Raw genomic sequence first — 69920 nt, 5'->3', positions numbered from 1 at the left:
GATCACATTTTCTGCTGAGACCCCAGAGCCCTGGGGTGGTATTATATAACAAGGCAAAACGATAACAGTTTAAATTACTTCTGGGAAGGACTGGGTCCAAATGAAACATAGAAAACAGGCTTAACCAAGAGAGAAATAACCTCTGTCAGAGGCAGAGGCACTCTAACAAGGCACAAACCAGAGATTCTCAAGATGAGGGGAAGGCCCCAGGGACCCCCATTCTCCTCAAATTACCTTCCTCCTTGAAGAAGAACGTTGCTTCTCCTTCAGGCAATCTAGTTCCCCCAGCCTTTACAAGTAGGAGGCTCCAGGTCCAAGGGCACTCATTCCACGGGAGTGACCACACTGCGCTCAGGTGGTGCCCGTGCACAGTCCCTCCCCCCGTCCCCCCACCGAATCCCTTCCGTCCTGTGGCTTCCACTCACACTGCCTGGTCCCACTGCAGCCTTCCCCCCTCCTCCTAACCGGCTCTCTCTAACCCAGCCTTTCGCTGCTTTGCCTCTTGAATCAGGCCCCATGTCCCTGCCCAGGCGAATCTCTGACCACTGCTGCTATCACGTTATGATCTAGCCATGTGGGAGAGACGCTGCCTCCCCGCTTCCCCCAGCACTGTGCCTCTGGGTACCTTTGCTCATGCTGTCACCTGGGTTTGTATGCCTGTTTCTCCCTCTGGGCTATTTAGTATCTTCTTCACTCTACAGCCTCGCTTGAATGTCTCCTCCGCTGAAAAGCCTTCTTGTTCCCTGTCCCCCGCTCCCCGCCCCCCCTCCACAGGACATGTGTTCTGACACAGCTCTTTACTCAGAATGCTCAGCGAGCGTCTTTCGTCTTCCGCCGTGTTGTAGTTATTTGTTCCATCACCGTCTTTATAAGCCCCTTCAGGATGGGACCACATCTAAGCCAGCTCTGTGTCCTGGGAACCCAGCCCATAGACGTAGTTCAGTAAATGTTTACAGAATGACTGAATATTCCATGATTTGTCCTATAGCTAGCTGGTAGCTAGTTCAGTGAAAATTTGTACAACAGAATTCAGAGAAGCAAAAACCCCATTTTCAACTTAGCTTCCACATCATTACACAGGAAAGCATTGAAAAGGGATGTTTTAAGGATCAGAATACACACAAGTGCTAAACTCAGCAACCACAGACCTCGTGACACCGGTACAATGCTATTTCACATGTCCTGGTGTGTGGTTCCTGCTTAATTATGGTGGGAGCCAAGTTTAAAATTACCTAATTAGTCAGATCACTGGAAGTCTCCATGAGAAACTGTAATTAAAAACCTGTGTGATGGGGACTTCCCTGGTGGTACAGTGGTTAAGAATCCGCCTGCCAATGCAGGGGACACGGGTTTGAGCCCTGGTCCAGGAAGATCCCACATGCTGCGGAGCAACTAAGCCCGTGCGCCACAACTACTGAGCCTGCGCTCTAGAGCCCGTGAGCCACAACTACTGAGCCCACGTGCCGCAGCTACTGAAGTCCATGTGCCTAGAGCCCGTGCTCCACAACAAGAGAAGCCACCGCAATGAGAAGCCCATGCGCCTCAATGAAGAGTAGCCCCCGCTCGCTGCAACTAGAGAAAGCCCGTGCACAGCAATGAAGACCCAACGCAGCCATAAATAAATAAATAAACAAATACAATTTAAAAACAAAAAACCTGTGTACTGGTAAGGCGGAATGGAGAAGATTGCAAACAATGAGGGAAATGTTGGCCAGCTCTGAAATCTAGAGATCCCTCTCTCTCCCCATCCAGACTCTTGTATCTAGAAATAAGCTATGAAGGTAAACAAGGGAGGCAGAAGCTTACCTGTGTCTGTGCAGCTAAGTTCTCTGATGCTCCAGACATATGGGTTTCCACGGGCCGGTTCACACTGTACCTGGTGGCAACAGAAAACCACAAAAACATTGTCCAGCCCTTTTACCCTGACTTCCTTCTAACTCGTAAATATAGTGCATAGTTTTTATTTTGAGGCATTAAAAAGTGTCCAGAAAGGTGCTGGGAATACAGAATACAACCAAGTGGGTGTCAACCACTCAAATTTTGCTTCTTCCCCAAACAAAATATCTGGGAAGCTGTGTGGAAATTTTTTCTCTGGCAAAATAATGTGTATCGCTGAAAAAAACATGATCGGTACGTGAAGGCCAGGCCCTTTTGGATCGCCACTGCAACAAAGGTTTTGGCTAGCTCTCTTGCGTGGCTATTTAACATTATTTATCTTTTCAACTTGTTAAGTTACCTTACGTTGGGAAATCTGAGGTGCCCTTTGGAAACATCGGGGCTCTGCATGCTGTATATCTAAGGGGAAATTCCTCCAATTGTCAGCAGGGATTTTTCACAGCAGAAGTCAAGCTGGTTTTTTAAGTGAAGGGACCTCCGTTGGACTTGAATTCATTTGGGGAAGGAGGAATTTGCTTACATATTAGTTCCCAGTTTCAGGACTCGGTCTCCGTAGAGTTCAAAAGACCCTTCTTTGGGGGCAGCGACATAGCTCCCGCCGTGCTTGAATTCTACCTTCCTCACTTCTTCGCCTTTGTTGTTGAACGTCCTACAATACAAAATAGGACGTGATGACGTGTTCTCCAAGCTTGGAGAGTCCCAGAGGCTTCTTTAATCTTGGTACTATGGGACCAAAGGGAATTCACGCACTGCTTCAAGAAAAAGATGCTGGTTGATATAATGATAGTAATATACTAATAATAATAATATTTATTGAGTACATGTTATGTGCCGGGTGCTGTGTAGCACTTTGGAGCATTACAGTATTATCTTATTCATCCTCACAGTAAACGTTCAATAGATGAAGAAATAAATCCTGGAGAACTGGGTGGTTTGTTTCAAGTGTCTGCGAGGTGACAAGCTGGGATTCAACCTCACCTCCTCACTGCTGTGCTCAACTGAAGAAAAGGAGGGGCCCCAGCAGGGCTACATTCTACGTGGTGGCCCACATACTGGTTTCCCAGCACCCCAAACATTGGTCTGACAATTACTGTTGAGAATTTACCTGATGAGTCCGGGAACTTTGGTTCCCCAGGGAAGAGGCCCAGACACTGGCAACACAAAGCGACCGTTGGAATTCTGAACTTTGTCCTTTAGAAATATGGACACCTGGAAAAAAAAAACTTATTGTCATTTTTCTTGGTATATTTCCATAGACATATGTATTCTGAGGATGGAAAGTGTGTAATGGCTTAAGAATGCTACCTGAGAGAGAAAAACTCACCGTAACTAACACCTGCAGAGGTGTAGTGTTTTTACACAGAACTTCTTTGGCACCACACATCAAATCTTCCAGGTGAGTAGTGCTACCCCCCTGCCTTAATGAGGAGGCTGAGGTTCACAGAGTGAAATGACTCGCCCAAAGAGAACAAAAAGAGACAGGACCAGGATTCAAAACCAAGGTTGACTCCAAATTCCACACCCATTCCTTGGTTCCTTGCAAACTTTCCATACAGCTGTGAGGCTTGAGCTATAAGAACCTCATTATCTCCGTTTTACAGATGAGGAATTGGTGGCTCAGAGGTTAAGACACTTCCTCTAGGCCAGCCAGCTCATGAGGGGCAGGGCTGAGGATTCAAGCCCTGGCGTTTCTGACGCCAAGCTCTCAGCTATGTGCTGGACCGGTGGATCCAGCTGGCATTAGTCTGAAGGTCTCCTCTGTGCCTGAAAACCCCACGTGATGCTTACTTCTACCCCTTGCTTTGTGCGCTCTGTATTCAGGTCTTGGGCAGGTTAAATCCCACCAAGATTGTAGCAGTTAATCAATTTTATTGGGGACTTCCCTGGCTGTCCAGTGGTTAGGACTTGGTGCTTTCACTGCTGTGGCCTGGGTTCAATCCCTGGTCGGGGAACTAAGATCCCGCAAGCTGTGCAGCACCGCCAAAAACTAACTAACTAAATAAATAAATCAGTTTTATTGGAGCTTAGCTTCCTCATCTGTAAAGTGAGATACATTTGAAGGTCCCTTGAAACTCTAAAATTCTGCAAGATTACATTAGTAATATCATCAAGAATAAACATCTGTTGCATGCAAGGCAGTGAAAGCGCCAAGTGGTAAGGATTTGTATGCTGGCGGTCGGGCCTGCCGACGTTAGACTGCCCAGGCTCACAGCTCAGCTGGGCCTCTCCTTGGCTCGGGGTTTTTTGGTAAGTTACACCACCTTTCTCTTTGGTAAACTGGGGATAATAACAGAACCTATTCAATGGGTTAGTTGACCACTATGTCAGATGATGAACAAAAAGCACTCATCACAGAGCCTGACACATAGTAAGTGCTCAGTAAGAGCTAACTAATATTCTCAGTATCACAGTCTAATTGGGCACAGGACACAGCATAGAATGGAAAAACGACGACACTATAAAACACGATACGCTGAATGGAATATGCAGATGAACCCACTGAGGAGAATGACCGCAGGCAGAGGGGGTGGGTAGGTGCAACTGCGGGTTTGGAGCTGGGCCTGGAGGAGGAAGGTGGGTGTGAAGACACTTCAGAAGCAGAGATGGGCAGGCACAAGGCATGTTTTGGGGAAAATGTGTACACTGGGTTGGTTGGAAGGTTTGGCTTTAAGGAATTCTTAACCTTGAGATTCTGTGACCCAGGGATATGAATATAAGCATGGAGAAGGAAAATTTTGAGAGAGAAGTGAGACCATATGTAGGTACTGGACTCTCTGTTAGCTAATTCTAACAGGGTTGACTATATCATAGATCTGAAATGTACAAATTTAAGTCAACTGTGTGTTGACCTGAGAATCTGTCCTTGGCTGGATGGGACTTTGGGGTCTGCCTGCTTGCCCAGCCCCTCTGCTGGCCCTCAGCTGTAGGGGTGACTCTCCCGTGCCCTGTTCCTCTCGCTCCACCCTTTTTATTCCGAGGTGATCTCATCTACACCCACGTGCCAGCATTCACCTCTGCGCTGATGGCTCCCAGATCTGGAGCTTCCACTCCGTCTTCCCCCCCGGGCATCTGACCCATCTACCCCATTGCCTGTTAAACGTGTCCACCTATGGGTTCCATGGGATGCACCTCCAATTCACCCTGCTCAGAACAGGGCTCAAGCTGTCTTCCCTAACCTGATCCCAGTGAATGACACCATCAGGTCACCAAGTCAGCAGTCTGAGTTCCCTGCCCACCACCTTCCCATGGCCCTTCAGTCGCCAAGCCCTGCCCACCTGGTGATCACTTCTGTGTCTGGCCCCTCCTCTCTACCCTGCTCCCTAGTGCAGACCTTCATCACCTCCAGCCTGGCCTCCACACTGGTCTCCCTGCCTCCGCTCTCCTCTGTGTTTCATCCATCCTCCACTTTGGTGTTAGAGAGACTCTTCTAAACTCCTATCTGACCGTGTCCCTCTCCTGCTTCGCTGGCTCTCTGCTGCCTGGCAGATAATGTCCAGTTGACCCTTGTTCCTCTCCGCAGCCACGCTCCTCCCTGAACCCTGTGTTCTCGCCATACTCGATTGCTTGCAGCCGGCCCCCCGCGCCAATTACACCAGGTGGTTACATGCCTGTGCCTTTACTGAGATGGTGTCCTCTTAACCCCTCCTCCTGTTTTCCCATGGTCCTGGTGAAAACCTATTTCTTTTCTTTCGTTCTTTCTTTTTGTGGCCACACCACATGGCTTGTGGGATCTTAGTTCCCCGACCAGGGATCAAATCCGAGCCCACTGCAGTGGAAGCATGGAGTCCTAACCATTGGACTGCCAGGGCCCCCAAACCTATTTCTTTTAAAAGCTATTGGATCCTCTATGAAGACTCCCTGATGCTCTTGGGTAGAGGTGGCCATGGCCCACGTTGTGTCCTCTCTCTTCACACTCTTCTGGGTCAGAACCAAACATACCCAAGGTACTTAGTGCACTTGCCCTTCTCTGATGAGGTCCTGAAGCCAGGACCCACGTTTCCTATGGAAAGAGGGAATGAAGGTCACGGAGCTGTGGGGCTGGAGTGCTGGATGAGACATCTCCATGAGCACCCACATTCCACAGGACGATGGTAGGAGTCAGGTGGCCAAGAGGAAGTGAGCCAGGGATGTAAATGCTTGGTGAATGTGGGTGAGTGGCTTGGCAGTCGGTTTCAGCAGTGAGGGATGAGTACAGGGCTTTGGATGGTGTAATGGTTGCTGGACTGGCCTTACAAGAGGAGGCCTAAGTTTGTGAGGGCAGGAAAATAATGATCAGAAGGTGAGGGGGAGAAGCTGGCAGAATGACTGACTCTGCTTCTCACATCCTGCCTGTGGATGAGGGAGAATGACCGGCCTCCTTCAGGTGGCCAGAAGACTTCGCACACCGTCTCTCTGCTGTACGCTGAGGATTCCCACATTTATGTCTCCAGCTTGGCGCTCTCCTCTGAGCTCCAGGATTAGGTATTCAACTACCTACTTGACTCTGCTACTGGGAGAGCAAATCCAATTTAAATAGAATTGATTATTTTTTCTACTCAAATACACTTCCCTTCAGCCCTTCCCCCACTCAGAAAACGGCACCAGCCACTTAGGAGTTTCTCTTTCTTCTTCCTCCCCTCATTCCCCACATCTAATCTCTTAGTAAACCTTACTGGCCCCGCCCCGAAGGTATATTCCATATGTGTCTCCACTGCTGGCACCTAATCCCAGTGCTTTCATTTTTACCTAGATTTTGTAACCGCTGTCCTACCTGTACCCTTGTCCCATTTAATTCATCTTCCAGACACAAGTCATGTTACCACTCACCTTGAGATGCTCCAGACCTCTGTTTTACTCTTATAATAAACTCCTTTACTAGGGTCTAAAGCTAAGTCAACTGGTAGGTAGGTACCAGTTTATTCATGACTGGCATCTCTTCTGATTAGTTAGTGCCCATGCTGCACAGGTGGTTAACTTTATTTTAAATATCACCCCTGCCTAGATATGCTCCATCCTCATTGGCTTTCGCTCTGTCCAAGGAGCATATCTTGCTTTTTCCTACCTAATGGCGTTTGAACCAGCTGTCCCTTCAGGTTAGATGCTCTCCCCTGAGATTTTTGTTATTACACTCTCAACTGAAATATCTGTCCTCAGAAAGGCTGTCCTTGCCTCTATCGTCTACGGATGTACCGTCCAGTAATGGTAGCTACCAGTTAAGCATGACTATTTAAATTTAAATTAAATCAGTAATTCAGTTTCTCTGTCGAACTAGCTATATTTCAAGTACTCAACAACCACATGTGGCTAGTGGCTCTCATATTGGATAGCACAGATACAGAACATTTCCATCACCGACAGGAAGCTCTGTTGGACAGTGCTGGTCTAAGGCAACATCCTGTCCCAGTTGCCTTCTATAACTTTACTGTATATGGCCACCTTCCTAAGAGTTATCAGAGCCATAACACGATTTACGTGTCCCCCTTGTCTCTACCTACTAGCACGGAACCTCCTCAGGGCAGGGCCTCTGCCTCGTTCACTTCTGTATCTCAGGACTGAAAACTGCCTGGTGTATTTGTTAGACGGACTAGTTTTCCAGGGATGAACTGTTTCCAAGTGGAGTGGATAATGGAGTGGAGGTGTAAGGACCATGCTATGAAGAGGCGAAGATGGAGTTATGTTTTCCAACAACTGGAAGAGGGGGAGTGCAGGAAGAAAGTCCACGATAGAAGACGCACGTGTGGGAAGGAGCATTCGGAACGGGGTGGGTGACCTGAGGGCCCACCTTTTAGGAGGCAACTCTGGAGGGGCTCTGGAGAGCTGAAGGGGGTTGGGACTGGAGATGGTTGTACATAATTGCTCACGACTCCAAATGGAATCGGTCTTCGTGCAGCCTCTGGGGCCTGGGGCACAGGTCAGGCCACTTCACGTTGTTTTGTGATATCACAGAAAGCTTTGGACATGAGGGTGAGGAGTCTTGCATTTGCTTTGGTTAAACAATGAGCAAGGGAGTTTTCGGAGCTGTGTTTTCTTGATTTAGTTAGTTTTGCTAACAAAATCTAAAAGCCATGAAGGTTGTTTTGAGCACAGAGAGAATCTGTATAGGCAATCATAACTTGCAGCTGAGCAGAAATACCATTAAAGACCAGATTTGGAAAAGCAGCCGGATGTTACAGACCAGTGGCTGAGTAACGTCAGGATATGTGATTCCGATTTCTCTTGATGAACATTCTGATGTTTCATTGCCTGCCCATTTAGCAATTAAAGCTTAATGTATTTTGTGGTTTAATATATTTTAATGATTTTTTAGAGACTTATTATTAGGAAAGTCTTTTTATCATAACGAATTTTATCTTGCCAGAACTGAGAAATCAATAGGCTGCTTATATTACTACAGTCCATAAACTAATGTCCAAATATGCAGTCTTGACAACATATGATGCAGAGTTTTTAATATTTAAAGCAATGTGAAACTTAATCTTATTTGTACTTTCATATTTTTAATTTTAATTGGTGACGATTACAGATCTTAATTTATATTGATGTTGTTATTGCTCCATCCATAGCAAATGAAATTATTCATGGGGGTTAAAAATAAAATTGGCCTCAGCGTTGAAATCTATTTGTCTTTCCCTGTCCACAGGAGGGAAATAACAATCAGGTTCTAAGCATATTCTATTTCTTCTTTTTTTGAATTTTATTTTGTGAATATGTTACACATGCACATACACAAAATTTAAAAGGTTCAAAGGGTGGGAATTCCCTGGCGGTCCAGTGGTTAGAACTCTGTGCTTCCAATGCAGGGGGCACAGGTTCGATCCCTGGCCGGGGAACTAAGATCCCACAAGCCGTGTGGCACGGCCAAAAAAAAAAAAAAAAGAAAAAAGGTTCAAAGGGTACACGAGGGAAAGTCAGTCTCTCTTGTATCCCTGTTCTCCATGCAGTTCCCCACTCCCAGGAGCCAACCACTGTGACCAGTTTCCTGTACATCTTTCCAGAAGCATTCTATAGTGTATACATATATATACAAGCAAATACATATATATTACATGTGATGGTTCACTTAATCCTCCTGAAAAACCCTAAATTAGGTACTATCATTTCCATTTTTCAGATGACAAAACTAAGGCGCCAGGGAAGTAATTTGCCCAAGGTCATGGAGCTGCGCTGTAGGTGGGATTCAAGCACAGGAGTGCCTGACTCCCGAGCCTGGGCTCATTTTGCTGTATCACCCACCCTCCCATACCAGCGTGTTAAATTCTGGGAAGGAACAAAGTCCTGTGCCAGAGAGACAGGCCCCAAATTCAGAAGCTCAGAAATGTGTTTTTCAAAGTTAGGGTGTAGAACTGTCTGGAGGAGGCAGGGTCAACTGGGAGGCGAGAGCCAACAAGAAGTATGAAGGCCTGAGCTGGGCTGGTGGCGACAGGAATGGAAAGGAGGGCGTGGAGAGTGAAAAGCCAGACTCGATGGGCCATAGAAGCAATTAGAAGATCAGAGAAGGGAAATCAAAGGTGTGATGCTCTGGTTCTGAGCCGAGCGAGTGAGGGAATGGTGGCGCCCTGAAAAGAAACCGGAAGTTGGGCAGGACTTGAATTGTGGAGACTAGTTTAGCTACAGACATCAGGTTGTGGGCATGGGGGAGTGTCTCAGTAAGCGGGTGGAGATGTGGGTCTGGACGGCAGGGCTAGGGCAAGGGTTGGGTAGAGGTTAGATGTAGGAGTCATAGGTGGAAGGGTCAGTCGGCAGCCGAAGTGGGGAGGAAAGCGATTCCTCACGAGCAGGGGGTGGGTAGAGGCAGAAGGGGGAAGGTTTGGAGACAGGAGGAGGGGGAGGAAAGAGTGAAAGACAGAGAGATGGGAGAGGTAAGGGAAGGCCAGGACGGTATGGTGCCAGGAAACTCCATGAAAGGCGACAGTTTCATGCAGCAGGAGGGCAGCCTCCTGACAGCTCAGACACTGGAGAAGTCAAGATGATAAAGGCTTGAGGAAAGGTTTTGGAATTGAGATCAGGCTGGTGGCCTGGGAAAGCAAGGGAAGAAGCCACATTTTAAAGAAACACATAAGGTAACTGGGAGGGAATGGTGGCATCACTGTCTTCCTTGGTCCATTGAAAAACTGCTGAGATTTGCTATGAGCATGGAGCCAAACACCGAGGATGTTGCTAACTGGGCAGAATCCCAGCCTTATCTGCCCTGAAGACTTGCACCCTGTCTCCCCAGGACAGCAGCGGCAGGGTGCTCCCAGGCCACCGACTCACTCACCCTGATGTGCAGGTCCTGGAAGAAGATAAGGAGCGTCTGCCGGATCAGCTGGAACTCCCCCGCAGAGAGACCCCCGTATATCTGCGGAGGCAAAGCAGATAGAGGCATTCCACTTTCAGAAGTGAGATGGAAAGTGCGGACAGGCGGGGGTGGGTGGGTGCCCAGGGATGGGAGCCAGAGAGCAAGGAGAGGACTCAGCTGCTGGGCAGGCGGGGCAGGAGGGCCAGCACTGCACCCTCGCCTGAGTGACAAGCCCCACGGTGGCACACCGAGCAGCGTGCACTTTACCTCCCCCGTTCCCCAAGATTCTATAGAACATCCACCACCAACTCCCCTTCAGAAAAGTTAGGCGAGAACAGCTATGCTCTGTATCATTGCTTCCCCAATTATGAAGGCAACAGTGAGAGGGTATAAGATAATAATGTCTCTTGTGTTTCCAAAACGGATACCTGTAGATTTTGAGAGTTTTCTGGGAGGGGCAGGTTTTGTCATTCCTCACCCTGTTCTCTTTGTCATAGAATCTGCCTGTCCTTAACAGAGGAATGAGAACGAGTATTGGGGCTGAGAGGTGATAAACTGACGATACGCTTACTTCAGTCAGCTGCTGGAAAGTCTCATCCACTTGATGCAGGATGGTTGGGGAGTCTCGGATGAATCCCTTGATGGCATCTAAATGATTGAAAGTGACCAGCAACACATCCTTGGGACGAGGACACAGCAATACTTGATATTTGAAAGCCATTGTCATCAGGTCATAGAGCTGCCAACCCATACATGAATAAAAGAAATAGGACCATAAAGGCAGACATCAGAACCTCAAACGATGATTCAGGCGGCACTTACCGGAAACCAATTCTGGGCTTATCATGCAGCTCAGTGACCATATCTAGTCATCACTCAAACCAAGACACTGTTGAGAGTAAAAAGGGGTGATAGTAATAATTAAGCTGGGACAACAGGAGTAAACCAGGATATTCCTGGGCAAACCAGGATTTCTGGCCAGCTTACATGTATTGTTGATGGACCACACGTGAAACAGTATGGGCAGCGGGGGGGCCCTGGACAAGGTGCTGGACGTGGAGAATGAAAACCCAAATTTAAGCCCTCCTTGCTACTGACTTGTTGGATGGCCCTGGACAAGTCTCTTCGCCTCTCTAAGCCTGAGTTTTCTCATGCGTAAAAAATATTCCTGGGACTCCCCTGGAGTCCAATGCAGGGGACACGGGTTTGATTCCTGGTTGGGGAACTAAGATCCCACATGCCACGGGGCAACTAAGCCTGCACGCCAGATCTACTGAGTCCGTGCACTCTAGAGCCCATGTGCCACAACTAGAGAGCCCATGCGCCACAACTACTGAGCCTGTGTGCCACAACTACTGAGCCCGTGCGCTCTGGAGCCTGTGCGTCATAACTAGAGAGCCCATGTGCTGCAACTACCGAGCCCGTGTGCTCTGGAGCCTGCACGCCACAACCAGAGAGCCCAGACACTGCAACTACTGAGCCCGCACGCTCTGGAGCCCGCGCACCGCAACAGCTGAGTTCGTGCACTCTAGAGCCACAACTAGAGAGAAGCCCGTGTGCTGCAACGAAGATCCTACATGCCGCAACTAAGACCCGATACAGTCAAATAAATAAATAAATATTAAAAAAAATACTCCCTAATTTCCCAACAGAACAGCTGAGAGGAGTAAATGAGAAAACACATGTGAAAGTGGCAAGAATGAAGTTCCACGACTGTATGAGATGAAAAATGAAACTTAGTAAGAGATCAACAAGCCCCAAGTATGGTATGACCACCCATGAAGATCAGAGGTGAGACACTGGTGAGGACCAAAGTGGTCACGATAGGCTTTGTGGAAGAACTGGGCCTGCTACAGACTCAAGGCAAGGTTCCAGCTGGCTGAGGGAGGGGAAGGGCATTCTAGTGGAGGGGAACAGCATGCGTGAGGGTCTGGAGGCAGCCACAGCCATGCTATTTTCCTGGGAGAAAGCGTAGAGCAGCCTGACTGGAGGGGATGGTTTGTGTTCGGGGTGGTGGGAAATAAAGGTGGGTACGGCAAGGTTGGAATGTTAGAGGTTTTAGAAAGATGGACAAGATAATTTAGACTAGATGTGGTAGGAATTAGGGGGCTACTGAAATGCTCTGTGCTGATGTGATAAAAGTAGTAATTAAGTGAGATTGGTGACTCTGGCCATGATGAGATGCGAGAGAAGGGAGAGACTGGAGTGGGGAGGATTAGCTGGTGCCTGGCTCCTAAGAGGGTGGCAATAACATCTACTGATTGTATGAATGAAAAAAATTTTGTTGGAGTGACCCAGATGGAAGGCCTGGAATAAAGATGGTGGGGATGGATAAGGAAGGGAAAAGAAGAGCCTGTGACCCTCAGGAGGAAAGCTGTCAGTACATGGTGCTCACCTGACTGGATTCGGGAGACGATCTGAGGGCTGTCCAAAAGGACCACAGCATTTCCAACTTAGTGCCTGGGAGATACATGATGCTACGACGGAGGCAGGGGAGTTTGGGAGAGAAGGTATGGACACATCTGAGGTGGGCTTGGGAATTAAACTACAGCCACCTGGGTGCTGTGCGAGCACGTGGATATGCATGGCCTCAACTGATCCCCTTTAATTTCACAAGAACTCTATGAGGTACGTATTATCCCAAGTTTAAAAATGAAGAAGCTTGCTAATTTCACATAGCTGGTACTTAGTAGAAGGGTGAGATTTGAAACTAAAGACGGTCAGATCCTGAAGCACGTGCTAGAACCCTCTACACGATCCCCTTTCTCCAACATGCAGATGAACATCTCGCTTAGAAGGTGGCATACGGCAGGAGCAGCCTGGTGTGTGCGTGTGTGTGTGTGTGTGTGTGTGTGCGCGCGTGCGCACACGCGCGCGTGCGCACACACGCAGGTGTGTCTGATACTGGAGATGTAGATTTAAGACTCTCCATCATCATCATCAAACATTAAGTACCTGGGACGTCCCTGGCGGCGCACTGGTTAAGAATCCACCTGCTGGGAGGGTGACGCAACAGGGAAGACATATGGGAACATATGTTTATGTATGACTGATTCACTTTGTTATAAAGCAGAAACTAACACACCATTGTAAAGCAATTATACCCCAATAAAGATGTTAAAAAAAAAAAAAAAGAATCCACCTGCCAATGCAGGGGACATGGGTTCGATCCCTGGTCCAGGAAGATCCCACATGCCGCGGACCAACTAAGCCCGTGAGCCACAACTACTGAAGCCTGTGCGCCTACAGCCCGTGCTCTGCAACAAGAGAAGCCACCGCAGCGAGAAGCCTGCACACCGCAATGAAGAGGAGACCCTGCTCGTCGCATCTAGAGAAAGGCCACACACAGCATCTAGAGAAAGCCCGCACGCAGCAACGAAGACCCAGCGCACCCATAAATAAACAAATAAATAAATTTATAAAAACCAAAAAACATTAAGTACCTGTTGTGTACAGGGCACTGTGCTAGGAATAAAGGATAAAAACAGGTATAGGATGAAGAAATGAAAGTTCAGATGAGTTATTCAGTCAATTGTGTCTCAGAGCTACTGGTAGAAAGAAGACTTGAACCCAGGGTTTTTTATTCCAAGTTCTGTGTCCTTTCTCAGTGGAAACCTAAACTTTCTTAAAGGCAGAGGGAGAGGAACAAGCAGAGAAGAGAAGATACCGAACATTTATCGAACATCTATGTGCCAGGCCTTCTTGTGTCATTACTATCTACGTTTCTCACTTAATCTTCCCACTAACTGATGAAGTAGCTATTATTATCCCCATTTTATAGATGAGAAAACGGAGGCTCAGGGAAAGCAAGTAACTTTCTAAAGGTAAGTGGCAGAAGGTAAGAGGGCATAGTTAAAGGCAGTCTGTCTCTCTGAGGTTTCCAGGTACCAGCAATGAGACAGTGCTGATTTTTGCACACCTAGCACCCACTGTCAGTCCTCATGATTTATAAAAATTCACATAATGAAGGGACTTGAAAAGGAATTACTATTATCATTATTTTAAAAACTAACTGAAGTCCATGTATTATTCAGATTTTATTAGTTTACCCTAGTGTCTTATTTCTGTTCCAGGATCACACATTATATTTAGTCATCATGTCTCCTTAGGCTCCTTTTGGCTGTGACAGTTTCTCTGGCTTTCCTTGTTTTTGGTGGCCTTGACAGCTTTGACGACTGGTCAGGTATTTTGTAACATGACCCCCGAATGGTATTTGTCTGATGTTTTTTTCATGATCAGCCTGGGGTTGTGGGTTTTTGGGAGGAAGATCACAGAGTCAAAGTGTTATCCTCATCACATCATATCAGGGTACCACCACATGGCTTATCACTGTTGATGTTATCACCTGGTTGAGGTGATATTTGCCATGTTTTTCCACTGAGAAGTTAGCTGTTTTCCCCCTCCTTTCCATACTGTCTTCTTTGGAAGAAGTCACCAAGTGCAGCCACATTCAAGCAGTGGGGAGTTATGCTCTCTATTCCTGAGGGCAGAGTATCTATATAAGTGTTTGGAATTCTTATGAACAGGAGATTTATCTATTCTCTGCCATTATTTATTTGGAACTATTCCTTTTAAAATCAGAGTACCCAAAAATTGGTTTCGCAAAGAAACAGATATGTATATATTATAAATATTGGGTTGGCCAAAAAGTTCGTTTGGGTTTTTCCGTAACATCTTACATCTTTACATCTTCCGTAACATCTTTGGGAAAAACCCCAACGAACTTTCTGACCAACCCCATAAAGACTGAGCAGTTTTGAATTTGCTTTAAAAAAAAATGCCTGGTTTGCAGAGCTGAGCTTTGTTAAGGAAGAAGCAGAATTAAAGCTTTTAGGGTTGGGTGCTTGTATTGGGTTAAGGTGTTCCTAAACATGGACATGCAAATCAGCACACTCTTTGGGTGACACAATGGAATAAACAACACAGGGGTCGGTGCAGATGACTTCTGAGGTCCTTCCCCACTTGAAACTCAAGAACAACCCATGTTTACATGTGCCTGTCTTTTGCCGGGCACCACTGCATACGTCATCTCATTTGATTCCAGTCTGTGATCGTCCACAAGAAATGCAGCCCAGGGGACAGAGGCAGCTGTCTGCTCACCTTATCCATGCTGGCCTGGTTTAGTCTCATGATGGAGGCGTGAGCCAGGCGGTCGTAGACTGTCCTCAGGGCCTTTTTGGAGTAGAGCTCTTGGGGTTTGAACAATTCCTCCATAAACTTTCGATTGAACATGGTTGAGATGATGTCATTCAGAACTGTAGAGACAAGAGAAGATGCAGCTGAACAAGGTACTGGCGGAAGCTTTATTCAGGAAATGCTCCCTGTGTATGAATGGAATGGGGGAGCCGGGCCTATGTAGGGTGGGGATGTGGATGTGTTTGGTGAGATCTGCTCCCTGGGGAGAAACCACACAGGTGTCCCAGTAGAAAGCAGGGTCAGGAGTGCTTTATGAGACCATCTCAGGGCAAACATACATGTGACAATGTACAAATACGCTGTGCTTCAACGGTTACAAACCACTTTTACATACATTATCTCACTTGGTGATAGGGGATAAGTTTCTTCTTTCTTTAAAATAGATTCCTATTAGAATCTTTAAAAAAGATTCTTTTCGATGAGAGCTCTACCTTAAAATGATAAACAGCATCATGCTGTTTTGTTTGTTTAGCAAGTTTATAACATTTTTACTTAAAATTAAATTTTATAAAAATGGGACCTCTAATGGTAATTGACTCTTTTTTGTTTTGCAAAACAGTTTACAAAAATAGACAAGTCTACCCACTGGTTAGAGATTAAAACTTTTCTAATGTTTCTATAAGATGTGTACTTCAGATAAACATTTTAGGATGCCTTAATTTCTATATATGATTTATAATATTGATATTATACTGTAGTGATATGTCTCATACTCTTGTTCAGATGGAAAATGTCCATACGGTGAGAATAAAAGGTCCTAAGGCATGTGCACACCAAATTTTCTACAATTCTAGTTTTTCATTCACTCATTCATTTAGATATTTTGTGCTACTCAAATAACATTAGTTGAGGGCTAGGAAAACCCTTTGGTGCAAGAAATAAGAATGGGTATGGTTGAACACAGATTATTCTTAATTAAGCCAGATATATTCCTGCCTAAAGGTGAGGGTATATGGATGCTGAGACTATACATTCATAGTAATTAAAATTTGAAAGAAAACTTGTTACTTAACATAATTATACAAAATCAATTATCAAACATGGGTGATTATTGCTGAAAGATACAGACGCCTCTTTCTCTTGCCACACAGAGGACACACCAGGTGACTGGCTGTGGCCTTGTATCTTAGAGAGTGAAGGCAAGGTCATGATTTCGGGCACCCTCTCAACCTGTAAGTAACTGATAGACGTACACTGAGGGCTCAGGCCAGCATTTTAAAGTATCTCAAAGGGCAGTTTTGGGGAGAAGCGGGGAGATGAGGGCTAGTCGTACTTAAATCTTAAATGGAAGGGCTACAGAGAGAGGGGAGAGGGGGAAGGGAAACATCTCCCTCCCCACTCCCCACCCAAGACACAAAAGAACGAACCGACTCTGACTCCTTCCAGAAGTGTTGAACTCACACTTGACCTTTGGATTTTACTCTATACTCCATCCCATTAGTGAGGAAGAATCACATCCATTACCAACACAGGGCATCCCTCACACTGGACAGTTCCAACCCGGGGCAGCTTACCCTCCGTGTGCACTAACATTTCCCCATTGTCTCCCTAGAGACAGATGAACTCTTCTGGGTTTGCCTCAAGCACAGCCTTTTGCCTTTGACCTAACCAAGCAAGGACCTGCAATAAATTGGGCTTTCTGACATTTTTCTTACCACAGCCTATATAACATGTAGAATTTGCAAGGAAATAGCTACAAATGGAAAGACACGTATAAAGCCTCAGAAGAGAGAATCTGAAGAATTTTCCATAGGTGTATGTAGGCCAGGGAGGAGTGCCAAAGAGGAAGAATTCAAGTTAAAGAATCACACCAGCTCTGATTATGTTCACACTTACAAAGAGCTCCCATTCCCCTAGGGGCTGAAATATGTCCCTAGGGTCTTTGAGCCTTTAGCAGAACCTAGGAAATTAGCTTAGACTCAAATAAATCAGCTCTAGAGGAAAGACAATCCCAAGGTGATTGTTAGCCACTCTGGCAAAGTAAAAAGCAAAATGAAGCCTTTCCCCCGGGGTGAGTGAACAAGCTATGTATCACCATGGCTCCTTGCAAGAGAACTTCCAGAAAGTTCTCCTGCTGGAAAGAAAGCACAACAGGCCCTGTCCCTGTGGGCAGAGCACTGAACACAAATGTCTCCAAGAGGAAATGGCAGTTTTACTGTTGGGCCCTGGCACTCAGAGTGCCCACCTTTCACTTAATTCTTTGGGGGCACAAATTAACATGCTTATATCTCACAGTGTGCTTCACCTGGCACTTGGTTGACGTAGGCCTGCTGAGTACCAGACACGGAGATGAACAGCAGGGCACAAAGGGGAAGTAAACTTTGTCCTTGCCCAAGAGTAGCAGCCCGCACCGTATTCAAGTTAAACCTGAGAAATAGTTTTAACCCGATCTGTCAGTTGGTGCCGGTGTTGGTTTCTGGCACTCTCACGAGCTCTACATACTTTCATGAGGCAGGAATGTGCTAGCAGCCAGATTTCATCAGGAGACTAAAGCCAGGGAGTGGGGTGGTTTTCCACAGGTGCACTGGAAGGGTCAACAACTGAGTTCTTCACATAACAGGCTTCTAATACCAGGGTCAGATTATGACGTCAGGCTCTGCTTATTATTTTTGGATGCTTAACTTAAGATAAATTCCAGTGATTCAATTACTTACATGAAGAGTCTTCAAAATCCATGCTTCTCACCTGAAGTTCTGCCGTGCATCAAGAGGTGGGCCAAAAATTGCTCAAGAGAAGTGGTGAAAGATGGTTGTGAAATATCATAAAAGAGTTTCAACCACTTCGATTGGGCTTTTCTTCGAGCCTGGCCTGATGAAATAATTCTCTTGATGAAAGCAACTGAGTTTTTATCAGCTACCTCTGCTGCAAATTTTATTGTTTATGGGAACATACAACTTGGAACCAAGGGTAAAACAGAGAAGCTACTACTTCTGGATGATTACCATGTTTTGAAGCCTTATTATGTTCCAAGTACTGGGCTTAGAACTTTCCATGCATTATCTCATTTAAACCCCAGGACAGCTCTGAATTATTATCCAATTCTGTCAAGGGGGAAAACTGAGCCTTAGAAAGATTAAAGTCCACAATGACACAGCAGACGGTGGACTTGAAATTAGAATGGGGTTGTTTGATTTTAATGCTTGTGCTCTTAAATATTATATACAGTATCTCCTCAGCATACTTGGTGTGGGGCGAGCACTTAAAATATCGAGGACGTTGGCTATGACGTGCATAAACTATACCCAAATGTCAAATGATGGAAGATATTCGTGACAGTTAAAGGTGAGAAAGGCTAACGTTTTATTCTGAGGAATAGACAGCTTTTTCAGGTTTGCTGCTAGTTGTAGGTGAAGAGGAAACTGAAGATTTGGCATGATAAGGCCATAGTGCATGCGTGTCATGCCTTCTGCACGCAATCCCGGTGGCCATGCAGCCATAGGCTTCCATTTTTCTCGGTTGTTCAACAGATATCTCCGTGTGCTAAGCAGAACAGCTCTTAGGCTACACGATGCTATCACAGAATTGTTTTAAGGATGACTAAATAGGACAGCCTATCCAGAAATACAGCTACTGCTCCAGCTATCCTTGCAAAGCTTGGAACTGATGAAAAGGGACAAATACCTCAGGTGCAATATGGTCCTTTGGCCAATGTTTCCTTGGTTTTCATCTTCCACTCTGTATTTAGTTAAGTAAAAGATTCAAATGTATAACCGATGTCTCAGCTAAAGAGAAACTCACACCTATTCTTTTATTTGGAAATATTTAGAGTGGTCCCACTTTAAGCCCCGCTGATGAAGGACTGGGTGAACCTGTGGATGCAGACTGAATACATGCAGCCCCGAAATAGCATACCTCGTTTTCTGTCCACCTCTGTCCATTCATCTACATGAAGCATATAAAAAGAAAACACCAGTTCATGAAGCAAGAACGTTATTTTCAATGAGGCTTTAAAAATACCAATTCCAATTACCTGGCTTATGAAACTGTAGTTTTCATGTTTGCATTAACGTTTAATGCAAATGCTCTGCCTTCCATTTGAAACTCTTAAAAGGATGATGGTTAAACAACAAGTTCCAAAAGAGCCCTAGGGGGGCTGTTATCTTACAGAGGGTGGCTTAGGAGGAGAGGAAGCTCAGGAGGACTAGCTACCCTGGGGTTTATCTTGAAAGGCTCAAGAAGTCATCCCCTCTAACACTCTGAAAATACACATCATTCAACACAAGACTTTTAAAAACACTAACTTCCACAAGGAAGAATGACCCCAAGAACAGGGAGAGAAAGGATTTTCTTTCTTCACAACCAGATTTTCTTATTACTGTAAGATTTTGCTTTCTAGAGTACAGACAAAACCGCTCAAATTAAAAAAACTTGAAATGTGAATTAATAGGGAAAAAAGTCTATTTGTTTCTGATTTACTTTTTATAGAGAGAGGCATGACTTCCATGTAAAAAGAGGGAAATAACGATGTACAGAAAGCTCCTGAGGACAAAGGTAGTCAGGGAGATGCCAAGAAGAGACCAAATAAGGAAAAATGTGCTTGGCTAGAGAAACCTGTGAGAATCAAGACCCTTTATGGGTTGAGACCTGGCTCTACCACTTACTAGCTAGATAACTTCAAACAGCTTGTTTAACCTTAGTTTCTTCATCTGTGAAAGGGGGGTGATAACTGCACCTACCTTGTAGGGTTGTTGTGGGGATGAAACAGACACATCAGGCACTTAGCTGGCTTCTCTCCTAATTCTGCTTTCTCTACTGCAGAACTTTGGACACCACCCATAAAGGATGGTGATTTTTTTTTCCTTAATTTTTTGGGAGAGATTACAATCTAGAGAAACCACCCACAGATAAGCAGAGCTCCACACACATCCACATTTCAAAAACATTTTGTATTTTGGTGTGGTTTGGAAACATTTGCACTAGATTGTTTGAGAGGTGATTTCTGAGGTTATAAGCAAAGCATATATGTGCCTTCAGTACACAATACCAACAGCTTCGAAGAGACTGGCCTGAAAGCACAGCCAGTGCCATGTCCTAACTAACTGCAAAGGGTTCCCACTGCAATGTCAGACTCCGCTGGGAAAATTCATCATCTTTCTCCCACAAGAGTCACAGGGTTTAGGAGAGAAGACACTGGGGAAGCAGCACCAAGAGTCTGGCCTTCTTAAAGCAGATGCTGGCTTCTTTGGCATAATGTCCGCATCTTCTATCATTTCGTGGCATTTATTTTACAGGCGGTCTTGCCTGATAGGCTCGTGGGAATTCAGAGAGATAGGGCTGCAACCCTCTTGAAGGTGTGTTTGGGAACAGAGAGGCTGCCAGGGGCTCACCTACCCTAAGGGACAGTGATTACCTGCTGCTGACAAAACAGAGCTGGCTAACACATGCCCAGGGCTACCAGGCACTCCCGCAGTCAGTGACAATCAGCTCCAGCAGAGGTCTCTGTCGTGCTGTGTGCTCCTGGCCCACTTCCTCCTGAGGATCCGGGGAAGGTAAAGGATGCCCTGTTTTTCTATTATTTCTCCAGATGACTTGTTTGTGACAATTCCACTTTACTTATATTTGGAGTGGGAGGTAGGCCCAAGGATATCCAGAGCTGCCTGTTAAACTGGAACTAGAAAAATAAAAACAGAACCTCACGGCATTCGGTTGCTCAGTACTACACTGTGATCTGCGCATCTTGGGAAAATCACTTCATGGCCCCATGCCTCAGTTTCCCCTTGTCAGCTGAGGAACGTAGACAAAACGTAACGTAGACAAAACGTACTCTTACTGATGAGTATCTTTAAGAGGGTGGCAGTGAGGCGAAGGCAGCTTTTATTATTCTCGCGATTGCTTAAACATGGGACCGCATTCAATATGCAACACTCAAAAGTTGCCCCACAGAGAGAGCACTTCCTTTCTGTTGAATTCTAAACTAGAGGCTGCACTGTGGGGAAGAACTGCAAGATCTGCACTGGCCTTGTGGGAGCAGGATGGCCTCCAGGAGACCAATTAGTTGTATAAGGCAGTGAAAACATCTAGAAGAAATACGATTTCCATTCAAAGCTTCAATGAGGACTAGTTTACCGTGTCTGGTGTTTTATAGGCCTCTGTGCAGGGGCATTTGTCACAGAGGCCCCTGCTCCTGCAGCTACGCCAACTCTAAGTGGTGGAAGAGATGAGTGTTTCTCGATGTTTTGAATCTCGCACTCTCTGCCCTGCTTTCTCGCTCTGTCTTCTGCAGGTCCTCATCAACTAACTACTTTCTGTCATTTCTTTTACAAAATCAGTGGTTATACTGTATTTTTTTTTCAAACCTCTCTGTCTCCTCCCAATCTTCCAGTCCCCTCCCTACCCCACTCCCCCCTCAAAGATTCTGACACAGTCCCCTCGGGTATGGAAGTACAGGGCAGCAGTTAAGGATACGGGTGAAGAGTATGAGCTCTGGAGTCCGATGACCTGGGTTTAAATCCTTTACTCTTCCTCTTACCAGCTATGTAACCTTGGGCAAATTAGCCTACTTTCTCCATCTGTAAAATGGGGACAGGACTATTACCTATATGATAAGATAGTTGTGGGGATTAAGGTGTTCAGAGACGTCTATGGTACATGGTAAGTGCTTAATAAATGTTTTTTGGGGCTTCCCTGGTGGCGCAGTGGTTAAGAATCCGCCTGCCAATGCAGGGGACACCGGTTCGAGCCCTGGTCCGGGAAGATCCCACATGCCGCGGAGCAACTAAGCCTGTGTGCCACAACTACTGAGCCTGTGCTCTAGAGCCCGTGTGCCACAACTACTGAGCCCATGCACCTAGAGCCCGTGCTCCGCAACGAGAAGCCACCGCAATTAGAAGCCCGCGCACTGCAATGAAGAGTAGTCCCCGCTCGCCGCAACTAGAGAAAGCCCGCGTGCAGCAACGAAGCCCCAATGCAGTCAAAAAAATAAAATAAATAAATTAAAAAAAATGTTTGTTGTTGTTGTATTAGGAAGACATATCCCCCAGGTTTAGAATCAGTTACTGGACAGACTGATCAAAAGCCCTACCTCCAGTGAATGTGCAGAAGGGCTGCATCAGGCTCCACCCAGCATCTCACATGGCATCTGACACTCAACCCAACTGTGGAAGGAATGAGTGGAAGGAATGAGTGAAGGTGAATTATGAAAGGTGGCTGAAACTCCCTGAAGCTGTATCTAGCAAACCCAGAAGGACTGCAGCTCCTGAACACAAAGGAAGCCAGTCCCCTAGTATTCACAGGGTCTTGCCCAGACTGCCTCCTGAAAGACTGCACCTGCTACTCATTGGGTTAAACGTGTTAAATACATGACCTCATTCGATCGTTACAAATTCATTGTAAAGTGCATATTATTATTCCCCTTTTATGGAGAAAGAAACAGGCTTATAGAGGTTACACTCCAAGGTCGCACAACTAGTTAAATGGCAAAATTGGAATTGGGACCCATATCTGTATGACTCCAGAGAGCATGCTCTTAATTGCTAATTTACACTGCCTTCCAAGATGTAGACTACCAGTCCAAGAACTACCTGTCAGCTCACTAGTGCCAATAGCCCAGATGAAATCACATAACATAGCGCCAAGGAAAACAGAACCCTTTTGAGGAAGAAATGGCAATGTCATACAAAACAGCAGTTCAACAAACATTTACCAAGCACTGATTTATTCTGTTGCAGGCATTATGCTAGGTGCTGGAATACAAAGATGAATAAGACAATCACATGGGGGAGACAGACGCATATACAGACCATTTCAGTATAATGTGGCCAGCGAGAAGGTAGAGAGGGACACACTGGGGTGCTATGGGAGTATGCACAGGCCCTTTTCCATGCAGAGATGAGAGGGAGATGGTTCTTAAGCTGAATAATGCAGGATGCAAGGGGATAACTAGCATGGAAATGGGAGGTGTGGGGTAGAATGGGAATTACTAGCATGCAAACACGAATGAACATGCTTTAAATGGAGACCTACAAGCAGTTTGGTATTAAGATACACAGTAGGAGGCAGGCAGTGGTGAAAGGTGGGACTGCAGAGGTGGACAGAGGTCAGATCAGGAAGGGCCCTGAAATGTCCTGCCAAGGACTTGGCTTCCATCCAGAGAGCAGTGGAAAGCTGACAAAGGGTTTCAAGTAGCAGGAAGTGTGGACGGATTTGCAGTTTAGAAAGCTCACTGGCAGCAGCGTACAGAATGAATGGAGGAGGTATGCTATAGGGAGTTCTTTTATCTCTTTATGCATGGACTTGGACTCAGTTGCACAGATACAGTAGTGAATATCTGAATATATATGCTTAACATCTGAATTTGTATGTTTAACATCAATAGAGCATACAGAAACTGTTGGATAGAATAAATGTTTTAACCAGCGGCTATGTCAGTTACCTTTGTACCAACTTTTCTTCCTCTACCTTGAAATATAATATCTCCTTCATAGTTAATCCAGGAAACTTGGTGAAAACAGTTGTTGGTTGGGAAGAGGGGGAAAAAGGGAGAGAAAAGGGGTGGCAGAGAGTTCTGGGTGGACATTCCTCTGGGGTTAGATGTGCTGTGCACGGGAGGCACATTTTGCACTTTAGAAGCTCTCATATCATTACTTCCACAATTGCATTCTCTCCAAACAATTGTGAAGGGAAAAGATTTACAACTTGTCTTCTATTTTCTTATTTATCTATGTTACTTCAGAACCTCACCTTTCGAGAAATAGCTTCTGAACTTAGCAAGACTGGCCTCCAGTTTATGAAGGAGGATACCACACAGAGGAATGGAGGCTCAGAAGCTTCCCTGGGGGGAAAGAAGATGCTCGGACTAGCAGAGTGTGTCGCCAGGTGGTGGGCCACTGGGACTCCCACATTTGGGAGGGACCGGTTGTCAAGAGAGATTGGGAAATCATCTCCAATTTAAGGGGATGAGTAAATGGCGGGGGGGGGTCAGGTTCCCTAATAATATCCAACGGGGGTATTAAATCCCTCCGCGGTGAAACTATCTTTTGGGGACTTTGCTCATGAGAGCTCTGCCTGGATGGAGCTGTGGGTTGTGAAAGAGGTCCATGGCTACGAGAGAGCAGGGTGCAGGGGTGTTGGTCAGTCTGTAAAGGGGCCTGGCTGGGGAGCTCTAGCTGCGAGAGCGGGGGCGGGGGCTGGCTGTGCGGGCCTGGTCCCTCTCACCTTTTCGGGCCTTGTCTCCCGGGATGTTCTGGGCTCGCAGCCGCTGATCCAGGATGTAAAGCATCTCCCCACCCAGGTTCAAGAAGAGCAGCGGTAGCGTCCGCACCGACATGGTGTCGGAAGCGAACGCAGCTGGTACAGAGCCCGGAGGTTTGGTAGCCAGAGGCCTGGAGGCCCGTCAGACGCATCCTCGAAGCCCGGTTGCTAGGCAACACGGCGGACGGCAAAGAAGAGCCAATCAACAGGCCGCTTGTTGGGAGGAGCCCGGGGGCGGACGCGTATTGGGCGGGGCGGCGAAGACCTACAGGGTAGATTGGTCCGAGCCGGAGGTGGGTGCGGCTTGGGCCTTAGGCCCGCAGCGCCTGTTTTGAGTTTCTTGAGCCCCGACGGATGGGTGAGAACCCGGCAGGGCTGGCGGCCCGGCTTCTTTCACGCGGTCACCCTCACCCCGCCGGCCCGCGTGCTCACGTGCCCACGTGCCCACGTGCCCCTGAACTAGGGAAACCCAAGCAAAACTTTAGAGCAGACTCCGGGCAGACAGACCTGGGTTTGAATCCCAGCTCTGCAGTTTCCTCGCTGTTTGACTTGGGGCAGGTGTTTCGAGCCTGGGCTTCCTCATAGGAAAATGGAGGGGACACCCACCTCCCAGGGTTGCAGAGAGGAGTTACTGCGATCACAAAATGCCACGAAAGCACTCAATAAAATGGTAACTGACTTTTAGGTGGGGGAAGGACCTATTTGCATTTCCTCCCTAAAAGCTACTTGGAGTGTAGCCCCCTCCTGTTTCACACACCGGGAAGCAAACCAGGCCTGTTCACGTCTGTCCCGCTGTCGGAAGACGCGTGCTGGGGGCTCTCCGAAGCTACCCCCCACGCTGTAGAGCAGGCCTGGCATCCAATTCTCTGCTTTGAGGGTAGTGACCACATACTTCACCCCCATCTTGAGCTCCAGGATCACATTTTCATCACCTGTTGCACATTTTTACTTTGATGAGCAACCATTTCTGTAAATTTCAATACTTCTTTGACCTACTCATCATCTTCCCCTCCAGCCAATCAGACTTGAAACCTTAGCCTTGGTTTCCAACTCCCTCCCCCTGGTCCTCTTATGTCACCAATTCTGCTTTTTCCACCAAAATCTTTCTCAAATTTACCTCTTCATTTCTTTCTATCTGCATTACTGTTTCTCCATATTAATTGCTCTCTTTTCTTCTCCACGGGCCTGGCTGCTAGGCTAAATTTCAGAAGACACCACTTTTAGTATGACATCCCTTCAGTGGCTCTCTACTGCCTACTGGCCAGAGTGGACAGCCTTGAATGCCATACAAAGGCATTTCACCTGTGATCTGCCAAACAGTAGAGAGCCACTGAAGGGATGTCATACTAAAAGTGGTGTCTTCTGAAATTTAGCCTAGCAGCCAGGCCCGTGGAGAAGAAAAGAGAGCAATTAATATGGAGAAACCAGGGAAGCCCAAAGCCGAGTTTTAAAAAGAGTAGTCTACGGACTTCCCTGGTGGTGCAGTGGTTAAGAATCCACCTGTCAATGCATGAGACAAGGGTTCGAGCCCTGGTCTGGGAAGATCCCATATGCCACGGAGCAACTAAGCCCGTGCGCCACAACTACTGAGCCTGCGCTCTAGAGCCCACGTGCTGCAACTACTGAGCCTGCATGCCGCAACTACTGAAGCCCGTGTGCCTAGAGCCCGTGCTCCGCAACGAGAAGCCACTGCAATGAGAAGCCCGTGCACCGCAACGCAGAGTAGGCCCCACTCCCCACAACTAGAGAAAGCCTGCACGCACGCAACAATGAAGACCCAATGCAGCCAAAAAAAAAAAAAAAAAAAAAAGAGTAGTCTACACTCACAACCTGAATTTCCATAACATCCTCATTCCTCACCTCACTACCACTGGATTCAGCTCCCTCCACTCTACTGAAACTGCTTCACCATGAAGACTTTTTGGTCCTTAACTGACATCTCACATTGGATACTATACAGTAATTGAAAGCCTGCAGCCCAAGGCTTTGATTTGATCTTGCCTGGTCTGTGCACAAAAGGGAATATAACTAGGATGGAAATGTAACAAGCAGCTTAGCATCATCATCTTACACCTGGCCTTCATGCAGTATGCTGTCTGCCTGGTTGCTAAAGGCTTTTGAGTTTGCTACAGTGTAATTACCAGAGCTTCTCAGACCACTTTTTGCCCTAGGCTGTGTGATAATGAACAGAACACGGGCTTTGGAGTCAAGACAGATGTGGGTTTGAATCCTTGCCTGCCCCTAACCAGCTGTGTGAATTTGGACAAATTACCTAACCTCTCTGAGCCTTAATTCTCTCACGGTAAAATGAGGATACTTATGCCAATATGGTGAGGGGGGGCAAATAGGTAAAGGCGGCTTTAAAGAGGAAATGAGTTAATGTGCCTAACACAGCACTTAAAACAATGCCTTTCCCGAAGGGCCTGTTCCACGAATGTGCGAATGTGTTCCTTTTCTTGCCTTCTTTCCACTAGCCCCCTTACATGTCAGCACCTGGCCCTCCACACAATACCTCTTAAGTAGCTGTGAGTCCTGCCCCATAAAAGGCCTTCCCTCTTGTTCTTGAGGTGGTATTTGAGCAGCTCATCTTCAGTTCTGACCCTCTCACCTCATTTCTGATTCTGCAGGATCCCAGGTCCTCTGTTCCACCCTCATTTCACCTTCCCCTTAACCTCGGCTACTCCTCCTGACTCAGGCTATGCCCTCAGAGATCATTCTTCCCATCCAGACATGGTCCTTTCTTCTTTGTTTACATTCCCTCCCTGGGCAATTTCACTCACACCCATGGCTTGGGTCACTCTAAACGTAACTCCCAAACCTGTCTCCAGCTGCTCTTTGGACATCACTTTAACACACCTTCCTTCCTTTCCGGCTTTCCTCAATGGCAGGGGTACTGGTGTTCAGATTGAGAATCAGATAAAAGCTACAAGTCCTGTCCCTAAAATCGCACACGTACAAAAAAACATTGCTTATGAATTCTGGCTTCCTTTCTTACTCAGAATGAAGTCTAAGGTCTTCCCCACAGTGATATGGACTGAATATTTGTCCTTCCCAAATTCAAATGTTGAAGCCCTAACCCTCAATGTGATGGTATTTGGGGGTCTTTAGGAGATCATGAGAATTAGGTCGCGAGGTTAGAGCCCTCATCATGGGATTAATGCCCTTATAAGAGGAAGAGATTCACTCTCTCTCCCCGTCTCTCCCTCCTTCCACATGTGAGGACATAGTCAGGAGGCAGCCATCTGCAAGCCAGGAAGAGATTCCTCATCAGAAACCAAACAGACCAGCACCTTGATCTTGGAATTCCTAGCCTCCAGAACTGTGGGAAAATAAATTTGTTGTACAAGCCGCTTGGTTTATGGTATTTTATTTATTTGACTGCACTGTATCTTAGTTGTGGCACACTGGATCTTTTAGTTGTGGCATGCAGGCTCTTAGTTGTAGCATGCAGGATCTAGTTCCCTGACCAGGGATTGAACCCAGGTCCCCTGCATGGGGAGTGCAGAGTCTTAACCACTGGACCACCAGGGAAGTCCCAGTTTATGGTATTTAAAAACGGCAGCCTGAACAGACTAATACACCCCACAAGCTTCATATTACCTGGTTTCTGCTTGCTTCTCGGACCTCCTACTCTTCTCTTTGCTCACTCAGTTTTGGACACACTGTCTTCTTTGGGTTCTTCAAACATGCTAAGCATACTCAGGCTTCAAGGCCTTGGCACTTAACTTGGTGTAAGTGGGTGGGCTTTGTGGGGAAGGGCTTATCCATGACACCCCAGAATTTATAAGCAATGTTATGTACATGTGCAGTTTTAGGGACAGGACCTGTAGCTTTTACCATTCTCAATCTGAACACCAAAACCACTGCCCCCCAATCAACCAATCGCTCTGATCTCTCTCCCTCCCATCCACCTCCACACTGATGCTGCTTAACTATCAAACAGCCTTGTTACCATCATCACGCCTTTGGTTTTCAAACCATAACTGTCTCCCCTCTCCGTAGGGGACCGTGTACAGTCTCCTCAGCCAGCATAGGAAACCTCTCATATCCCAGCTTCAGCTTACCTGTCAAGCTGTATGTCCAGTTCTGCTGCTCTCTGAATGCAGCATGCACCTGTACACTTCTTTGCCTCTGCACCTGCAATTCCTTCTGCCCGGGATGCCCTCGCTCCCATTTCTGCCCAGTGAACTTCCACTCATCCTATACGGCCCCATCTAGAAGGGAGTTCGTATGCTGGCCTCCTCACGCTTCCTCTGTGCTGCTGTGTGCTCAGTCTTGCCTCCACTGAATGGCCCCTGGAGGACAGGGGGTTGTTTCTGTGAGTGTGTGTGAGGTGCGTTATGAGAATGCATCCCGTGGCATGTGAGGGCAGGGACTCTGCCTCAGATATCCCCGGGACCCCAGAGTTCCATGATGGAATGAATTCTTCCTCGTCCTCAGGCCACTAAGAGCCCCACCTTGTCTACTGTTATTCTTTAAGGCAGCAAGACATAATTTTAACATTTATTGGTTTCCTTTGATTGCCTCTGGTCCAGTTTTGGAAGGCCTCTCTGGGTTCTTCTGGCGCTGTTTCTGGCTGCTGCAGCTGCAGCTTTTAAGGCCCTTTTTTGCTTCTTCAGCTTTTGAGCCTCTTGGAAAACCTGGGGATGAGAGAGGGCAGGAAAAAACTTTGTAATGCTATGCAAAACCTCAGACTTCGAGCATCTGGGGTGGGAAGTGACTCCCCCAGATGGTCACCCTAGCCTTTCTCTATGGGCTTCGTGCCCTGGGAGCCACCTCAAAGCCTCGGGGCCAGCTCCACGCCTTGCTCAGAAACAGACGACCCCTCCCTTATGCTCTCCCCACCACGGTCCTGGAGTGGGGCCAACCAAAGCAGCAGTCCCGACTCGTACCCGAATGCACAGAGCCTTCTTGGTCACCCAGCGGCGGTGGGCTTTTCGGTAGTACAGAGGGGGAAAGGTGTACTCAATCCCCAGCTCCCTGCATGTCTTCTCAAAGACAGCATAGTTGGTCTTGCGGAGGTTTTTGAGCATCTTTTTCCTCTGGTCAATGCTCATCAGTAGATAGCGCTTGTGGGCTTTGTCCTGTACGAGAGTTGGTATTACTTTGAGTATTATGTAAATAAGTGGTGTGCCACTTCACAGTAGCAAAGGATGGTCATTTTACCCTGGCAATGAAACTTCCCCACAACCTTAGGCAAATATTAGTGCAACTCTGAGGTAGGCAGTGTTACTGTTATTCCCATTTTACAGATGGGAACATAAAGGCTCATAGATGTTAACTGATTCATTAAAGGTTCTAGAACTGCTGGGTCGGGACCTTGTGTTAGACCCTGAATCCAGGTCTAGTGGTCTGACTCCACATCTCATGCCCTTTCCCCTGTACCACCCACTCAGCCTCTGCACAGCTCAGCAAACTATCAGCTGGGGTGGAGAGGAGGGAAGGCTTAGGAAAACCCCTGCCCTCAGCCAGGCACTGCTCCCTCAGTGGGGCTGGCATTCCATACTCCAACTCTGATCTCCAAGGAACAGCTCAACTAGCTTCAGGGAACACTGAGGTGCTAGGTGTGGAGCTGGGCCAGTCTGTGTTCACAACTGTGTGTTTATTAAAAATACCAGCAATAGCCTAATTATAGCAGCTCTGTGTCCGACACTGTGCTGAGATCCAGCAGAATGGTTAGGAGTGTGGGCCCTGGAGCAAGATCACCAAGTTTCAAGTCCTAGCACATCATTTCCTAGTGGTGTGCCTGTGCCTGGAGGGATAACTTCATTACGCCAGCCTAGCTCATTCTTCTGTGCAATGGGATACAAAGACAAGTATAAGGGTTAAATGAACTGATGCATGTGAAGTATTTAGCATGAGGCCTAAATACTTTATATGCGTCATGTTGGCTGCCATTACTTCATACAGTCCTTGCAATCCTGTCGGTGGGTACTATTATGATCCCCGTTTGACAGGAGAATTGAGGCTTGGACATGTAACTTTCCCAGGGCCACACAGCCAGTTAAGTGGCAGTGGCAGAGCTGGGATTTGAACTTGGGGCAATCTGACTCCATGCACGCATTCAACAACTAGTTATTGAGCGCCCACTATGTGCCACACGCTGTGCCCTTGCTTTGAAGTTTGTGTTCTTGACCATTAGTGACACTCAGCACTGTCCTGTAAGGCTCCCATTTCACCCCTGGAGGTGGAAGGGAAGGGTGTTTCCCACCGCAGCTGAGGGGTGGGTGCTCTGCTGCTCTAGCCACCTGGCTTCTCAAGCTGTTTCTCTGGACCCAGAGCCCATCAGCTCAGGCTCCTCTCCCCCAGCTAGCCGTGAGTGAGGCCCAAGGGTTACCTTCCGATGTTTCTGCATGTGTGCTTCATAACTGTGGATCTTCACAGTCAAGGCAACAACTGAAACCACAAACCACAGAGGATGAGAGCCGGGCACAGAGGAAGGAAGAGCCAGACCCTGGTTATGTTTTAAGACCTCAAGGAAGGGCTTCCCTGGTGGCACAGTGGTTGAGAATCTGCCTGCCAATGCAGGGGACACGGGTTCGAGCCCTGGTCCGGGAAGATCCCACATGCTGCGGACCAACTAAGCCCGAGCGCCACAACTACTGAGCCTGTGTGCCACAACTACTGAAGCCCCCGTGCCTAGAGCCCATGCTCTGCAAAAGAGGGAAGCCACCACAATGAGAAGCCCGTGCACCGCAACGAAGAGTAGCCCCCGCTCACCACAACCAGAGAAAAGCCCACGTGCAGCAACGAACACCCAACGCAGCCAAGAATAAATGAAATAAAATAAATTAAAAAAAAGAAGACCTCAAGGAATAACAATCACCAAAGCTCTTGTACACCTCTCTATCACTCCCAGAGCACTCTGAACTTCAAGATCTCAAAAGCCTTTGGATTATCTTTCCTTTAGAAAGCAAAGTATAAGGAAGGGAAGTTCCTTAATCTTATGAAGGTGTCATCCCCAAACCCCAAATCCCAAATTAGCATTCTTAATGGTAAAACTTTAGAACATTCCTGTTAAATTCAGGAATTAGTCTGGGATGGCTGCTGTCACGGTTTATGATTCAATACTGCCCTGGAGGTCCTCACCAATGTAATAATTTAAGATCCCAAGACTGTCAAGGGTCTCCTCCTTGCCTCTTCCCTTCCAGCTGCCATCCTTATCTCTGTGTTTTCATTAATGAGTTTTCAGAATTATCAGCTCCCACTCATCTCCTAAAGCCCCAGAATATTCTTCCCTCAGCTATCCTCTTATTTAGCTCAAACCTATATTGCAAAGGCAAAAGCAGAAGGTGGCCCCAAGGAGAGGCTGTCACTACAGCAGGCCCTTGCCGTACACACACTGAGCTCTGGGAACACTGCAGAGAGTGCAGTGGGAACGCTGGCCCTGACCCCATGCCCTTTCACACCACCTCAGCTGCAGAGTGGAGACAGAGACAAGCTCTGGTTCCTGAGGAGCTTGGCCTGAGCTCATACAGAGGTAGGTACGAGGCAGGACCTGGGCGCTGACTACAGCATCATGGATAGAGTCCAGTTTTCACTGTCCTTGGTCCTTCCCATCTCTCCCTTTACCAAGCCACATCTAATACCAGCGTATCTGCAGGTGAGGGGCCTGGATTAAGTACCAGCTAGCAGACTCCCCTGCACCCCGACCCCCCCAAGGCCCCCCGACCAACTTCGAGCCTCCAGGGAGCCGGTGTCCTTAGGGTTTTCCACGACCTTGTTCATCAGCTGCTCTTTCTTGACTTTTAGCTTCTCTTTCTGTTGAAGACAGAGACCGAGAATCTGTGAGGTCTGCCACCCTGTAAGAACTTGCCCTCATACCTCCAGGGCCAGGGCCACAGTCATAGCAACTAGGCCATAAGGCTCAGGGCGTGACTTTACTCTGCTCATCAGGGTGTGGCCTCTGGCCAACCACATGGTTGTTCACATCTAGGTGAGCCCAAGGCCAATGCCACTGACAGAAGAATGTTGGATGAATGTCCCCAAACCGTGCTCACTCATTCAGGCATTAGATCTTTATCGAGTACCTACTGTTTGTCAGGTGCTAAGGGTACAATGGGAAACAAGACAGTCCTGGCCTTGGAGGTGCTCAGTCTGGGGGTATTGACAAGTGGATATAGAATGAGAGTGGGATAAGTGCTGTGACTTGAGAAGCATGGGCTGGGAGGTGTTACCAGGGTAGGAGGGAATCTCAGAGGAGAGGACTGAGAGAGGCCAAGCCTTGGCAAAGGCCACTCACCTGGTTGGCCATTTCCAAAGATAAGAGTTTTTTCACGACATCATCAACCCTGTGGAAAAACCACAGCAATGAGAGACAGGTGTCGGCAGGGGTGGTGGGTGGGAAGAAGGAAGGGGAGCAATGCTGTTTTCATTTTAGTTTGAAAACCAAGGATGAGTGAAAATTTCTTTTACAACATGAGTCTCTCTGGAAGCGGGGTGCCATTTCTCAGGGATTCAAAGTCAGCACGGATCTGATTTGCTGGGCTGTGAACACGGAATGATGTGATAACTACAGAAAATTGGGGCTGTCAGCTCAAGTGTTTCAGGCTTGTCACAGGGAGAGCAAAAAGAGGATTTCCATTTTAGCTGGAATATGGTTCAATCTCTCTTGAGACACTTCAATTCTACAATCATTGTTTTTTTCTCATGTCACACTGCACAGTGGGAGGGACTGGAGGGACTGCCCAGCTCCCACTGCACAGGACAGGGGCTGAGCAGAGGATCCTGGTTTTGGTATCTTTCAGCCCTGGATTCAAACTCCAGCTCTGCCCCTTAGGAGCTGTATGACACTGGGCAGTCTGACGATCTACAAAATGGGGACACTATTTCTTCCCTCACAGGATCAAGAGATGAAAGATTTCTACAAACACCCGTGAGGCACGGTGCCTCCTTGGTATCTCATGGTAGAGGGTCTTTACCCAGAGCACAAAAACGGCAAGCAGGTGTGCTCCATGTGCCCCTGCTGCCCACTCATCCTCACCATTCCTGGGCTTCTATAGTTCTCTGCCCTGTTCCATAGTCAAGCTGCAGATACATCAAGCATCTACCGTGAAGCCCCCTCCTTGCCAATCCTCCCAGGGCCCCCTGCCTCATCAAAGAGATTTCTTCCTGCTTACTTCTCAATTCCGGGGATGTCCTGGTAGTCCTTGAGCAGCATAGAAGGGGGTGGGTCATCTTCATGGCTGGGCTGGACTGTCCAGTGGAGGAATGGAAAACACTCAGAGTCAACTCTCACTGCCCATCCTCCCAGACTTGGCTCTTCTCACCAACTTTGTCAGAGACATCCACGGTCTCAAGCAAGGCACTGGGTAACCCCGGGCTCAGTTTCTCCTCTGCAAATCCTGTGGGCCTCTGCCTTGATATTTCATGCTGGGAGTACGTGGCCTTTCCCAAGACCCTGTACTGTGCCTGCACTTCTCACACACCTGTCTGGCTCTACAGTTAGCAGACGTCCCGCTAGGATGGGTGCTCCTGTGGACGGACTGAGGTCGACTCCCTTTGAATCCCCCACGTCTGGTCTGCGGCCCAGCACAGCATAGACGCCCAACTAATGCTCGCTGGCTGACTGCATGAATGAAATAAGGGGCTTGAGGAGGGACCCTGAACTTTAAGATGCCTGAATTGTAGACACCAAATAGAGATCAAAGGAAACCCTGAGGCTTGGAGTGTGCTTGTAGGTGAGAGAGAGGCATGGGAGACAGAAATTTGTCTTCTACAGTCAGCCCCTGCTCTGCCGCTATGCAAATAGTACTAACTAAATAACACTAAGATTTAGATTTAGTAAGAGATCTGAACAACTATGCAGACTGCCTGGGAATGGGAAACCGGGCCCTCCCCCTCGGAAGGGGGGACACGAAGCGCTATATCCCACCCTCCACCTCCCCTCCTCTTGCCCTTCATGCAGGCTCCAGGCCCACGGCTTTGTCATAAGGTGGGCGTGGGGTTCTTCGCAGGACCTCCGGCCCCCCCCGTCACCCGCACCCCCCTCCCCCCAGTGGCTCCACGTAGACACCTCTGTCCCCTTGGCCACCCCAAGCTTTCCAGGCAGTCTAATCTCTCTTCCGCCCCAAATCCCACCCAAGAGCTCCTACCTGGTTTCTGGGTGGCATATCCGCGGGCGGCCCGGAGGATGAAACCTACACATAAAAGGGGGGGGGGCTGAGAACATTCTCCTTCAACAGTCCAGCCTCGATTCTCGTCTACGGCCCTTGCGTTACCCTTCTTCCAAGGTCTTGGCCCCTCTGCGAGGACCACAGTCCCATTTCTTCCGCACCCCGAATACCCCATGTCTCTCCCACCGCGCCTTACTTGTTCCCCACCCACCACTCTTTCTCCTGCAGCTACACTCCGCCCCCCCTCCCCCCAACCTCTTCCCGCGTACCCTCTATCTCCGCCGAACCCCATTTCCCTACTTCCGCTGTCCGGCTTCTCAGCTCCTTACCTCCAGGACGTGAGGGAAGGTCCCGCTGGACGGAGAGAAGCTTGGCGCACCCTCCGCCCGGCGGCCCGAGGACTGGGGCCTGGGTCACTGCCTGGGTCCGAATCGAACTTAACGCCCTCCACGCCGCCCTCAGCATGGTAGCTTCTCACCCCCGAGGGGCCCGCCCCACGGCCGCCGTCGCCTTCGCGGTACGGACTTGGTTTAGGGCGCTGCCATATTGACTCAGGCTCGACCAATCGAGTGCAGTTGCGAGACCGGATGAGCAGATGAGGACCGAGATGATGGATTGGCAGGCCGGACTCGGTGATGACGCGAAGTTGGGTCGAGGGGAGAGGTCTGGTTAGCTGTAGCGCGAGATTGAGGGAGCTTGATCGTCGCCTGACATCGTTAGTGGCGTGCGGTGCTGTATAAACTCTCAAGATGCCACGTTTTCTTGAGCATGCCTCCCGCCCTTAATCCTACTCCATGTTCCTGACCTTGGGCCCCGATTATCTTGGGGGCTTCCCTGGGGCCTGTCGTGTCTTCTTCCCCCAACCTAGCATTTTCCACCCCCTCTCCCTCCAGAGTGCAGGATGGACCCCTGTAAGAACTACTAGGTTTCAGCCTCTTCTCTGGCAGTGTTGCAGCGTGGTGATTAAGGTCGCTGATTTTGGACAGCCCTGGGCTGGAAGCCTAGCTCAGCCGTTTACTGGCTGTGTGATTCTGTGTGCAAGTCGCTCGACCTTTCTGGGCCACAGTGTGCTTACTCAACCATGAAATGGGAGTGGTAATAACCGTGTCTTATCTTTTAGGTTGTTAGAGGATTAACGGAGGCAGTTGTGTGCAAAGCACCCGGAATATAGTTAAGTATTCAAGAAATACTAGCTTTGATATTTGTGAAATGAGGGGTGTAAGGACAAATGCCAATTAAAAGTAGGAAAAATAAATCTTAATTTTCTCTGGTGCAAAAAAGGGAAAGACTCTTCTGCCCCTTGCTTTTCTTAGAGCATTTACTTTAGAATACCTGTAACTGTGAGTTCTTTCTCTGCCCTTTTGAGATGTATGTAAATCTTTTTAAAAGCTAAATAAGCCTCTTGCCAGTTTTGCAACCCAGGAGTGTGTTTTTCAAGGACCTGGGAGCCGGCTCTTTGAAATATAATCATTAAGAAAGATAGAGCCCCTGTCTCCCAGTTTCTGCTGGAGGGTAGGAGCCTAACTTCAGCAGGTGCCCAGCTCCAAGTTGCAAACCTCCCTCCTCTCATAAAGATATGAGAAATTTGTTTTTCCTTTGGTTAATGGCAATTAGCAAACCCAGGTGGCTACCCCATTTCCCAGCTGAATTTAGGATGACCCCTGTGTGACAAGTAGTGCTGTCAAGTCCTCTTGCTTGAGGACTAGTGATTATCTTGAGAAAATGTATGCAATGAGTTGTATCCACTTGGCTGTGTAAACAGATACAATTTCTCTTCATCTTTCCAAACTCTTGAGCTGATTGCCTGTGACATTCTGGTTTAATTCTCATCCAATTAAAAAAGTTTTCTTCCTCTTCTACCCTTGTGGAGAGGTTTTCTAGGTTGGCAGGAGATTTTGTTTTTAATTACATTTCTGCAACAGGGGCTACTCTTTTCTGAGGCCTGTTCCCCATGTCCCACAGTTCTCTGTGACTCCTTCGGTAACCCTGGCCACCGTGCCCTAATGGTCATTTCTCAAGTCTCCATCACTAGAATGGGAACTCTTTTTTTTTTCCTGGCCTCGCCATGCAGCATGCGGGATCTTAGTTCCTCCACCAGGGATCGAACCTATGCCCCCTGCAGTGGAAGCGCGGTGTCCCAACCAGTGGACCGCCAGGGAAGTCCCTAGAATGGGAACTCTTTGAGGATGGACTGAGCCTAGTCATTTTGGAACCCCCGCTGCCAGCACAGGGCCTAGATGCTAGGTGAGGGCTGGCTGAATGAAGGAATTAAGGAAAGGATAAATAAATGAATGATTCTAAGGAGTAACCCCCCCCGCCCCGATTTCTAGGGTTCTGAAAAGAAAAAGAACAGAGATTCAAGCACACTCAAGAGTTTCTCAAAACCAAGCCAAACCAAATCAGACCATAAACCAGTTTAAGAGACTGAAATTATAGGAAACAAGTACAAAAAGCTAGTGGGCAGGGCTTGAAAAAACATTCTCTGGCCTTTGAAGTGGGAGGCCCAGCCCATGGAAATTGGGGGGATGGGGGAGGGATGCTAGGCGCCAGAGATAGGGGGACACTGGGAGACTTTCTGCCTTTCCTGGGGCTGGGGTTTTTTTAGTGAAGGGCTTACTGACCTCCTCTTCTCTGGATAGCCCAGGCTTATCAAGAAGCAGGCCCAGGTGGGGAGTTCTAGGAAGCCCTAGAAGCCCCCGAGACCCTCCACCCCACTGACCCGGAGCCCCTGCAGGAGAGGGAAGTCAAGCAGTGGCTCAAAGATACAGTCATCCTCCGGGTTTGGGACTAGGGGCTCTGGGGTCCCCAGGGGGCTGGTCTGGAACCAGAGGTTCTCATAGGACTTGGGGCTGGGGGTGAGGCCCCCCAAGAGGGGCTGAGTGGAGTCGCAGCGGAGGTAGTGCCCAGGCCGTGGGCCTGTGGGGCTGCCCAGCACCTGCACGTAAAGGACCTGGTCACTGGTGCCAGACTGGGGCTGGGGCTGGATACGAGGTACTCTTGGGTCCCCCTGGAGCACATAGGCCTGGACCAGGCTGGGGAGGCCACAGGTCCCTGAGCTGTCATTGGACTCCCAGGGTCCTGGCTTCTTCTCTTCCTCCTCCAGCACCGTGATCTTGGTGATGGGTGGCATGCTGGAGTCCCGAAGGCTGGGCAGCTGGAAGGTATCCTGGACATAAGGATGTGGGGTGAGGGCCTGGTTCATTTCAGATATCTGCCCCAGACACTTCCTGCTGCTCTTTGCTGAAACTCAAAGGGTTACTCAAAGGATGCAAAGCATCTCATATGTTCCTGACACGTGTTATGTGCTGTTTAGACTTGGCCTGGTGAATCTCCCCAACGCTTCTGCATGGGATTAGTCCCATTTCACAGTGAGGTGACTGAGGGTTTGAATGGGTAGAGCAGGGATTCGCACTTAGGTCTGCTTTGCTCCAAAGAGGTGAAGTGGGAAGATGGGAAGGCCTGAGTACTCATCCTCAGAGGGGTATCCCTTCACTTTGAGCCTGGGCTGGGAGCCTAACCCCCAGCCCCATTTCCCTCTCCCTCCAGTGTTCTCACCTCTGTTGTGATGGTAGGCACCCAGGAACCCAGGCTGCTGTGGGCTGGGTCTGGAACACTTGGCCAGAGGGGATTCTTCCTGCTGGAGAAGGGGGCAGGTGAAGGCTAGGTCAGGCATGCCCTCCCATCTTTCCATCCTTTCTCCCACCTACTCACAGCAGCTGAAGGGACGACCCCTTCATGTAGAGAGGAGAAGGTGGAGGGCCCGACCCCCAGACCTGGGTCCTGAGGCCTGGCAAGGCTGAGACAAGCCTAGACCGGCTCACTCAGGCCTGCACTTCCCTGCAGGCAGGGTTAGTTGGGTGTCATCCCTCTCAGAAGGACTCACCTGGGTCTGCAGCAGAGCTGGGCAGCCCCACAGAGGCAGATGAGCAAGACCAGGAGGCCGAAGAGGCCCAGGAGGATGTGCAGCTCAGACTCCTCTAGAGTGAGGGGAAAGCCAGAAGAGGCAAGAGTGCACGTGGGTAAGGCTGGGCTTCCTCCCTCAGACTGGGGTCCAAGGGCAGGGCTGGGTCTCCTGCCTCAGACTGGGGTCCAAGGGCAGGGCTGGGTCTCCTGCCTCAGACTGGGGTCCAAGGGCAGGGCTGGGTCTCCTCCCTCAAATCAGGGGATCCACGCAAGGCTTATCTACTTGCAAAATGGAGATCCTTTGGGTGAGGCACCCTCCCAACAGCCTTGTCCTGCCAGCCCCCCTCTCCCCTCACCTAGGGCCAAGGTCATCAGGGTGAGGCTTGTACTGTTGGTGGCCCACGCCTGGCTGGCAGCCATGAGGTGGACATGGTACAAGCTGGAAGGCTCCAGGCCGCGGAGGACAAAGCTATGGGAGGAGGCGTTCAGGACAGTGGCTGGGAGGAGAGGAGAATGGTGAGTCTGGGTTGGCTGCTGGGCCGCCCCAAGGCTTCTGAACCCACCCTCCCTGGCCTTCTGGGGCTGTGGGGCACTGAAGATAGACTCACAGAAGGACCGGTCCTGAGCATTGGTCCAGAAGATAGTGTAGTGGGTAAGGGGGCTCCTCCCCAGCTCAGGGGCCTCGGGCGCCCACTCCAGCTGGGCCCAAGTCTTGCCAATGTGCCTTAGATGCAGCTCTGGGCCATGGGAGGGGGCTGCCGGAAGAGAGAGGTCCAGGGGCTGACAGGGAGCGGGGCGGCGGGGAGAGCCCAGTTGGACTTCTTGTGGCTCCCCAGACCCAAGAACTGGGACACTTTGTGGGGGTGGGTGATAGGAGAGAGTCCAGGGGGACTCATGTCCAAGCCTCATTGTCCCAGGAACTTTCCCTGAATCCCACCGACTGCTAATAAGTGGTTGAGCTGGGATTTGAACCTGCTCCTCTTTGACTCCAAAGCCTTGCTACCTGATTTCTGCCAGGCCTGATTTTGTCTGGTTCATTATTTCTGCCACTGACTCTCTAAGTTTATGCCAGGCCCTCAGTTGAATTTCTATCACACGTGACACCGGATCAGTTTTTGCCAGACTGGCTCCCTGAATTCTGCCGTGCTCACTGCCCAATTTCTGTTACCCCACCACCTGACTTCTTTCCAGCTGCAGGGGTCCAGTGTAAGCCAGAGGTAATCTTAGGATTGGGAGAGACCCTCTTCTGGGCCAGAGGTAGGGGAGGAAGAAAATGTTCCCTCGTATTCCTGATTTTGGGGGCCTAGACAGGCCTTGAGAGAGAGGAGAGGATTCTGAGAAAAGGCTTGGTGGCTGACAAACCTATCTCTTGGGAGTAAGCATAGATGTGCTGGGAGGGTCCTTTGGTGTCCTGGTACAGGGGGGTCACAGTGATCTCGTAGAGCTGAAAGGGCCTGATGTTCTCTGTAGAGAGAAAATAGGGGCACCCTGGTTAGGGGCTAGCCTCTGATGATGGTCGGGGGCTAACCTCAGACTTCAGGGGTAACCTGGGCCTCATTCTGCAGGGCTGGCCTCTGCAGTCTCTTCTTCAGACCATTTGGTGCGGGTAAGGGGCAAAGAGTGGAAGAGAGAGCTAGGAAGGTGGCAGAGTCAGGGCTGGAAACAGAGGATCCAGTTAGACTGCAGGAGGGACTTCCTGATTCTGAGGATGTGAGATGAGAACAGTGAAAGAACAGGAAAGACTGGGGAATCTGCGTCTTTAGGGTGGTTCAGCTCGCCCCTTGCCTACTGTCAGGCAGGCAAAATGTCCCTCCCTCTCCCGGGCCCTGCCCACCTGCCCAGCCCCCCAGGCCTGCCTCACCCTGCAGCAGGGTCCCTGCAATGCTTCCATTATGCTCCATCCGCCACATCTTAGGGCTGCCGCTGGGGCTGGGGGGACCGAGGCCCCACTCAATGACATAGCCCCGAGGCTGAGGGCTGGGGGGCTCCCAGCCCACCCAGAGGCTGTGAGGGTCTCGAGCCACGGTGTGGAGTCTGCCCAGGGGTGGGCCTGGAGACAGAGTAGGAGACGATGACATGAAGATGAAAAGAATGCAGGCCCTGGAGCCAGATGCCTGGGTTCAATCTGGCCTTTGCTACTTACAAGCTGGGTGACCTTGGGTAAGTCAACATCTGAGCCTCAGTTTCCTCATCTGTAAGTGGAAACGATGATAAAAGTTTCTACCTCGTAGGGTCATGGTGCAGATTAAATGAGGTGGTACATGAAACAGGCCTGGCATGGAGTAGTGCTCGGTGATGATGAAAGCTAACCCTGTGTGGTTCTCAGTATGTATTAATTCACGGAGTCTGCTAACAGTCCCATTGTGGGGCACAGCTACGGTCCCCATCTTAGCAATGGGAAAACTGAGACAGGGAGGTTAAGTAACTTGCCTAGGGTCACATGGCTGGGAAATGGGAATATTAGCTATTGTTATTGTGAGTCTCACTTCATGAGGACCCATGTTCAGGGGCACCTGGGGTTGGTAGTGGCTGATCCCCTGAGCATGAGCATTTCACTCAGGGACTGTGTGCGGGCTGGAAAAACTTTGGGCTTTCTTTCCCATTTCCTTGGCAGAATAGACGGTGTGTGTGTAGGCACCACCACCGGCTTCACCTGGTTCTGGCTAATGATAATAATGATAGCTAACACATACGGAGCAGTTACTTTGTGCCAGGCACATGTCTTAACTCGTAATCTTCACAGCGATGCTTTGAGTTAGATACAGTATCATTCCCATTTGCTAAATGAGTAAACTGAGGCCAGAGAGGGTAAGTAACTTGCCCAGATCACATTGCTAGCAAGTGACAGGGCTAGATTTGAACCCAGGCAGTCTAGCCTCCGAATTTACATGTGTAACCATCATGCTCTGCTAGCTGCTGGCCCCCTTTACCTCCGCTCTCCAAGAAGACCACTGGGGTGGGATGAGAGGTCCCAGCTGTGTTATAGGCCTCAAGGATCACCTCCCGGGCTTCTGAAGGCAGTTGGAAGGTACAGTTTAGCTCCGTGGTGTTGCAGAGCATTGGATCTGCCCCAGCCTGGTCTGAGGGTCTCAAGGAGACCAGGTACCCTTGGATCTGCCCGCTGTCTTCCTCCAGGGGCACTGGCTGCAGTGGGCATAGGGGGAAAAAGATAAAGGGATGCCCAACTCATCTGGAGTGGGGGAGAGCTTCTAGATGGGGTGGCCATGTCCCAAGGACTAAGCCCCCCAGGCTGGGAGCCAGCCCTCCTCCCTCTGTGCCAGGTCCTAGGAAGGAGGGAAGGAAAAAGCAAGTCGGTGTATGCAGCAGGCAGCAAAGTAGATGAGTCCTCCACTGTAGTCTCTCCAGAAGGGCCCTACCCAGCTTCCTACCCAGGCACATGCAAAGTGAGTGCAAATCACCTACAAATGCATCCAAGCCTCGGAAACCTGTTGGGGTCCTGAGCCCCAGCTTGCAGGGGTCTGTTTGGGTTGAAAGAGGTGGAGGGATGGCGTTCAGAGGGGGTTACCTGCCAGAACAGCTGCACGTCCACCGTCCTGGGGTCCAGCTGCCTCTGCCGCCACCATGTGTCCATTCTGACAGTGGGGGCTGTGGGTGGAGCAGGAAGAGAGGGTCAGGGAGGGCCCTGGAGGCCAGACTGGGTCCTGATGGTCGCTCCCAGCCTGTCACCACCCACTTACCCCGTTGTGTGGTGGTCAGCTCCAGGCTGGGGCTCCAGTTGCTCCAGTGGCCAGGCAGGCGCCAGCGGGTGCAGCGCATCTGCAGGGCGTAGGCTGTGGATGGGAGGAGCCCGCATAGCTCATACTGGAGGGTCCTGGAGGGCAGGGCGCCCACCTGGTGGGGGGTGTGTGTGGCTCTGAGCCTGGATCTCTGTGCCCTTCGATGCCAGCTCAACTTACCCTGCCCTCAGCCAGCCCCACCCCAGTCTCCTGAGGTTGCCCTCCGCCTCACCAGGTCCCAGCTGGCTTCTCCAAGCAGAGGCTGGTGGCGCAGCTCACACTTCTGATCTATGTGTAGGCTTGGCTTCCAGGTCTCCCAGCGCAACCTCAGGCAGCCTGGCTGGGGCGGGGCCACCTCAGAGCTGGGCCCCAGGGCCCACAGTGTGGGGGGCTCCAGTTTCACTGCAAAGAGAGGTGTCGTCAGACCCTTTCTCTGATCAGTCCTATCGGGCTCTATCCTAGCTTCCACTTGTCTCCCTGTCTGTGGTTCCATTTCTTCTCTGGGTCTCCATTTATGGGATCTCTGTGTCTTTCTGTTTCTCTCTGTGTCTCTTCATCTCTGTGTCATCCTGTTTCTGCAGGTCTGTCTCTGTATATGTGTCTGTTTCTCTCTCTGTTTCATACTCTTGCCCCAGGGCCTTTGCACTGGTTGTTCTCTCTGCCTGGAGCACTTACCTTCCGGATATCCAGCGGCTTGCTCCCTCATTTCCTCCAAGGATCTTCTCAAATGTCACCTTCTCAGTGAGGCCTTCCCTGACCACCTTCCTGAAATAGTAATAGCCCCCTCTCCCCGTCGCGTCCCCCTGCTCAATTTCCTCCTCATGCTTGCCGTTACCGACATTCTATTTTGTCTATTTTGCCCACTAGAATGTAACATTTCAGGGGCAAGGTTTTTGCCTTTTTGTTTACTGCCGTATCCCCAGAACCTAGAACAGCGCCTAGTGCAGAGTGGGCACTTCAAGAAATTTGCAGAAAGAATTAATGAGTGTATCTCTTTGCCTCTGTGTTTCTTCCGCGTCCTTGTCTGGGTCTCCACAGCTCTGTCTACGACTGCATCCACTTTGTTTTTCTCTCTCCTCCTCCTCTACCTCTAGATCTTGCAGCGTCTCATTGCCTGTCGCTGGGTCTGTGTTTCCCTCCCCGTGCCTCTCTGTGTCCGCCCATGGTGGGGGCCGCTCCCCTCCCCCACACTCAGTGTCACCCACCGACGTCCATGGGGACAAGGCACAGCTTCGGGGACACGCTGGTTCCCAGCGCGTTCTTGGCCTGCACCCAGATGCCCATGTTCTGGTACAGCTGTAGGTGTTTGCGGGGGATGGAGCAGTGGCTCTGCCCGTCCTCAGGCACACAGTCCGGGATGGAGTCCTCCTGGCTCTGACAGTTGCCCCGGCTCCTGCCAACGGACCGGGCTTGGGTGTCAGGCGGGGGAAGAAAGCGAGGCTCCCTTCTCCCTCCCGTCTCTGGCTCTCGCTCCCCACCCCTACAGTCCTACCCATGCTCTGTCCCAGGACCCAAAGGAATGGGGGCTGGCGTAGAGAGCCCTACTCACTTGAAGCTCTTCAGGGTGAAGTTGGTGGACAGGTGGGTGTTAGGGCCTGGCTCCCACTGGCAGGTGAGGCTGTTGGTTGTGAGGTTCATGAGGCAGGACAGGTTGTGGGGTGTGGCGGGAGGGTCTGTGTATGGGGTGGGGAGAGTGAGGGCTTCAGGTAAGACCACTCAGAAAACTCCTACTGGGACCACTTGGCCTCGTTTCCTTGCCCTGGGTCATTCCCTTGTCTCCATGCAGGGTGACCCCAGAGGGGCAGCCCTGGGGGAAGCTAAGTTACAGGCACATACAGGGATAAGTACCACAGAGTCTCCAACCCTCTCAACTCTGTCCCCTTTGACAGTAACAGTGTAGCATCTGGTTTTCATCCTGCTTCTGCCATTCATTAGCTGTGTGATCTTGAAGTCACCTAACGGCTCTGTGCCTCAGTCTCCTCATCTGGAAAATGGGGGTAATGGTAATGTACCTACCCCCTAGGGTTCTTGTGAGGGCTGAGTGACTTACTATGTATACAGTGCTCGGAGCAGTGCCTGGCATATAGTGAGTGCTCTGTGGTGTTAGCTTTCACTGTTGTTGATTCTTAAATGAGAACCTTGGTCTTTCTTTGTTTTTAGTTATGCATTGGCTTGGCCCAAATCCATCCTTCTCAGTTTGAACAGAAGGCTGAGACTGGGGTAGGGGAGAAGCTGGGAGCAAGCCCAGCTCATAGAGAATATCCTCCCTGGAGACACTCTCCTATGGCTGAGGGCTTGGGCTTACTCGGCAGCCATATGGAGTAGTGGTTACTATACTGGCTTTCGAGCCCCACTGCCTGTTATAAATCTTGGCTCCATCCTTATTAGTCTGTGACCTTTAGCATGTCACTTACCCTCCCCGAGCCTCAGTTTCCCCATCTGCAAAATGGGGCTAAATAACACTACCCACTGGTAGGGAAGATGACATGATATTGTGCCTTTAAAGTGCTTCTTGAGCAAGAGCTTAAGAAAGAATAGTTCTTATTAGTATTGGCAGGAGGGCATTGGAGGCAGAGTGGGTGGATGGCTGCAGGGACTCACAGCCTGCCTGTAGCTCAGCCTGGTCCAGGATCTGCAGGCTGTTGCCCCAGTGCAGGCAGCAGGAGAGAAGGGCCCGAGAGCGGTTGAGGTGGGGCAAGGTGATGGTGGACTGCAGGGTCCCATTTGGCAGGTACTGCTGCCTCTCCCCGGGCTGAAGCTCTGCTTCCAACTTCCATACAATGTGCGATTCCGAGTCCAGGCGGCTGCAGTTCTGGCTGATGGTGCAGGAGGCTGTGATTGGATCCCCCAGGCGGACGATGGGGGCTGAGAGGCTGATGTACCCGCACTGCTCCAGGCCTGGGGTGGAAGAGAAGGGGCCGTAAGTGACTCCTTTGCCTGGCAGAGCTGGGCTCCTAGACTCAGTACCCCTAGACTCTGTGCCGTTACCTTCATGCTTTACCTCCCAAGATGTGTCACTGGAATGGGGAGGATGTGTATGGGGACCGTGAGAGGCTCTGGGGGTGAGATCAAGATAGCGGTGTGTGGGTAAATGTTTATCAGCTGGCTATACAGAGAGAGACAGATCCTGGTTTGTAGCCTGGGCTGCTTTCCCTGGTGTAAATATTCCCACCGTGGCTGATTGCAAGCTACCAGTGTGACATCACTGAATGTGAACCCGGGAAGAGATGTACACAGTCAGCGCTTGCAAGCCAACCCCAGCACGCCACCAGATGGGAGATTACTCCCCTCCCCAGCAGTGGTGAAACAATGGTTAGAATGATAAGAACCCCACAGCCACAGCAATCTTTTCAGATTTCAAATCTGTTACCCCATCTTGATTATAGCACTTCAATGGTACGTTATTCCTCTGAAAGGCAGTATGGTATGTGGGTAAGAGCATGGATGTTGGAACTAGACTGCCTAGGTTTAGAGCCTGGTTCTATTGCTTATTAATTATGTGACCTTGATGTGTCACTGAGACTTTCTGTGCCTCAGTTTTCTCATCTGTAAAATGGGGATAAAAAAGTCCCTACCTTAGTTTTGCTGGAAGGATTAGATGTGAGAACACATGTAAGGCACTTAGAATAGTGCCTGTCATGTAAATATTTGCTGCCGTGATTAGGATAAAGACTCAGATCCTTCTCACAGCCCTTGTGGCCTGGGCCCTGCCTAGCCCTCCTTGTTCCAGCTCAGACCATCCTTTTCCAGCTCCCATCACTCTGGCCTCCTTGCTATTTCTTGAAAGCGCCATGCTCCCTCCAATCTCCGGATCTTTGTACCTGCTGATCCTTTTGGAGGTGCTCCTTTGCTTCTCTCCCACCCCTCCTTCACCTGGTTAACATTTAGGCGTCTTGCGGGGAACCAGACCTGAACCTGGTCAGGTTCTGACCAACCAGACCAGGCCAAGCCCCTTGAACTTTCCCAAAGCTCTTATTGTCCTTCATAATTATGTAGTCATGTGATTATTTGCTTGTTTGTCCCCCAAACTAGACCATGGGTTTTGTGAGGCCAGAGACCTTGGGTGTTTCACTCATTGCTGCATTCCCAGCACCTAGCCCAGAGCAGGCCCTTGGTGGATACATGTGGAATAAATGAGTAAGCACTGCACTTTGCCCACGATGCCTTCTCTCCTCTCCCAGGTGTTCTTCAGCCCATTTTGCTGATGGGGATGCTGAGCCCTTAAGAGGAGGAGCAATTTGTTTAGGGTCACAGAGCAAGTTCATGGAGGCTTGTACTACTCCACAGACTCAGAATTTCAGACTAGAAGGAAACTTGCCAACTGTTCACTTCAAAACTCCACATGATACTGAGTCCTCCACAGCAGGGCTAGGATGGCCTAGTTTTGTATGGCCTGCCAGCTAAGAACATTTTTTATATGTCTAAAGGGTTGAAAACCAAACCAAACAAAAACCAAACAAGAACATGCAACAGAGACTGTATGTGGCCTGCAAAGCTGAACATTACATCAAAGTTTGCCGACCCCTGCTGTGCCTTGGCTTGCATGCCCCCAGAGATGGGAGGCTCTCCACCTCTCAAGATAGAGTTTCCATAGTCTGGAGAGCTCTACCTGGGATTCTTTTTATTTTATTTTATTTATTTATTTTTTGGCCGTGCCATGTGGCATGTGGGATCTTAGTTTCATGAGGAGGGATCAAACCCATGCCCCCTGCAGTGGAAGCGTAGAGTCCTAACCACTGGACCGGCAGGGAATTCCCTGGGATTCTATATTTCAGGATTAAAGCTGCCTCCTTACGTCTTCCACCCTGATCCCTTTGCTGCCCGTGAAGGCTGCACAGGACTCAGGGGTTCCTTCTGACAACACGGCACAGATTTGCAGGCAAGACCTGGGTCTACCCCACCTTCTCCGGGCTGGCCAGCCCAGGTCCTCTCACTTTTCCTCAGAGGTGGTGGTTTGCCTACAGAGGTCTATGCATGGGAGCCTGGCTACCCCACATCTGTGGCCCAGTTGATTCTTTTGGGATTCTCTGGGAGTCCCAGGAGCACTGTGGCAGTGCTGGGAAATGCCTCCCTCCTCCACCCCCAGCATCTCTCCCTGTGCTCCCCCCTCCCCTCAGCACCCTCGCTCCTGGCCACACTCACTTCTGGGGAGCAGCAGGATGATCAGAGTGGCTCTCGCTAGGTTCCAGGCTCCCAGCCCCGCCATAGTGCCGGCTTGGTGCTCACCTGGAGGCAGAGGGGGATGGTTAAAGTCATGGGCTTCGGAGTCAGAGCTGAGCTTACTCCTTGCTCTGCCACAGTGTGGCTTCGGCCAGGTTACTTGATCTCTCCGAGCCTAGTTTCATTGCAAAATTGAGGTAACAACAGCCTATACTGCATAGGGTTTTGGGGGGAGGACCCAAAATGATACAAGTCAAGGGCTTCACGCAGGGCCTGGCACATAGGAGACGACTCTGTAAGTGACAGCCACTGTGATTATTCTATTTGCCTTCCAGGAGAGAACAGGGAAAGGAGCCGCAGGGAACAGTATTCTTCTCCACTTCCGTTCTGTCTTAGCTGGGTTTCCCCCACAAAGCAGAGGCTGAGATGAAGGCTTGCATGCAGGGAGTTTCTTTTGGGAAGGTTCCAGGAGCAGAGTGAGGGAGTGGGGAGAATGAAATGGGTAAGGAGGGAAAGCCAACACAAGGGTTCGTCATCAAGCCAGTCACATTTATGGACAACTGGGGCTCAGTCCTGCTGGAACCTTCCAAGGAGCCATGTAGAACACGCCTCAAGAACTGTCCACCCAAGGGACAATTCATCCCTTGGCTGGCTGAGAGAATGGGAACATTTATTCACCAGTTCCTGCCCCCCGTTGGTCAAGGGCTGTCCCTTGGTGTCTTAATTCTCTGGCATGTCCATGTTGCACATGCATGAGTACCAGGCAGGTTCTCCTGGGTGAGCCATGCTCAAAGTCCTTTCCTCTGACGCTGGTGAATATCAGAGACGCTCCCTGGCAGAAAGGGACAACTCCACAGAGTAGCTGAGGACAGGTTACACCTTGGGAAGCTGGCTGCCGCAGAGATGGCTAAAGGGAAGGTGGGCTGGAGGATACCCCCAATTCTGGGCACAGACCTCTGGAGGCCTTCTGGGGCCAGGCATCCTGTGGTCATGGCGACAGTGCCCAGATGGAGGGAGCATTAGTTCCCTCTAATTAGTTCATTAGTCTCAGGAAGTATGCATGGGTTTCTACCGCTGGGGTGGGCTTCCAGCCTTTCCACTCTGCTCCCACTGGGGTCTCGGGGCCAGACACCTGATCCTCCAGCACTAATTGACGCTCTTGGTGGCAGGTCAGTGGGAATCACCAGCCTGTACATACATGAACACATACATGTACGTGGTGTCTCAGCTGATCCCCTGTGCTCAGAAAGAATTAAACTCCTCTCCCTTTTCTCTCCCTCCAAGACAGAGGTGGGAATAAGAAATGCCCAGATACCCAAGGCTATTCCTGCCTGCCTGGGTCTTACTTAAACCCCTGGTCTGTCCTTATGTGTTGCAGTATCAGGACACCAGGTGAATGCTAGCCCATAAGTCACCTTTTTGCAAATCAAGAAAAAAGCGCCCCTTCCTCTGGATGAATGCAGCCCCACACTAGGACCTGGCAACTAGAGAACAGGCTGAATTTCAACCTCCGCTTGCTGGGCAGCTTTGTGCAGTGAGAAACCTGCACAACTGTTCAGAGCACCCCAGTCTACCAATCAGTGGTTGGCAACTTTCTTCTTACAGCATGCCAGTATGATTATCCACCATGCACACTTGTTGGGGAAGATTTAGCCTCCTTGGCCCAGATTTTGGGACACTGGTGCCCATCTCCATGTATTTTTGATCATATCCCAGCCCTCCTGCCCAGCGAATTACCACTTCATCCCTCTCCATTGGCTCCTGTCCAGAGTGGGCAATGCAACCTCAAACCCCCAGGGGCCCAGGCATCCTCTCCCAGGGTTGCCAAGGGTTGGCACGTTTGGCATCGGTCCCTGGTCCCCCATGGCAGCCCTGGGTGCTCCCTACCCCAGCTGAGGGGGATCTGGGGCCAGGTAGAGCATGGTCTCACTCTCTGGGGGCCCAGCACTGAGTCAGACCACCTGGTCTGAACCCCGGCTCTGCCACTTACCAGCTTGGTGACCTTGGACAAGTTACTTCACTTTTCTGAGCCTCAGTTACCCCATCTGTGAAAGAGGGATAACAATAGCACTCACTTCTCAGGGTTGTGGTGAGGATGAAATGAGATGGTCCCTGATAAAAGCACTTAATATGGAGCCTGCAAAGAGGAAGCACTTAATAACCATGTTATTTTCACATGCCATAAAGCGGGACACCGCCTTGTGGAATCAGCATGGTTTAGTGCCTCCTTGCCCTGCTTACAGGCTGCGTGGTCACAGCCTCCTAGGACTGCCACCTTGCTTTTGTCCGTGTCACACTGCACATTCCAAAGCCCCATTTCTGAGTCCCCTGCTCCTTGGCCCCCCAGTCTCCCCTCTTGCTCCAGCCATCTCGGCTCACTCTCTGGCCTCTCTCTGAGTCCCAGCACACCACGCTGGCCCCTGGGGTCACTGCATCACCCCCCACTCCTTTCTGCTTTCCTCTCCTTTCCCTCCCATCACATTCAGCCTTCTCCAGTTCACACCCCTCTCTCGCCTGTCCTTTCTACTCCCCTTCACGTGGATTCTTTCCATGGGAAGAGGGTTGGGGGGAGGAGGAGGCTGGCAATGAACAAAGGGAGAGGACTTCCCAGATGTGGTTCAGACAGAGGGAGACGGGCGGAAAAAGTAGGAAAGTGAGATACACAGACCAAAACGATGGAGAGAGACTCACAGAGATAAAGACTGAGGCAGGAGAGAGAAAAGAGCCGGAGACAAGAATGCTGATACACAGAGACCGAGGCACTCAGAGGCCGAGAAGCAAGAGATACTCGAGATTTTAAGATTCAAGAGACAAAGGGAACCGTGAGAGACAAAAAGAGAAGCACAGAGAGACTCTGAGACAGACAGAAGCTCAGAGGCATGGCAAGCCAGAGAGGGGCTGAGGAGGAAAGAGAGATGGAGAGTGAAATAGACAGGGATGGAGAGTGAAATAGACAGGGATGGAGACCGGGAGCAGGTAAGACACAGGTTCTGAGAGAGAGACGGGGAGAGGGACAATGAGTATGCCCTTCGCTGAGTCCAGCCCTTTCCTGAGCCCAGAACAGTGTCCTCAAAGAGATATTTGTCTGTGACTTCCCCAATGCAAATAAAAGTAGGGGCACCCTGGGAAAAGTAACTCAGTGTCCAGGGCTCTTGATACCAAGGGACAAATCCTAAAGGCAGGAGCTCTGCTCCCAGGCCCCCTGCATATGCACGCCCTTGACAGAGGTGGGGGGAGCATAACTGGGACTCCAGGGTCCCCTCGAGCCCAAGACCCAGCCCTCCCTGGGGCTCCCCTACTCACGTTGGAGCCTGCGGCTGGGCGCCCGCCTGGCCTCCCTGGTCTCTGCTCTCCTCTTCAAGGCAAGTTCCTGAAAACAGCCACAGCCCGGCTGTTCTCCCCAGCCCTGTCGTTAATGGCTCGGCCTCTGACAGGCGCAGGGGCTGCGGATTGCAACACCTGCCCAGCCTCCTTCCCGCCCTTGCATTGTTGAAGCTGGCATGGGCAGCCCCTTCCTCCCAGGAAGGAGCCTAGGAGGGAAGCTGGTGGGGCCCGGGCAGCCTTCCTGCCTCGGGGGTCTTAAAGGGGCAGAGGGATGTGGCAACGTTGTCCCCCTCCTCTGCCTCCGGATTTCCTGACCTCAAAGCTCTGAAGCTGGCAGGGCCCAGGCTCCAACCCGCTTGGGTGCCATTCCCATGCCCCCGCACCCCCCTGCCCTGGGGGAGCATCACTTGGAGACAGACCCTGGTTCGAAGGCTCGCTCGGCCCTAAGCCTCTTTTTAGCACTAGCCTTGGGGCCCTGATCCTCCCAATATTCAGAGGGGCGTCCTCCAGGTTACAGGGAATTCTGTAACACAGTACCTTCCTCCTCACTCCCTCTGCATGGCATGTTCCTTACTGTTGCCCAAAGGCCACACAGACAGAGGAATGCGGACTCTGGGGACAAGGCAGGGGATTGCCTGTGAGGCTCTGGTCTTCACAGCTCACTAGAGATTAGTAACGTTAACTCACAGTGATTCTGCCAAACTGAATATTTTTTCATTGAGTGAAACAGACTACATTTTATGTCTTTCACAATTCCTCTGCAATTGTTTACAAATAATTTTCTGTGCATTTTCCTAAAGAGGGTTCAGACTGTTCACAGTTTATTGGGTTTATGATGCAATAAAGATTAGGTACCAACAGACTAGCAGAGTGTCTATAACATATGATCCTTTTTAGAAAAAGTGGGTTTCTGAGTCTGTTGTGATGGGGCAGACCTGGGCTCCACTTCTCGTTCCAGTACGAAATATCCAACTGTCTGTAGCAACCTCCCGGAGGTGTCCCAGAAGGCTCACATGCTCAACAAATCCCATTGACTCTTCTTTCAAAATATAACTAGAATCCTGGGTAGATAGGTATTCACTGTAAAGTTCAACTTGGCCATATGTTTGGATATTTTCCTGATGAAAAATTGGAGAATATAAATATCACTTAAACCAGTACCAGCCAGCTCTAAGCCATCCTTTCTCTTACCTGATTCGTTGCAGTGGCCCCCTCCCTGGTCTCCCACTTCCATTCATCCTCATCCCCCCGACCTGTCTGTTGTTCCTTCAGCAGCCAGTGTGGTACTGATCAAACAGAAGTCAATTCATGTCATCCTCTGCCCCAAACCCCCAAGGGCTCTCATCTCACTCAAAGTCAAAGCCCTTTCAATGACCTACAAAGCCCTACTGAACCCGGGGCCCGTTCCCTCCCTGGCCCCTCTCCTGTGATTATTCTCCCCCTTGCTGCTCTGCTCTAGCCACTCTGTTGTCCTTGTTATTTCTTGGACTTGTTAGGCTCCCTCCTGCCTCTGGGCCTTTGCACTTGCTGTTTCTTCTGCCCGGACTCTTTTCCCCCAAATCACTTTATGGGTCACTCCCTCCCCTTCTTTGGGTTTTTTGCTCAAGTGTCACTTTCTCATTGAGGCCTTTTCTGACCACCCTTTAAAAAAATTGCAACCACCCCTCACTCTCTAGCTCTCTTCCCCCCTAATATTACCCTTTTCACCATCTGACACTGGCTGCCCCCAGCCCCACCTCCCACTAGAATGGAAACTCCATGAGGGCAAGTGTTTTAGTCTGTTTTGTTTAGAACTTTATCTCCAGGGACTTCCCTGGTGGTGCAGTGGTTAAGAATCCGCCTGCTAATGCAGGGGACACGGGTTCGAGCCCTGGTCCAGGATGATCCCACATGCCACGGAGCAACTAAGCCCATGTGCCACAACTACTGAGCCTGTGTGCCTAGAACCCATGCTCCACAACAAGAGAAGCCACTGCAATGCGAAGCCCGCACACCGCAAAGAAGAGTAGCTCCCGCTCACCGCAACTAGAGAAAGCCCGCGCGCAGCAACGAAGACCCAATGCAGCCAATAAATAAATAAATAAATAAAATTAAAAAACAAAAACAAAACCAATTTTATCTCCAGGGTCTTCAACACTGTCACATAGGGAGCCCTCAATACATAATATTCGTTGAGTGAACGATTGAATGGATGCATCTTCCCTCCACGTCACCAAACCTGTCCCCAATCCCTGCAAACCTCATCTTTTTTTTTTTTTTTTTTTTTGAGGTACGCGGGCTCTCACTGTTGTGGCCTCTCCCGTTGCGGAGCACAGGCTCCGGACGCGCAGGCTCAGTGGCCATGGCTCAAGGGCCTAGCTGCTCCGTGGCATGTGGGATCCTCCCAGACTGGGACACGAACCCGCGTCCCCTGCATCAGCAGGCGGACTCTCAACCACTGCGCCACCAGGGAAGCCCTGCAAACCTCATCTTGGTAAATTATATCACCCCCAAGTCCCCCAACCCAGGGACCCAGGAGTCATTCTTCACGCCCCTCCCCCCCACTGTCACATCCAGTCAGTTCCTAATGAAGGAGAATGGGCCTTTTGTTCATCATTCAGAAAACTCGTTCCTCAAGTAGGTGGCAGGGGCATGATGGTGAGCAAAAGCAGCCCTAGCTTCTGCCTTGATGGAGCTCAGGCTTATCAAGAGCTCAGAAATTCATCTCATCTCTGGGTCAGGTGTCCCCAGCCCTCACCTGGACACATTGCTGCCTCCCTCCGGGGCTGAGCCCCCGTCACCTCCAGCTGGCCAAGTTCTGGCTCTGCTGCTGCTTGGGCACCTTGCCTGCCCTGAGCATCTCTCCGGGCTGGGTCGGGTGCCTTCCCTCCTTGGTGATGCTGTAATGCTGCAGCGGCTGTTGGCTGTCTGCTTCCTTCATTAGACTGTGCACTCCTTGAGGGCAGAAACCACGTTCTCTTCTCTGCCTGCAGCCTCAGCACAGGGCACCCAGAATTCTCAGTGCAGATCTATTGGACTGCGGACTTTGGAGAAGCTGTTTACCCTCTCCAAGCCTCAGTTTCCTTATCTGCCACAGGGGTAATAACTCCTTCCAGGGGTTTTGTGAGGCTTAAATGAGCTATGGGAGGTACGGAGCCTAGCATGGTAACAAGCACGTGGTAGGTGTTCAAGAAAATTCCTTATTTTCTTTCTGCTCTGCAGAGTTCAGTCTGTCAGAGCAAGGCTCTACTGTTGCTCCATTCTCCACTGAGGACCTGCACCAGGCAATGGAGCTGCCACAGCTGAAATGAAAATTAGATTTAAGGAGAAACTTTCCTTAGGTAAGAAGCATTAGCAGATAGAGAGGCTAAGAGCAGAGGGTGAGGAGTAGACTGCTTCGACTTCCCACTTAATGCCGTGTGGCCCTGGGCAAGTTGTTTGACCTCTCTGAGCCTCCGTTTCATCATCTTTAAAATGGGGATAATGTTAGTATTTACTTCAGGGGATCCTTGAGAGAAATCAGTGCACTAATGCGTGTGAGGCTCATGGGCCAGAGCCAGGCTCACAGTAAATGCTCAATAAATGTTTACTCTGGTGAGCTGGAAAGCACGAGACAGCTGTGAAGTCAACCCCTCCCTCTCACCTAGTGTCTGCTTTGTGGATACTTCCTCCTCCAGCTCTCCTGCCCCGCCCCCTCCTCCCTCAGACTGGGTGGCCTCTGGGGGCTGGAAACCCCAGTCAGGGAGTTCTGCAGTGGTGGGGAACCCCATGCTCGGCAGCCCTACTGCGGGTTGGGTGGTTTCAGTTTCTGCAGGCAGAGGCCAGGTGGACCAGCCAGGGTGAGTGTCCAGAAGCGGAGGCTCTGCTCATCCGCCTGGGGCTGGTTTGGCTGGAATACAGCAGTCGGCTGAGATTGTGCAAACAGGTCATTGTGCAAACACGCCCCCGTGTGTGACCTCGATTGTGCAAACAGGTGTTTACTGGAGGCTGCCCAGCTTGGGCTGCCCGCTTACAAAAAGCGCCTGAGCTGTTGACTCAGAAGGAACCAGAATCTGGACACTCATTCTTCCTTGAACACACCCTGAACTCTCTGCCTCCCAGGCTTGGCTCGGGCTGTCCTCCCTTCCTGGAGTGCCCTCCTCCACCTCCATCTCTGCTTGTTGAAATTTTACCCATGCTTCAAGGCTGAGAGAAAATGCCACTAAGTCTTTCTCCATAAACTTTTCCCTCATTTGCATACTCTGGGCATTTGATAGACCTCAAAATTCACAGGTCATGTTTTCCCTTATGGCCCTTTCTAGACTCTGAGCTCCCTGAGGACAAGGACCTTTCCTTATTCTCCTCTGAAAGATTAGGAAGCTGAGGCCCAGAGAGGGAAAGTGACCAGCCCCATGTCACACAGCCAGCTCTCTGCAGAGCTGGGTTCTAAATCAGGTCTCTGCATTTTCTGCCACACTCACTACCTCTCTTTCGACCCCCACCCCACCTCTGACCCTGGATCTTTGCTGCAGCCCCTGGGTTGTAGTGGAACTCCAGCTGGAACTTACGGGATGAGTGGGATTTGTACAGAGGAGGGAAGGGTATTCAGGGCAGAGGAACAGCAAGAACAAAGGCATGGAGGCTGGAATGGGAAGAGTGTGTTGAAGGCTGTTAAAGAGGTAGGAAGGGCTTCCCTGGTGGCGCAGTGGTTGACAGTCCGCCTGCCGATGCAGGGGACACGGGTTCGTGCCTTGGTCCGGGAAGATCCCACATGCCGCGGAGCGGCTGGGCCCGTGAGCCATAGCCCCTGAGCCTGTGTGTCCGGAGCCTGTGCTCCACAACGGGAGAGGCCACAACAGTGAGAGGCCCGTGTACTGCAAAAAAAAAAGAGGTAGGAAGAGGTAGCACACGCCTGGGAATGGTGGGAGATAGTGGTGGGGTTAGGGCTGCATCCTAGACCTGGAGATGACATTGACTCTGCACCACCTCGGGCAGCATCTCACGGTCCTGCCTCTCAGACCCCCATCTCCCCCTGATACTCTGCAGATGCCCCAACTAAACATGCCCCCATGTGAGCTCCTCCACTTTTTCTCCTGAAAACCTGCTTTTCTGTCCAGGCATCCGGAAACCTGGACTTGGCCTGGACTCCTCCCTGCTTCTTACGACCCACATCTGGCCTGTCACCCTTTCCTGTGGGTTCTGCCCCTTCTCTCCCACCTCACTGCCATGGCAGGAGTCAGACCACCATCATTACTCTTCAGAATGATGGCAACGACCTCCTCCCGGTCTCCCTGCCTTCGTTCCTGGGATACCACCCTTTTTATACTCATCTGGAGGGCTTCTTCCAAAACACAAGTCCCAGCATGTCACTGACCAACTGAAAACCCTCCATTGGTTCCTCGCTGCCCATGGGATAAAGTTCCAAGTCATCCTCATGGCCTTTGAGTCCCTTCGTCGCCAGCCCCTAATCCTCCCCGATGCTGGAGCCTCATCTCTTCATACACCCTTTCCCAGCCTCCTCCTCCCCTTAGGGGCCTGAAACCCCAGCCATTCCATTTACCATCACTGTCCAGTCATGTGCTGCTTTTTTGAGGCTCCAGGGCTTTCCAACACTCTTCTCTCTGCTCAGAATGCCCATCCCCCTTATTTTTGTGTCTGAAGAAATCCCTTTCATCCTTTAAAATCCAGCTGAAATGTCACCTCCTCTGTGAAGCCTCCCTGGATTTCCCAGGCTGGGTTAGGTGCTGCTCATCCGGGTTCCCAGGTGCTCTGTGAAGCCCAGGACTGGATCTGTGACCCCAGTATCCAGCATGGGCCTGGCATGGAGGAGGTGTCTGTGAAAGGGTGCTGAGCAGTTTGGATGTTGGACTGGGTCTTCAGGCCAGAGGGATCACCAGTGGCCATCAGTTTACCTGCCAAGGGATCTGGAAGAGTCTTTTCCACCCAGTGGCAGCCCATACTGCACTCTCCTGCTTCCCTGGTGTTCAGATTGGCAGGATTTTCTGCCTTTGATGGGTGCCCCAAATGAGAGATAAATCAATTAGGACATAATCAATGCTGAATGCTGGAGGGCCATATGCAGGGCCCCAGCCTGCCACGAGGCTGGGATGGCTGTCCAGATGCTCTCCTGGAGGGCCTGCTTCTAGGGAAGGAAGCAGAATTCTAGCTTTGGGTGGGCAAAAGGGAAGACGCCCCCCTCCCTCCCCGGCCCCATCTGCCGCTTGTGGTCTGCTGGCCAGGAGGGCCTTATCTCTGCTCTCCCGGCCTTAGCCTGCCATGGTGTGTCTGGGTGGGGGGTATGGTCCTGGTGGTGGTGGTGGAATCAGAGGCTGAGGTGAGATAAAGCTCAGATGCTTATCTTGGCTTGGAGGAAACCTATCTGTTCTGCAACCCTGTGGCTGGCAGAGAGTCCCCAGACAGGGCCAGCTTCTGCCCTGATCGTGGGCTTCCTTAAATGAAGTAGCTGGATCCAGGCAGCTGGTTCACATCCCCATGCATTGGGGTGGGCAGGTGGAAGGGAGAAGACAGGGACATTTTTCCTCAAAATCTTGCCAGGAGGAGTAGCCAGGAGAAATCAAATAACATGGTTAAGGCAAGAGAGAGGTGAAGGCAGGTCCATAACTTCTGTGATGAGAACCTAGGGTCTGCATTCTTCTGCTGCTTCCTGAGGCACCTGGCCTGGATCCTGAGAGGGAAGAGGTGTCATCAGATGTAGCCAGTCTGTTCCCTTAGTCCTGTGTCCTCTGTCCCTCCAGTCTAGACTCAGGGGCTTTTGCCCCCGGGTGAGCCTTTGGGCTGGGGGTCCCCAGGGAGTAGAGGGATGGTGGCTTTTGCAACCTCCTGTGGTTATAGCTGTTCTAATGAGTGGTGTAGACTCCTGGGGCAAGGCCTGGCCTATTAGCTCTGTCACCTCTCTGACCTCCCAGGCTGTTCTGCTATGTTTCCTGGAACGTCCAGGTCATTCAATTCATTTACTTATTTATTCACATCCCCCTGCCACCACCACGCACGTCCCACCATGTCACTCTCCTTTCCATTCATCCTCTCACTCACTGGTCCATCCATCCATCCATCCATCTATCCATCCGCTCACTCATTTATCCACCCCCTCATCCATCCATCCACCGTCTATCCATAACACCCACCCATTCATTCACCCATCTGCCCACCCGCTCATCAATCCAGCAAATATTTTTTGTAGAAGCAAAACTTCCACCCCCTTAGGCTCTTCACAGAACCTCTGCCCGCCTCCCATCCCTCCCACACGTACGAAAGGATGCAGCTCCTTCTCCCAAGCTCCAGGTACGACAGGGGCCTCTACCTTTCACCCTCTACCTTTCCCCGTTCGTCTCTTCTACTGACCTCCGCTCACTCGTGACCTGGGTGCCTGCCTCATGGTCTTCCGCTCCACGGCCACCCTGCCACCACCTGGGGGCGCCTTATCAGCCACATGGGTGATGCACCCACACCTGGGTTCTTCAGTTCCTTGACCAGTCACCTCGTGGCTTTTCCCTTTTAGCCACCAATGCTGTGGTCACATCACGGACCTCAGTGTCACCTGGAACTGCTCAACCTCTAAAACCTCACACTCCATCACCTGTCTCTACCCATAGCTCTCCCTCCATCTAGCTCTCTCCACTCCCCCGTAGCTCCTGCACTCTGAGCGCAGAGAGACCTCCAGGCCTTGGTTCCTCCGTGTCCTCATCTGTCAGCCTCCTCCTCGCCTTTCTTCCTTTCCTTCTCCCTCAGCAGCCCAGCAATAACTCACTGATGACTCTCCGACCTGTACCCTCAGTGTCTTTGCAGCCCTGTCCTCCCTGCTCCCTGGTCAGAAGAACCTCATGGGTCGTGCTGTCATTGGCTGTCTCCCCCTCCCCAGCCTGCCCTGTCCTGGTGGCGGGCCTGGGAAGACGCTCATGGAAGATCAGGCAGGAGCCTGGTCCTGGCTCCAGTTTCTCCTGGGCCCTCAACCATCCCTCAAGCTCTGTTCTTGTCCTCTGTCCCCAAACTCTCCCTTCGATGCTTTTGGTCCCTTTGCAAGAGTTTCCCCCACCAATTCTCAACTGGTCAGTAAGAGAGTCTAACTTTGGTTTTTTTTTTTTTTTTTTTGCGGTATGCGGGCCTCTCACTGTTGTGGCCTCTCCCGTTGCGGAGCACAGGCTCCGGACGCACAGGCTCAGCGGCCATGGCTCACGGGCCCAGCCGCTCCGCGGCACGTGGGATCCTCCCGGACCGGGGCACGAACCCGTGTCCCCTGCATCGGCAGGCGGACTCCCAACCACCGCGCCACCAGGGAAGCCCAAGAGAGTCTAACTTTGATTTTCTGACCCCCAAACATGCCTATCCTGGCCTTTTCCAAAATGAGGAATCTCTCCCATGGTCCAAAACCAACTTCTCCTTCCACCCTTCTTCCACGTTCCTTTCACTTCCGCAGCGATCACCACCATTTCTCCCCCTGCTTTTGTACTAATAATAACTACCGTAACTTCCTCTGCTGAGTGCTTCCTGGGCGCTGTGCTCTGCTTTAAACACTGCATTCATTAACGTATCCAATCTTTATGGCTGTTCTATGGGGTAGAGTCTGTTATCACTATCACCCATACCAAAGATGGGAAAACTGAGAGACAGCTGGCAAATGACAGAGCTACGATCTGGTTCTGAGCCCTGGAAGCTTGACTCCAGATCCTGTACACATGCCCACTATGTCTGCGCTATGCTGCTTCTGGGCTTTTCTTGCTGCATGGCTCTGCCAGCAGCACTGCAGCATGATCCAGTTTCTTCCATTCCTTCAACATAATTTCCTTTTTGGTACTACCCTATCTTTCTCCTGCCATTCACAGCCAAATGATCGTAAAGAGTTGTCAGCATTTGTTATTTCCACCCACTTCCTTACTGCCCAGCTGAACCCGGCTTCCACCCCATCACCCCATAGGAACGTCTGTCTCCAGATCACCCACAACCTTCTGATCACCAGATTCTTCCCAGTCCTCTCCTGACTCAGCTGCGCTGCTGGATTTGCCAACATTAGCCTCCTATTCCTTTTGACTTAACGGATTTTTAATTAATTAAAGTTTTAATAAATTTATTTATTATTTTTGGCTGTGTTGGGTCTTTGTTGCTGCGCGTGGGCTTTCTCTAGTTGTGGCGAGCGGGGGCTACTCTTCGTTGCAGTGTGCAGGGTTCTCACTGTGGTGGCTTCTCTTGTTGCGGAGCACGGGCTCTAGGTGCAGAGGCTTCAGTAGTTGTGGCACACAGGCTCAGTAGTTGCGGCTTGCGGGCTTTAGAGCGCAGGCTCAGTAGTTGTAGCGCACGGGCTTAGTTGCTCCATGGCATGTAGGATCCTCCCGGACCAGGGCTCGAACCCGTGTCTCCTGCATTGGCAGGCGTACTCTTAACCACTGCGCCGCCAGGGAAGCCCCAATCAATTTTTTAAAGTAAAATTTTAATTGAAGAATAACATATATATCATTGCAAAATTGTAATTGTAACTTTTAGCCTTATTGGTAGTATATATAATTACATATGCATGTGTTTTTAAGTTCTTAATTTTGAGATCATTTCAGGCTTGTAGAAGAGTTGCAAGAATAGTACAGAAAACTTCTGTCTCTCCTTCATCCCCTTAACATTTTACCAGATTTGTCATCTATCTAGCTATCTATTATGGGCTGAATTGTGTCCCCCAAAATTCATGTCTTGAAGTTTCAACCCCTAGCAGAGAGTGACTGTATTTGGAGATTAGGGGCTTTAAAGAGGTGATTGAGTTAATATGAGGCCACTATTAGAGGGCCCTAAACCAATATGACTGGTGTCCTTATAAGAAGAAGAAGAGACACCAGGGATGCTCACATACAGTGAAACGACCATGTGAGGACACAGGGAGAAGGCGGCCATCTGCAAGACTAGAGGAGAGGCCCCAGAAGGAACCAACTCTGCCAAAACCTTGATCTTAGATTTCCAGCCTCTACAACTATGAGAAAATAAATTTCTATTGTTTCAGCTACCTGATCTGTGGTATTTTGATATATACATGCATATACACATGCGATTTTTTTCCTGAACCATTTGAGAGTAAATTGCACATGATCCTGCATTACCCATAAGTACGTCCCACTGTGTATTTCATAAAAACAAGGATATTCTCTTGCCTGGTCACAGTATGATGATGAAAATCAGGAAATTAACATTGTTACAATAATATTATCTACTCTACAGCTCTTATTCAGATTTCACCACTTGTCCCTAGATATGTCCTTTAAAATATATCATGTAATATTTGATATGTAAGAATGCTTGAAAATTATGTAATAATAAAATAATCATCCACCAATCAATCACCCAACTAGAACAGGGGTCTAGAACAGGGGGCAACAAACCCCATTTGGTCCAGCCTGTTTTGGTAAATAAGGATTTAGTGGCTCACAGTCACATCCACTTATTTACATATAGTCTGTGGCTGCCTTTGAGGTACAACGGCAGAGTTGAGTAGCTGTGATAGAGCCCTATGTTCTGCAAAGCCAAAAAGTTTACCATCTGGCCCTTTACAAAAAAGTTTGCCAAACTCTGGTCTAGAACAGAGGTGTCCAGTAGAACTTTCTATGTTGATGGAAATGTTCTGTAAATCTGTGCTGTCCAGTAGAGTAGCCACTGGCCACGTGTGGCTGTTTAGCATTTGACATTTGGCTGGCATGACTGGAGGAACTGAATTTTAAATTTTATTTAATTTTAATTAATTTAAATACAAATCAAAATAACCACGTGTGGTTTATGGTTACCGTATTACTGCACAGATTGGATATGGTTACTATATTACTGCACAGATCTAGGACATCACCCATGTCTTTTCATCCGCTTGTAAATTTCTTCCTATTCTACCTTCCTGTCTCCTCAGCCCCCAGAGGTAACCATTATCTTGAGCTTTGTTTCTATTATTTCCTTTCTATTTAAAAATACAATTATCACATACGTATGTTTCTATAAACAATATATTATTTGATTTGATTGTTTTTGAACTTTATAACAATGCTATCATACTGAATGCAGTCTTCTGCAACTTGATTTTTTTCTCTCAACATTATGTTTCTGCCATGTTGCTATGGGTGATTGAAGCGTTTTCATTTTTTTACTATGTAGCTATACCAAAAATTAGTTTTACCCATTTCTTATTAGATGTTAAGGTAGTTTCCATTTTTTTCCTACTAGGGATATTCTTATATATCTCTCTTGAGGCATAAGTTCATGAGTTTCTTTAGAAGAATTGCTGGGCAAGTAGGATATATAAATGTTCAAACTTACAATTGGCACAATCTTGTTTTCCAACGTGCTTGTACTAAGTTACGTTCCCACCAGCCGAGTGTAAAGGTTCCTGTTGATCCAGATCCTTACCAGCCCTTGGTGGTGTCAGACTTCTTCATTTTTGCCAGCATGGTGTAAAATTGTAGTTCATGTTGTCTTAATTTGCATTTTACTGATTATTAATAAGGTTGATCTTCTTTTCATACGTTGATTAGTCTTTCATGGTACACTTCTGAGAAATGCCTGTTCATGTCTTTTGCTCATGTTTTTAACTGGGTTGTCAGCTGTGTGTGCTGCAAATAATTTCCCCCAGTTGGTGGCTTGTCTTTTCATTTTCTTTGTGATGTCTTGATGGATGAAATTTCTTAATTTTAATGTAATTGAATTTATGAATATTTTCTATTGTGGTTGTTGCTTTTTACCTTATTGAAGAAAGCCTGTCTTGTTCTGAGGTCATAAAGATTCTGCATTTAGTAAACAATGTTACACATTGTTTAAAAATTTAGCAACGGTGTTGCTAAAAACCTCTTTTTCTAACACGTCATTTGTAGATTTTTGGGTTTTCTTTGTAAATAAACATGTAATATGTGCATAATACACATTTCTTTCCTTCTGATCTTTATGTGTTTTATTTCATTTTCTTGTCTTACTACACTGGCTAGGACTACCAGTTTGGCTTTGAAGAGAAGCAGTGATAGTGAGCGTCTTTGTCTTATTTGTTATTTTAAAGGAAATAGTAGTGTTTCCCATTAAGAATAAAGTTTTCTAAAGGTTTTGGGTAGATAACCTTTATTATTTAAAAAATTTCCAGGGGAAAAAAAAAATTTCCAGGGGAAATGGAGGAAGACAGTCAAAAGGTACAAACTTCCAGTTATAAGATAAATAAGTACTAGGGGTGTAATGTACAACACATGATGACTGTAGCTATATATATAGGAAATACATAGGAAAGTTGTTGAGAATAAACACTAAGAATTCTTATCACAAGAAGAAAAATTTTCTTTTTTTCTTTGTGTTACGTGGGCCTCTCACTGTTGTGGCCTCTCCCGTTGCGGAGCACAGGCTCCAGACGCGCAGGCTCAGCGGCCATGGCTCACGGACCCAGCCGCTCCGCGGCATGTGGGATCTTCGCGGACCGGGGTACGAACCCGTATCCCCTGCATCGGCAGGCGGACTCTCAACTACTGCGCCACCAGGGAAGGCCCTCTTACTTTTCTTTTTATTGTATCTATATGAGAAGATAAAATTATCTGAACCTATTGTGGTAATTATTTCACATTATATGTAAATTAAACTGTCATGCTGTATGCCTTAAACTTATACAGTGATGTATGTCAATTATTTTTTAATAAAACTGGAAAAAAAGAAGTCTCCCTTATAGCCCTAGTTTAAGAGTTTTTAAAAATCATGAATAACTTATCATATCCAATGTTTCCTACTGCATCTATTGAAAAGATAATGTAGTTTTTCTTGATTAATTTGTTAATGTGATGAATAACATTTATAGATTTATAATATTAAATATATTTGCAATTCTAGGGTAAACTCAAATTGGCTATAATATATTATGATTTTTATGCACTGCTAGATTTAGGTTGTTATACCCTTTTTAAGGATTTTTTTGCATCTGTGCTCTTGAGTGAATTCCTTTCCCATACCCTCCTTGTTAGGTTTTGGACTCAAGGCTCTACTGTCTCCATAGAATAAGCTGGGAAGTGCTCTGTCTTCTTCAGTTCTCTGTAAGAGTTTGTATAAGTTGGAATGATCTGTTTCCTGATACAGAGTTGTTCATAATGTTCACTTTCTGTCTTTCTAATCTCTTCTGGATTTGTAATATGTTCCTTAAAATTTTTTTTAGTACAAAATTTTGGTGACCTCTGTCTTTTATTATTGATCAATATTGCCAGAGATTTGTCTTCTTCTTTTTAAATTTCTTTTTCTTTTTATATTTTTTGGCTGCACTGGGTCTTCATTGCTGCACGCGGGCTTTCTCTAGCTCCGGCGAGCAGGGACTACTCTTCGTTGTGGTGCACGGGCTTCTTATTGCGGTGGCTTCTCTGTTCCGGAACATGGGCTCTAGGCGCGGGCTTCAGTAGTTGTGGTATGCGGGCTCAGTAGTTGTGGCTGTCAGGCTTAGTTGTTCCACGGCATGTGGGATCTTCCCGGACCAGGGATGGATCCCGTATCCCCTGCATTAGCAGGCGGATTCTTAACCACTGCACACCAGGGAAATCCCGAGATTTGTCTCTTTATTAGTCTTTTCAAGATACCAAGTTTTAATTTTTTTTGCTTTGCTTTGCACTAATTCTATTTTCTTTACTTTGATTTAATTAATTTCTCTTCTTAGCTTTATCATTACTTTTTTGGGGGTTTTGTTTTCTTTGGGTTTATTCTATATTCTTTTTATAACTTCTTAAGTTGGGTGTTTAGTCCATTAATATTTTGTCTTTTCATCTTTTCTAACAGAAATTTTCAAGAATCTCCATTTTACTAGAAATATTTCTTTGGCTCTGTCCCACAATTTTGATAGGCACTGTTTTCACTAACATTCTGTTCTAAGTGTTTTAAAATTTCCATTATGATTTCTTCTTTGACTTTTGAATTATTACACTTAGAAGAAAACTTTAAAATTTCCAAATTAATGGGGATTAAAAATTTTTGTTTCTTATTGAATTCTTTTTTTTTAGGTATGTGTAATTTTTTTTAAGCCATGTATAATTTAATATTCAGTCCATATACAAAAATCCCCAGTTGTCCCAAGAATGTCTTTTATGGCTATTTTCCCCTCCTTCCCCTCTTCTCTCCCCACCCCCTCTCTTCCTGTCTCTGTTACTGATCCAAGGTCCTATCAAGGTTAGTGAATTCCACGTGTTTTTTATGGCATTTAATCACTTTTAACCGATTAAACAACAGCCCCTCCCACCTTTTTGTTATTCTAACACTGACCTTTTTGAAGAATCCAGGCCAGGTATGTTACAGGTGTCTCACATTTGGGATTTGTCTGACTTGTTCTTTTTTTTGAGAACTAGGTTTCTCTCATTTATTTATTTATTTATTTGGTTGTGCTGGGTCTCTTAGTTGTGGCAGGCAGGCTCCTTAGTTGCAGGAGGCAGGCTCCTTAGTTGCAGCTTGCAACCTCCTTAGTTGTGGCATGCGAACTCTTCGTTGCAGCAGGCATGTGGGATCTCGTTCCCTGAGCAGGGATCGAACCCGGGGCCCACTGCATTGGGAACGCGGAGTCTTATCCACTGTGCCACCAGAGAAGTCCCTGATTTGTTCTTCTTGATAGCTTTTAATTTGTTTACATACAGTATTGTTTTTCTGTAAACCCAACATTAGATATAGAGGCCTGATTGAATTTGGTTTAATCATTGGAAGCAAGACTATGTCACAGGAGCTGTTTGCTACCTCATATTGGATAACAACACAAGGCTTAAAGGGTCAATAGAAGGTCATAAAAGGTCCGTGTGTCTCACCGTTGCTGATGCCAAATTTGATCACTTGGTTAGAATAGCGAGGATCAGATTGCTCCATGTTGAAATATATTCCCCCCTTTGTAATTACTAAGTAATTTGTTTGGAAACAGTATTTTCACAGTGTGCCAAAGAATGAACCCACAGATTAGTTAGTTATTGAATTCTAATTTAAAGGCATTGCACTTAGAAAACGTGATCTGTGTGTTGTTGATTCTTTGGAATTGAGACTTGCTCTATAACCTAGTACGTGGCCAGTTAAAATAATTTTTAAAAATTTGTGCTTGAGAAGTGTAGTTGGATGCAGAGTTCTGTAAACTTCCATTAAACCCCACTTGTTATATTGCTCAAATCCTCTTTGACTTACCAGTAATATGTATGTGACCTACCAATAATGGAGAGGTGAGTATTCAAATCTACCCCCATGATAGTGGGGTTTTCTATTTTGCCCTGCAGTTCTGTCAATTTTGCTTTCTATTTTTTGAGGGTATTTTATTAGGTACATGCAGATTTAGAATTGCTGTGTCTTCCAGGAAGAGTGAACTTTTAATCTTTATGTACTGACCTTTTCTATCCCTAATAAGGTTTGTCATCTTAAGTTTGTTTTCTTCTTCTGATTTTAGTGGAGCTGTCCCAGCTTTCTTTTGATTAGTGTTTTATGGTCTTTCAACCCATCTCCTTATGTTTTAGATGTGTCACCGTAAACAGCAAAGAGCTGAATTAAAATCCAATCTAACACTTTGTCTTTTAAATGGCACATTTAATCCTTTAAAGTTTATTGTGATTATTGATATCTTTGGACTTACTTTTGTTTTCTTACTTATCCTATTATTTCCCCTATGCTTTCTCCCCTTCCTTTCTTGCTTCTCCCCACTTTGGATTGATTGAGTTTGCTTATTGTCTTATTCTATCCTTTTCTACGCCCTTTATTGATTTGGAATTTATACACTCTACCATATTTCTAGTGGTTGCTTTTGAAATTCTATCCCACATACCTAATGAAGTCTAAGATTATTAGTATTTCTAGACCTCTTTCCAAACCTTACAAAGAGCTTTGAACCCTCAACTTTGATCTCCTGCAAAGGGTTTACATACTATTTCTGTGCAGTATTTTGGTTCTTTCCTCTCCTTTCCCTTATGTTGTCATTATTTTATACCATGTCTCTGTAGACTTATCTACATGTTTATCAGTTTCTTTACCCACCATTCTTTCTTCCACACAGAGTTTCCTTCTAGGATAATTTCTCTTTTTCTTATAGCACATCCTTCAGAGGTTCCTTTAGTAAAAACTTGTTGATGGCAAACTCTTTTTGCTTATCTGTAAAAAAAAATCTCCATTTCACCCTCAGCCTTGAAAGATAGTTTTTCTAAGGTCACAATTCTAGGTTGACAGTTATTTTCTCTCAGTGCTTTGAAGCTATTCCCTGTCTTCTGATTTTCACGGTTGCTGTTGAGGTGTGTTGCCTAATTATCCTTCCTTTGTAGGTGGTACGTCTTTTCTACATAGCTGCTTTTAAGATCTTTGTCTTTGGCGTTAATGCAGTTTCAACACACTGTGCCTAGATGTGGATTTCTTTTTATTGAGCTTGTTAGATATATGTTATGCTCTCCATATCTGTGAAGTCATGACTTTCATCAGTTCTGGAAACTTCTCAGCCATCGTCTCTTCAAATATTGCTTCACCTCCCCTTTTCTCTCTGAGACTTTCACTCAATCCACCATAACTTTTCAGTCTCTTTTAGATTTTCCATTTGCATGTCTTTGTGCTGAAATCTGTGTAATTTCTTCAGATCTACCTTCTAGCTCACTCTTTGTCTCTTTGGTCGTGTCTAATATGCTGTTGAACTCATTTGCTGAGTTTTCTGTTTCAACAGTTATCATTTATATTTCTAGAAGTTCCATTTTGTTCTTTTCCAGATCTGACTCGTCATTTTTAAAAATTGTCTCTTCTTACTTAATTACTCTTATAATTTCATCTTTATTTCTCTGAAAATTTTAATCCCTTATTTCATATATTTCACTATATTATTTCACTATAACAATGACAATTTCTGACATCCTTAGGGATCCAAATCTATGGTTTGCCTTTTCTGCTCACTCCCACCTTGTGTATTTGATTTTTTTTTAATTGTGGGTTTATATGTATATTCCTTGGGAATTCTGAGTATCTAAGTTGAGGATGCTGTCCTCCAGAGAGGATTTTTGCTTTTGTCTGGGGTCAAGGGACACCGCTGACCTGGGATCACTTTAGCCTCTGTTGAAGGTCCTGGGCTAATGTTGAGGCAATGGCCCCCGTTTTGAATCTATCCCAGTCTTGGTCTCCTGACAGTAGAATTTGCTCTCACTCCTTTGTTTTCTTACAGCTCCCTTCCCATCCAGATGGGAAAAACTCAGGTTTTTTTTCTATTTCTCTGCTGTTGGCGCTGGTGGGCTTAGAGCAGTTCCTTGTTCCCACACGCCTAGCAATGCTTAAAAAATTTTTTTTTCATTTTATTGAAGTGTAGTTGATTTATAATGTCGTGTTAGTTTTAGGTGTACAGCACTGTGATTCAGTAAACAGCCTAGCAATGCTTTAAAAGCCACTTTCGTTCAAGGAGCTGGTTATATGTAGTGCGAGGACCCAATATCCACAATGGTGCCGGAAGAGGTTTTCTCCTTTTCGTGCAACTCCCTACTCTCTCTCTATGACTTGCATGTTCTTCCTGTCTCCAGGTTATTAAACCCTCCTCTGTATTGATGCTAGAGAGTAGTTCCCAGAGGAAAAATATGATCAAGTTGCTTCCCTGGTTAAAACCTTCCAGCTATCCCCACTGCCCTCAGGATAAAGACCAAGCTCCTCAAGTCTTTCCAATCTCATCTTCATGGCTTCTAGCCTCAAACTGCATGCTCTACTAACTTCTCTGTGGCTCCTACCCTCTCACTCTGAGCCCTTTTCCATGTTATTTGCCTATTTTCTTGCCTTAGCTCAAGCTCTTTCTACTGACTGAAATTCCCTTTCTCCCCACCACTGTTTTTTCCCACCTGGATACACCTTACTCATCCTATAAGATGCATCTCATGTGCTGCCTTCTTCCAGAAGCCTTCCCTGATCCTGTTCCAGGTTGGAGGACTCTTCTGTCCTCCAGGGAAGACTCCACTGTCTTCCCCAAACCCCTGGGCTTACCTCACTCTTAGCATTCATCAGATCATGTTGAAAGTTACTGTTTGTATATCTCCTTCTCCACTAGACTGGGGGTGCTTCTGGAGGTCAGGGATGGCTTCTCACTGTTTGGGTATTCACACTGCTTGGTACAAGTCCTGGCTTGGAGAAGTTGGTCCATAAATGTTTGTTTCATTGAACAGAGGCCCTTTTTCCCATCCTGAAATTTCTCATGCCTGAAATTACTTGTTGATTTGGAGCATTTTTATATATGAAGACATCATCTAATGTTGTTGATGTGGCGCTCTCCATCAGTGCTCGCAATAAGGAAGTTCCTTTAACCAGATGAGGTCTTTTGGACATGCAGAGGCTGATGGGTCTTTGGCCTCCTTGTTTGGGCATGTGCCACCGTGTGGAGTCCAGTACTTTGGGCTTGGCAATAATAATACTTATTGTATAGGTTTGTTGGAAATATTAAATGAGATGCTATAGGCAAAGCACCCATCTCAGTGTTTGACATATAGTAGGTATTAAAAGGAAATGTTTTTTTCCCGTTAATGATTGAATTCCTTGAGGTTAGGAAACTTGCATATTTATTTCACTGGTTCTCACTCCACCAAGAGCAAAACCTGGCACAAAAAGGACACAATAAGTATCTGATAAATGAACATGTGCCTGAAGCCTCAACTTTCAGAGAAGAACTACCCTTCTTGGGCATCTCTGGTTTTCATAGCCTGTGGCTCTGCCCCACCCTCACCCCATAGTACTTTGGGACCTTTCAGAAAATCAAATGCAGCTTTCAGTTCTCAAAAGACAAAACCCAACAATAGCTGAGACACGTGGGGGGAAATTCTAGCTTTTCTGAGCTCTAGCCTACAGTCAATCCACATGCTGGAGCCCCTAAGTCTGTGGTTTCCAAGATTGCATGATGCCCTCTCTCTTCATACTAAAAGTCCTCCGTCTGCTCTTGCATGGTTTAGAAGATTGCGTTTTTATTATGTCACATCATGTCCCTGACATGAGGCCCCATATGAGAAGCCTCTTTCGAATTACTTCCTGGAAATATCTGTCCCTGTGGAGGAACTGATCTGCTTCCTCCTTTCCGATAATAAGAGTGTCGGAACTCAGTGTTTCGTTTTTTGCCCTGGCTGCCAGGAAGCTCAAAACCAAATTTCAGGATCAATCACAGCACCTATGACAACCCTTAAGATCATTATTGTTGTTGTTGTTTTTCTTTCTTGAGGAATATGAATCTGTTGAGTGAATTAATCTTTCCTGCTA

At 48.4% G+C, this 69920-nt stretch overlaps 3 protein-coding genes across 6 annotated transcripts in view; all 3 read right to left on the bottom strand.

Annotated features, from left to right (window-relative positions):
* Positions 1-24680, bottom strand: part of OSCP1 (organic solute carrier partner 1) — a 27459-nt gene extending 2779 nt beyond the window's left edge. For 2 of the 4 annotated variants that reach the window (XM_060142691.1, XM_060142692.1), the window contains exons 1-7: positions 24503-24680; positions 15254-15408; positions 10725-10892; positions 10133-10213; positions 3002-3105; positions 2417-2545; positions 1807-1876 (exon numbers count right to left, since the gene is read on the bottom strand). In XM_060142691.1, coding sequence (XP_059998674.1) covers positions 1807-1876; positions 2417-2545; positions 3002-3105; positions 10133-10213; positions 10725-10892; positions 15254-15408; positions 24503-24614 — 819 coding nt within the window. In that variant the 5' untranslated portion in view covers positions 24615-24680. Of the gene's footprint in view, positions 1-1806; positions 1877-2416; positions 2546-3001; positions 3106-10132; positions 10214-10724; positions 10893-15253; positions 15409-22370; positions 22444-24502 lie in introns of all 4 variants that reach the window. The other 2 variants (XM_060142693.1, XM_060142694.1) reach the window with 2 other exon arrangements.
* Positions 24681-29029: 4349 nt separating this feature from the next.
* Positions 29030-35208, bottom strand: MRPS15 (mitochondrial ribosomal protein S15). Its single transcript, XM_060140531.1, is given in 9 exon segments — positions 29030-29113; positions 29116-29178; positions 29431-29622; positions 30876-30934; positions 32215-32299; positions 32781-32829; positions 33658-33733; positions 34633-34677; positions 34983-35208. Coding segments are annotated over 9 exon segments (777 nt in total). The 5' UTR covers positions 35119-35208; the 3' UTR covers positions 29030-29041.
* A 1844-nt stretch (positions 35209-37052) lies between these two features.
* Positions 37053-50818, bottom strand: CSF3R (colony stimulating factor 3 receptor). Its single transcript, XM_060142690.1, has 16 exons — positions 50757-50818; positions 47436-47519; positions 44895-45191; positions 43843-43966; positions 43499-43686; positions 42526-42695; positions 42255-42408; positions 42083-42162; positions 41487-41700; positions 40418-40606; positions 39919-40020; positions 39165-39311; positions 38913-39053; positions 38537-38630; positions 38209-38290; positions 37053-37819 (listed from the first exon to the last, which is right to left on the bottom strand). The coding sequence occupies exons 2-16, from the start codon at positions 47497-47499 to the stop codon at positions 37340-37342; spliced, it is 2526 nt and encodes an 841-aa protein (XP_059998673.1). The 5' UTR covers positions 47500-47519; positions 50757-50818; the 3' UTR covers positions 37053-37339.
* Between the last annotated feature and the right edge of the window lie 19102 nt (positions 50819-69920).

This window comes from Lagenorhynchus albirostris, chromosome 2 (genome assembly GCF_949774975.1).
Source record: "Lagenorhynchus albirostris chromosome 2, mLagAlb1.1, whole genome shotgun sequence".
Classification (NCBI taxonomy): Eukaryota; Metazoa; Chordata; class Mammalia; order Artiodactyla; family Delphinidae; genus Lagenorhynchus; species Lagenorhynchus albirostris.
The sequence above is the reverse complement of the archived record's forward strand: the minus strand, read 5'-3'. Positions and strand labels throughout refer to the sequence as shown.

What these genes read in the sequence shown, in the direction of transcription:
- CSF3R (XM_060142690.1), bottom strand. Translation starts at nt 47,499, where the DNA reads ATGGCGGGGCTGGGAGCCTGGAACCTAGCGAGAGCCACTCTGATCATC. An exon ending in GCTGACCACCACACAACGGG is followed by an intron (nt 42,163 to 42,254) that starts GTAAGTGGGTGG and finishes CTCCACCCACAG; the next exon opens with CCCCCACTGTCAGAATGGAC. An exon ending in TGCAGGGACCCTGCTGCAGG is followed by an intron (nt 40,021 to 40,417) that starts GTGAGGCAGGCC and finishes TTCTCTCTACAG; the next exon opens with AGAACATCAGGCCCTTTCAG.